Here is a 72089-nt window from a genome sequence, read left to right on the forward strand (position 1 = left end):
ATTTTTATATATTTACTTTTTTAAAAATTATAGATTAAAAACTAAGTCCTTTATCTTTCCTCCATAATCTTATTCACCTTCTTTCTTCTTCTGAGGCACTCATATTCATAAATCAAATTTTATTGGTTTACAGTTTAATTGTATGTATATATTCAAAAATATATGGAATTGTTTTCTGTATTTCCAATTCAAGTATATAGTGTTATTATGACATGTTGTTTTAGTCAGCTTTTTCATTGCTATGACTAAAAGATCTGACCAGACAATTGCAGAAGAGGAAAAGTTTATTTGAGAGATCATGGTTGCAGAGGTCTTAGTCCATAGATGGCTGGCTCCATTCCTTGGGGCTCAAGGTGAGGCAGAACCTTATGGTAAGAGAGTATGGAGAAGGGAATCAGCTCACCTGATAATCAGGAAGTAGAGAGAGAGCTCCACTCACCAGATACAAATATATACAAAGCTACACCCCCTTTGCCCCACATCCTCCAGCCATACCCCAACTGCCTTCAGTTATTACTCAGTTAATCCCATCAGGGGATTAATTCACTGATTGGGTTTAGACTCTCACAACCCAATCACTTGTTCTCTGAACCTTCTTGCATTGTCTCACACAAGAGCTTTTCGGACACTTCACATCCAAACCATAACACATGTATTGTTCTATACTTCCCACTCCCAGTTTTAATGAAATCCACAAATACATTGAAAAATTCAATGGTAAATAAAAATATATATCGAAATCATTTGCTTTAAGTCCATAGTATAAATAAATTTCAATTGACAAATCCTCATCTTTCAAATGGACCACTTGGGTTGATTCCAGCTTTTTACTACTATAAGGGTTTGGACTTCCAGACTTCCTAATAAGCTTATAAGAGTTTCTCAGAGATATATACCCAGAAACAAAATAAAAGATCATAGTTATTGCATGATCATTTTCAATCCTTATGCCCAATTTTTTTCAAATGGAAGGATCCATTTCCAAATCCATCAGCATTTTTTATATTTTCTTTTTTCTAGCATTATTCTAAACATATGCAGTGGTATCTTAAATTTCTTGCTGATCTTATTGTGTAAATGGTATATCATTTCTCTTTTTATTTATGTTAAATAGGCTACATATATTATAGGATGTTTATTTTCCATTAACTTCTCTCCTTTTCTATGAAATCTCCATTTATAATTTTGGCCATTTTTATTTAGTTGTGTTTCTATATTTTAAATTTATTTATCAGACTTATTTACATGCTCCAAATCTTATTTTTTCTTTTATATATTTATTAATAATATCTTCCAATTTGTAATTTGTCTTTTGATTTTATTAGATTGGACATGGAATTTTAACATTTTGTATTGAAATTTCACTATTTTTTCTATCTGTACATTTTGAAACTTGCATTAAAAATTCTGACATAATAAAAATATATTTTTTTAATTTTTTAATGTAAATGCTTTCAGATACACCACATTCTGCCTGATTCAGAACCCATCAGGCCTTTTTCTCTTTTACCTTGCCAATTTTGCATATTTCTCCTTAGGTACGTGAGGCTTCATTCTCTGTATTAGACAAAGAATAAAGTTATATAAATTTCTCAGATCCCAGGTTTCTTTGAATTAAATTATTATTATTATTATTATTATTATTATTATTATTATTATTATTATTGCTGTACAAACCCAATCTAGGTTTCCGTGGAAATGAAGACTTGATTGAATTCAATCTGTAAGACTGACAGCTTCTATTGAGTATTATTTAAGTTTTGTAGAAATACACTCCAGTACACAGAAGTGAATAATTTGGCTTATCATGTGCATGTAACATACTTCTTAGGAGATTTTTTCTCTATATTTCTATTCAAAACTAATCAATGCTAACCTTGATCTACATGACCCTTAGATACTGTACTGGAGACTGGCAAGTGTACATTTCATCCTGGCTGTGTCTTTGATATTGTGGAGCTCAGGAAAAGTGCTCTCAGTGGATGCAGTAACAGAGGTAAGGAAACTAGCTTGAAATACTTTATCAACATTTTTATGAACACAAGCTATTTTTACTATAGTCAGGAGGCACAGCTAAAAAATAGGGATATATTCTGATAATGCAAACTCAAGGAAATAGGTGTTTTTGCTATTGGTTTTTTTTGTTTGTTTGTTTGTTTTGCCAATGTTATTCAAGATTGAGAACTTTAAATGTAAATAGTAATGATTATTAACCTTCAAAGCAAATTCAGAGCAAGTCACATATTTTCAACATTAAAAGTATCTCAAAATAAGAAACACTTGTATTCCTTAAAGTAGAAAGCATTAAATATATATATATATATATATATATATATATATATATATATATATATATATATAATTTCTAACACATTTTTTTCTTTCTTTCTTTCTTTCTTTTTTTTTTTTTTCAATTGGTACTGGTAATTGAACCCAGGAACACTTAACTGCTGAGCCATATCCTCAGTCCTTTTCCTTTTTAATTTTTCTTTTGCCATAGGGTCTTGGTAAGTTGCTTAAGGTCTTACCAAATTGCCAAGGCTGATCTTGAACTTGCGCCTTAGCCTCCTGATCTGCTGGGATTGCAGGTGTGCACCACTGCCCCCAGCTCTACCAGTTTTAATTAAATCAGTTTGTAGTTGTTTGCATTCCAAATTTTGTGTATTTTTATTACAGTATAAATGTTTTCTTTATGTCTTGACCATAGTACAAAGAAAAGCAAATATGAGGACATCTCCACACAGAAAAAACTCAAGATCAAATTAAGTGTGATCTTATGAGAAACATGTATTCTCTGTAATTCTTAAATAACCTAAAGTGAGGATTTGAAATGCATCTTATAAAAGGTTTAGTCTTACATGAATTCTATAGCTCACTCCCCCACCACCTGCAGAATTAAGGGTATATTAAAGAAACAAAACTCTACTTTGTATATATATTAATTGGAAGAATATTTTATGAAGGCTGCTTTGGAGATAATGTAAGATCTTTGCCTTTGAAGGTCTGTCTCCTGCTCTTTGGGGTTTCTTTCTGGCATTCCATCTCTTCTTCAGTTTCTATGTTGTGACCAAGAGTGAGGCAAATGGAAAAATGTGATGGAAGTGAGAGAGGAAAGGAAGAAAGCCCCTGAAGCTAGTTTCCTCCCTTAGAGAAATATTCTCAGGCTCTTAAAAAGAAGCAGTGTTTCTTGTACAGCAGATTGACAGGGATGGTTAATAGGAGCAGAGTATTTGTTTTGTTTTGTTTTGTTGGGTCCCAGAAAGGGAAAAAAAAACAGACTTCACAATCTGAGCATCCATACCTATATTATAACTTGGATGAAGTACAAAGTGACAATATATAGTAACATCTAAGCAAACAAGAAATTTTATCCTAGATTGTGACATTAAATTGGGTTAGTTCTCATGCATTGTAGACACTCACAGATTGTAAATAAATTGCATGGATGAAGAAGTTTAGTCCCTGGACATGCAAGTGGCTAAATTTTCTTCATTTTTGTATCCCTTCAATGTAATTCAAGGCCTGGCATAGATTGGGCTTTTAATAGGTTTTATAAATAAATAACGAATGAGTGACTAAAGGGAAACAGCAAGAGATTTAGTTTTGGTGTTTGTTTTTGAGAGTTCATCCAATAAATATTCATAAGTTATTTATTGAGTACTAACTCTGAGTAAAATACTGGGCTATGCATTGAATAGAACAAATAAAAGATTAATCAGATAATCATTGTCCTCAAGTTATTTATAATCTAATAAGGAATACAAACATGTTGTAAGCCATCTAATATAAGTAAAATAAAATGTAATACATATGATGATGAAAAAGGTATAGATAAAGCATTCTAAGAATGATAAGCAAGAATTCAATTCTTAGTGATACAAAATCAAAAGAATAATCAGAATATGTTCAATTTTTAGAGACAAGCCTGGGGGTTTTGTTTTGTCTGTTTTCTCTTGGATATATATATACTCTACCTTTATATGTTTCCTTCTCCAAAGGTTTAGCTTTCTGTGCGAAACATAATTCCATGAGAAAGTATAGAACATTACACAAAAGGGATGTCATCTAAACACAGGAAGTGTCCACTAACTTTACCTAATTTGGGTTTCTTCATCTAAAGAGTAGAACCACCTTTCTCTGCTCTACAGGCCTTTGATTCTGGAGTCACAGATTTGCAGTCACTACCCAGAGTCTGAGAAGAGAAGTCAGCCACTGACCTGGCTGCAAAACTCTTGCTCCTTGATGAGCTGGTATCTTTGGAGAACGATGTGACAGAGACAAAGAAAAAAAGGAGCTTTTCTGGCTTTGGGTCTCCCCTAGACAGGCTCTCAGCAGGCTCTGCAGATCATAAAGTTAAACAGAGGTAAGCAAGCTTTTTGGAGAAGGGAAATCTGCACTCTCTAATCCTTTCATTCTGGGCTCCAAAGTAAAGAGAATTAAATGTAAAAAAAATACAGTGAAAAAATTCTATGCAAACAGATTTGACAGAGTATTAAACTTGTGGGTTTAATAGTGTGAATTTGGAAGTAAGTGATTAAGGAACAAAATGACCTCTAGCTACAGTGTGCATAACCTTTCCTGTCAGAATGTTCCCTGAGGAGGATCCTCACACACATGTATACCATGGCTGTTGTAAGACATGTTTGCATTTGCAAAGTGAAGGAGAACATGTGCATAGTGGGATAAATGTTCTGATCACCTGAGTCTTCTACTTAATAGAAGCATTCAGAATATCATTGTTTTTATCCTCAACACAAAGCTTTCAAAAATATGTGAATTAATGCATTTTCCTCTACCAAGAAATAATAAAGAGCTCTCAGAACATGGAGTGAGAAAACAGGTATTTAAGTCAAATTTCTGCTCTTTTCTTGCCTGGAGACTTTAAAAGTAGCTTACCCTCAGTAATCCTCAGCTTATGTGTCTACAAAATGGGTGTGATTACCTTCCTCTGTAAAAAAAAATCAAACATGATAATCAAATTAAAGTGCATTGTGATATTTTATTCAACATAAAAGAATTAGAATAAATGCATCTCCCTCAATTACTGATCTCCCTTAATTAACCCATAATTAATGAATCAGCGAATAACATTACAGCAGTGATTCTAGATTTAATTTATTTTCTATGCTCCCAATATCTATTCCTTGTGCAATATATTTTATATTAGCATAGGCACAAGATACCACCCAATGACCATACCAAATTCTCTGTAAAATCTACTAGGATTCTTTTTCTTACCCTAAATATCATATTTATCAATAAATTCTCTAAGTTTTCTTTTTTATTGTCTATCTTTTATCTAACTATCTTGAGAACCCTGGTGGCAAGGAAGCATGCTATTATGATGGCCAGTCAAAAGGATCTAAAATATGAGAATCTTAGCTTTAAATAAGACATTAAATACAGTACACCAAATCAGCATTATAATGATATTTTAAAGCCTAATAGGTCATCTTTACAGAATACTAATTTTCAATTCATTGCTTTAAAAACTTCTAAATGGGGATAACATTAATCTTTCTTTTGAGAACTCCACTACTGACAGTAGACATGAAATTTTCTCTTTAAATCTTTGTAGCTAAATAATCAGGAAATGATAAAATTAGCTGATGCGGTAGAAATCTTTTATAGAATTGTTCTTGTAAGGGTCCCTCGAACGTCGGAGGAAGAGAACACCAAGAGACCGACTCATGCAACAGCAAAAGGGGATTTATTAAGGATCCAATCCAGCGCGCTGGGGCTCCAGGCTCACTCAAGAAGGGAGAGCGGCCAAGAGCCCCGAGCAGGGGTTGAGCAATGCTTAAGTACAGTTTTTGGGGAGAGCGGGGGCTTTGCATACATCAGAGCAAATCATCATGAGGCACGGGAAAATTGAACAACAACTCTCAAACACAATTAGTCCATTCATTGACGGGAACAGGTCAGGCGGGGGTGATAGGTCACTCCTAAAGAGGGGGATACATTCAAACTGATTGGTTTGGGCCCTGAATGCCTACGTGCCAAACTGCACAGGGTCCAGGTTATTTAATAACTAAATGGTCAGTACCGGGCATTGTCTTAACTGCCTCAGGAATTTCAGGTTCTGTGTGTAATTCAGAAACTTTACAATACCTAGTCCTTTACATTTTAACTCAGGCTTTGCAGCTTAGAAACTTTACCCTTTCATTCTCTCTAATAAATAAAGAAGGAATGACAGAATTAGAATGTCTCTATTTTGAATACCCTAATGGTCATTGGATGTAGACAATGATTTTTGAACACTGCCAGCATCCACAAGGGGAAACAGGGAGTCATTACATGCCTCCTGATGAAAGAAGCCAGCCCCATATAAGAGACTGTTGCCAGAAAACAAACAAACATACAAACAAACAAATAAATAAATAAATAAAGGTAATCTTGCCTCCAGATCCACCAAGCAATGTTCAGGAACCATGGAAGACAGGAATGGTTTCAGAAACACTACAAAGACACAAAGAGCAAAATCCAGATGGTGAGAAACTACAGGACAAATAATCTGATTTCTTTAAGAAATAATAGGAAAAAATGAGATGGACAGCAAAGGGGATTCTAGAGATTAAAGTAGACCTAAAAGACTTATTAAGCATTAACAATTTCTTGTAATTACAGCCTGATTTGAACAATAATCTTTTTATAAGTTAGCAAATGTAAATGACAGTTGCAAATGTAAGCAGTATAGCTATTTGATATTAAGTAATTATTATTTACTTTCAAATAGGAAAATGATACCATCATTCAAAATGAGAGACACCTCAGAAAAATAATTAAATTGAAAGTGCAGATGCTCCTCGGCTTATGATGGGGTTACATCTTGATAAACCCAACAGAAGAGGAAAATCTCACTAGTCCAAATGCATCTAATACATCCCACCTACTGAACAGCATAATGAGCAACACAGTATACAGTAGAATATTGCTTATTTATGCTTATGATCAAGTGTCTCATTAGAAGCAGTAGCTTGCTATTGCTACAAGGTATTCTGCCGAAAATCTTCTGTCCAGAAAAAGATAAAAATTCAAAATTCAAAGTATGTTTTCTACTGAGTAAGTACTGCTTTCTCACTACTGTGAAAAAGACCAAAAAAATGTAAGTTGAAACAGTGTAACTGGGATAGTGTTTATTTGTTTATTTATCTGAAAGTTGCTTCCAAATAATACAGAAGCAGAAGTGAACCCAGATACAGCAAGATTCACAATAAATTGGTAATTGTCTTAGATTGATGAGTTCAGAGGGGTTCATTACACTATTCTATTCTGATATGTGTTTGAAATATTTTATAACAGATATTTTTGAAAACTAAACAATGAGATAAATAGCAGATTGGACCAGGAAAAAAGATAAATAAATCTATTATAAAGAAATAACTCAGAATAGAACACAAATATATGGAGAGTAGAATAGACAATTGTAACATAAAATTTAATCTAATAAGTTTTGTGGGACATATATGGAATCAAAAAGAAAAAGTCAAACTGCCAGGCCTGGTGGTGCACACTGTAGTCCCAATAACTCAGAAGGCTTAAGCAAGAGGATTCCAGGTTCAAAGCCAGCCTCAGCAACTCAGTGAGGCCCTAAGCAACTCAGGGACACCCTGGCTCTAAATAAAATATTATGTGGCTCAGTGGTTAAGTGCCCCTGGGCTCAATCCCTGGTACAAAAAAAAAAATTGTTTTTTAAAAACATTTTGCCTTGGGGCTGGAGATGTGGCTCAAGCGGTAGTGCGTTCGCCTGGCATGCGTGCGGCCCGGGTTCGATCCTCAGCACCACATACCAACAAAGATGTTGTGTCCGCCGAGAACTAAAAAATAAATATTAAAAAAAAAAAAAAAACATTTTGCCATCCAATATTGCCATTCAATATTGGTACAGGTGTTGGTTGAAGGGTTCAAAGTTTCAGTTACACAAGATGAATAATTTCTGGAGATCTATTGTACAACATGGTGATTACAGCTAATATTAATGTATTATATATTTTTAAATTGCTAAGAGAGTATATTTTTAATGTTTAACTATGTGAGGTGATGCATATATTAATTAACTTGATTTAATCATTTTATAATGCATATATGTATCAAAATGTCACATAATACACCATAAATATATACAATTTTATTTGTGGATTATGCCTTACTAAAGCTGAGTACAAATTTTAAAATAATAAAAAAAAAATCTGAAAGAGAAGTTTTGTGGGAACAAACAGAGGAGAAAAATTACTATTTGACAATATTGTGCATATTTGTGAATAATTTTCAATAAATGATAGAAAAAAATATAAAATTTTAAATTCAGTAATAAAAACAAATTTTTACATGAATAAGTAATATTCTTGACAGATTGGAGGAATTAGGAACATTGTTCTGTGAAGAGAAAATCATTTAAGAGATAGCTTAGAGACTTCAATATTTGGGGTGTCGTATTGGGAGAACTGAATAGCATGGAGTGGGTTTGATGTTAGGAAATAAGAAAAAAAAGCTGAATAATAAGTGAAATAAGGAAGGAGAGTTGGGGTCACACAGGGATCTGTGTGTTGGGATGCACTCTAGAACGTGCAATGCAAAGCTCCTATAGCTTCATTCTATTCCTGGAGCCATATTGAAAGGTGCCATCCAATATAGTATGAACAGAGTGTTTTAACCAGCTTTTGCATCACTGTAACCAAAATATCCAACAAGAACAATTTAGAGGAGGCAAAACTCCATTACTCTGGACCCAAGGTGATACAGCACTTCATGAAGGAAGGGCCCAGCAGAGTCAAGCTGCTGGGGTCTTGGAAGGGTAAGGAAACAGCGAGAAGGAGAGAGGGGAGAAGGGGCCAAAGATAAGACACACTTTTCCAGGGGACAACCTCAGTGACCCAACTCCTCTAGCCATTCCCCACCTTTTAACAGTTACCACCCAGTCAGCCAGAAAACTAGGATGGGCCAATTAAGTTACAGCTCTCATAATTTAATCATTTACCTCTGAGTATTCCTTCATGAACAGGAGCTTTTAGAGAAACTTCATATCCAAACAAGAACAACTAGAAAGAATTTTAGTAGAATAATTGATGATCTTTATTTGTCCCCTTTTCTCTGCCTTCACCTTCACCTCCAAGTATTTCCAGAAGTTTAGCAGGTTAAAGAGAGCAAAAGGCATTTGCACAGATTGACCCTTGAGCTTGAAAAGTTGAACAATTTTTTTCTAAGCTGAACCCTTTATATTTTTATATATTTTTGTATGATAGCTGATACTTTGTGCATTCCAATTAAACTCCAATTGCATTTCCTATGAGATATTGCTGCAGAATTCATTTTTTATACAAAAATTCCTGTTCTTAGTCTTAAAGCAAAAATTAAATTTAGTTTGTATATTAGAGAGGTGGAAAACTATAGGAGATAAATAATAAATATTGCATAACATATTAATATACACCTTGAGTTTTAGTAAAATAATTTTAGACTTCTTGTGGTATATAATAATTTTTAAATATTCAAGGTTAATATTTTACATTACAAAGATATTTAAATATCATTAAATATGTATAATAGAGGCACAGGACTAAAATAGATATCTTTACATATTTAGTAACAATTATATAGTTTAAAACTACAGTAATTTTACATGGGAGATCTGTACTAAGGATTATTTGCCTGCACCTTTATCTCAATAGATGAAATGATAGTTTTGGTCCAGTATTTATTTTTTGATTTTTAACAAGGCTGGGAATTTATTATTTTAATATGTATGAATCTACACATTTTCTGATTTTTTATAAAGACCCGTGGTTTTCATGTGCATACCATATATTTTTCTCCTTCTCTAACAAACTTTCTCAATCTTCTTACTGACACTTATGGAGAGAAGGTAACTGATTCCTGTCATCCATTCTCTAGTTCTAACAATTGCATCCATCACTCAACCCAGGGATTCATAAGCTTTTTCTGCCATAGGTCACTTGGAAACTTTGAAGAAGCCTATATCACCTATCTCATATATCACTTTTAAATGGATAGAATTCACAAGAATTCAACCATTACAAATTAGAGTCAGAATTATCAACTTAATTATTAATTATTAATCATATATGTTATTAATCATAACATATGATTATTAATACACAAAATAAAAAGATTTAGAAATGGATCTAAAAACAATAATAATTTCAAGAAATGCACCATAAAAAACATTTCAAAGTATTTATAACAATTAAAATGTAGTCTGACAGTATTTTGATATCTGATTGTCACAAAGGTCCAGATGTAACTAAATACTGTTGGAATTTGTTCCTTATTTTCATAATTGAAGCATTGGATTTTAATTACAGATTAATAAAAGTAAAAAAAAAGCAACCTTTGTCAATCCACATTTATAGAATCCTGAATTATATTAGTATATAGCTGCCCACTAAAAAAACCTGAGTCTCGAGAATATAAAATTATTTTATTCTTGGTAACTTCAAAATATTTAGGCAAGAAAAAAATTTTACATCTGCTTTTAAAAAAGTCCACCAAGATATCGGAACAGCACAATACATGAATAGTTAGGAAAAATCAAAAATACCAATAGACAAACAGAAACCACTAAATAGGGTAAAGTCTATGTCAGATCATATTAAAATGCATTGAACAGTGCTTATCGTGTACTACTTACCCAAGTTTTTCATTGACTGTGACACTAGCTTTACTTTCAGATGCACATGCAAGTTACTTAATTCCCAGGGCAAAGTTAATTTTATGTTTTGAAGTATAAAATATTTTCCTCATTTTAGTTCACTTGTTCAAAAGTTAAAATTAATGAATGTTCACCTCATTAATGCAAAACAAAGGAAACAGACAAATAAACATTATAGGGCAAATGTTCATATGTTAGTATTGAAACATTGAGAAACAAAAGAGTAACAGTGGTAGGCGTTGACATGAACCTTTCACCAGGCATTATAAACTGCAATAGTTTGTAAACTGTTTGATCCCCTGCTTTATCCCCTTCCAAAAATTTTTTGGTATAATTATATACTTGGTATAATTATATTGAAACACATTTTAAAGGAAAAGAACTAATTTATTATTCTACCACATTAAATCGTGGAACTATTTTTAATTTTCTGTATTCCCATCCTATCTGTATTCACCTGAATACAACTTTTTACATCATTTTAGCAAAGGTATATAGGCTTCTGGGTTTTTTCCACCTAAAATTAGAATTGATGTCCAATGTATTTTCCACTTGAGGATTACTTAGGTTTTTCAGTATTATACATAACAATATAATTAACCTTTTTAATGCATATAACTTAGATTTTGATTTATTTTCTTATGATGCATTCTTATGGGTTCAGTAAGTCCAATATATGAACATTTGTGGTGCTAAAAATGCACTGTGAAAGGTAGCAGAATACAACAATTACTAATTGGGCATTATGTAAAATTGTGGATGTGTAACCAACGTGATTCTGCAATCTGCATTTGGGGTAAAATTGGGAGTTCATAACCCACTTCAATCTAATGTATGAAATATGACATGTCGAGAGCTTTGTAATGTTGTGAACAACCAATAAAAAAGAAAAAAAATAAAAATGCACTGTGTATTCCTTTCTCAGAAACAGTCTTGCTAATGTTGGATAAACACTTGAGGAAACACTCACACACATGCATATTATATATATGCATCCAAGCCTTTAATATATAGGCTTTTGGAGGGCATTCAAAATTCAAACTGCAGCTACTTTACATGTAGCAAACAGGTAAGTCTGGTATTCCTGGCACTGTGATGACCAGACTACTGCATACTGGTGCTATGGGATTTCAGTTTGAGATTGTTTCACAGACATCTCTTGTAGTTTGTCAAAATACACTTCATTGGTTATTTGAGATCCTTGGATTGTTCCAAATTGTCCTCTAAGTCACTTTCCAGAGTGACAGAAAATAATAATACAGATTGAGTATTTTTAAAAAAATATTTGGGAACAGAAGTGTTTTGGAGATCAGATTTTTGAATAAGGGATGTTTATTCCATACTAATATTAATTATGGTCACCTACACTGTGTCAGCTATTGTTTTAGGTGCTTTATAAAAACATTATCTGTAGTTGTCATTATAGTGCTAGAGAACAGGTCACACAGTCAGTAGGTGGTGGAACATCTATCTCCAAAGGCTTTTCACTGGGACACTTTGACTCCTACAGATAATCTTACCTGGTACTCAGCATAGAGTTCATCTGATAGGAATTTTGTCCACCTCCTCTGCCTTACTGCTATCTCAGAGGTACTTTTTTTCTTTTAAAAAAAGTACCACCATATGCTGTCTTCCTCAACTTGTCCACTTTTGTGGTTACTATTTTCCCTGATAACCTTCTTCAACAAATGGTCTTTACTCGTTGCTCTTTTCTTCACCTACCTTTCTCCCTTTAACCCTTTGTGACATGTCTGCTTAAAACTGCTTTCAGAGCCCCACTAAGTTCCTTTTTTCTTAGCCCTTGTTCAAAGAACTAATAATTTCCTTTTCTGTAAACGGCCATTGAGATCATGTATCTGCTCTTAACTAACTGAGTGACCGTAGACCAATTATTTCCTAGGGAAACTACCTTAGGGCACATGATCATAGATGGAATTACTATGTGAATATTTTCTAAATACTGGAAATTATTATCAAATACCTTTCCCCAAGGCCACTAACCTTTCTCAGCTCCTCTTTCCTAAGTTGGGCATAGTAATACCTATTTCACAAGGTTGCCATGAGGATTGAATAAGAATACTGTCTGTAAAGTGTTAACTGTTAGCAATACTTGTCAAATAATGTGATCAATAAACTATTACTAGTAATTTTTAAATCTTTTTGGTGATATTTTCTTTATCTTTCCCTCCTTCTATGATAACAATGCTCTAGCCATATGATATTGCATGCTAATCTTGGAATAAATAAATTATAAATAAATAAATAAATAAATAAATAACATTTTCATGACATTGTCTATTTGCTTGTGGTCCCTCAGTCTGGAATAATTTTTCCCCTAAGTTTCAACCTGATGGAAACCTGCTTCTAGAACAGCCCAATCTCAAATGTTGCCTCTGCCAAAACTTTCCTCCTGTCTGAAACTGATCAGATTTCTGTGTTCCCAGAGTATTCTTTAGTGAATGGCATTCTCTACCTTTTATTATGTCTGTTGTTTATTTTCATTACATGTTTTGCTCAACAAGTATTGAATTAATCAAATGACCCTTCTACCTTAGGTGATATAGGATTCAGAGGTGGGGCTGGAATGTATACTATTTTGGCTTCAGTTATCCCAGCCAGTTTTGATCTTCAAAGTTGCAGACTAGATGAAGCAGCCCCTACCTAATTTTTCATTTTTTCACTTTATTGTTTTCTTAATGCTCCTTTCCTTTCTTGTGCTTTCTCAGTCTTTTCTGTCATATATTCTGGTTTCCTTTCCAGGTGTACTTATGTTTTAGGAAAAAATTGACTACCTGCAAAAAGATGTCCAGTTAATGGAATTTCATATATTGTACTGACTGTTCTGGGGAGACTACTAAAGAAGTCTTCCTGGGTTGCCTACTTTGTACCCTGAAGGAACAGAATTGTGTATGCTTTGGTTTTATTAATATAAAATTAATATAAAGTCTAATGTTATTTGTATAATATTTATGTAAATATTATAATTAATGATTTACCGATTTGTTTCCTTTGCCAAGTTGTTGGGTTTTTGAGATTTAGAACCACATTCATCTTAGTGTCCTCCTTTTTCACCCAGATTGGTACATTGTATGTGGTCAGCAATTGCTATTTGATAGGAACAGTTATTCAAAATACAGTATTTTAATGAATAAAGGGGTAATATCTTAGTAAAATATTACTAAGGCAAATAAATTGACTAACAGAATAATTATTTTCATTATCTGTGTAAGGCCAAGGAAGATTTTCTCTTTTATTTTGTGTGCTTATTACATTGAGGAACAGACCTAAATAGATGAAGAGTTTATTTTCATGTCTTAACTGTAAGCAAAAATACTTGGGGTTAAATAAAAATAGATGCAAGTTGGGGTTTTCTAGGCATAGAGAAATTTTTTAAAAATAAAAACTGCATTCTATTTTTATAATACCAGGATCAAACCCTTATACTGGCAAGCACTCTTCTACTGAGCTATATCTGCAGTCCTCAGAAACCACACTTCCAATCAGCAGTAGGATTTAGACTTGAAATACTTCATTTCTCCTTTATTGATTCTGTTGCTTCAAGTTAGCAAATTGGGAGTTTGGGCTGCTTACTGGCTGCAATGTTTGGGGTCAGAATAAGTTGAAGGGGAAATGGAGGCAAATTGCTTAAAGATGTGGTTAAGAGCACCTAGGTCACATCTTATTCTTCTACTTATGATATGTAACCATCTCAAAGCCTCAGTTTCCACATCTTTAAAATAAGTATGGTAAATGGGACTTACAGAAAGCATTCAGTAAAAATGTTATTTCAGTATCATTGATATTGCATCTAATAATGATACTTTTATTATTTGGGTTCATTAATTTTTCTAGTTAATGCAAATCGTTAATAATTTATCTTTTGATTGAGTTTACATATTAACCTATATATCCTTTTTGTTTATAATAAGTAACCACACTCAACTGTAACAAATTGTGTTTATGGTTCTGTGTGTCTAGTTTTTTATTTTGCTTCACGAGGTTGATTCTTGTCTTAACTCTGAATTTGATAGATAAGCAAACATAAAAATTTACAAAATCTAGTTCTTAAGCTGTGTATAGAAAGTTTTTGTTTAGGGATTTAATTTATTTCTCCTCTTCACAAATATTTTAGCCTACTTTGGGGATGAACTGTTTTGTCATCTGGATGTGGAAGCAGTCATCCAACAGGAACAACATGGAACGTGTATGCTCTGGGTGGGATAAGCAATGGGACATCGTTCAGACAGTCACCAATTGGATGGAACAGGGTTCTTACTTCTCAGATGCATCTGTGGCAGAGTGGAACCTCTCCTGACTTATTTATGATGGACTATATAAAAATAAATATTTTCAACAATGTTCTATATTGTGTCTTTTTTTAATAGAGCACACTAGGACTATCAGCTAAAAACTAAGCCTTTTGTTACTTTTTCAAAACAGAATCTTGTGTTTGGTGAGATGCCACCTTAAAAAACAAAAATCCCAATTCCTGGGCCACCACTTAACAAATGGTTTCTGGTTTTCCTTTGCAGTAAATACTAAGTCCCTCAGGGATGTTCTCAGATAAGAAGAATGGAGACAAGTTTCAGTTTCCGACAAACTGGGCTATTCCATTACATTGAAATGAAGTTCTGACTACAGGCAATAGGGGTTTTGGCATCTCTGTTGCTAGGGATAGGAATGGCATTGGGGAATTGTTATTTATTTAGTGAGTCAAAGATTTTCTTCTGGGGTGGTAGCAAACTAGAGTATCCAGTGAAGTGGGCCTGGGGATTACACAGGATGGTGACACTTCCTCTTGTGGTAGAAGAAAGGGCAGTTAATGGGAACTAGTTTTCAGTTCTAGATGCTGGTTAGTTGGGATCCTTACCTGTATTTTAACACTATTGTTTAGTTTTTTCTGTTCTAACAAAATAGCTATTTACTTAGTTTGAGAGAGAGAATGAATTAAGAAAAGTAGAACCCGAAACAAGATATGACAGTTTGGGAGGGGCCCAGTGTTGGAATGTTTTAAATATCCAGTGTTTTAAGTATAGAATGATCATTTGTGAATATAATCTCTTTCAGGTGTCTGGATCTGTCATTATCAAAAAAATTTTTTCCCTGAATTCTAATGTAAATGCCTCTGCTATTTAATCCTATTTCCTCAAGTTTTCTTACTTTGCCATGGAGACTGAGAAGACTGCAGGCTTATTGCATAAAGTGGTTTTGTTTTAAATGGAATTCTTGAGAACTGCAGGAAACCATTTATGGTAAGCACTTCATGTAATTGCTTCACCATCTATGAATCTAGGCACGTATGTATGGTTTTGCTAAAAACAGCACAAGTTGTTAAGTCCCATAGAATTGCCTAAGTTTGTGTCCCCACCCATCCCTTTCTGTTAAGCATGTTAAGGGAATTCTTGTTTGCTTAGTATTTTGGTGTTTTGTTTTTCTTTTCTTTGTTATCCAGGGTTTTTAGAAATTAAAGCAAAGCTGTGGTGAGTGTCCATTTTGATAAAACAGTAATGGGGATAAAATGTAACTGGTTTTGTAGTGTTTTGGAAGTTACCTTGTAGCTGTCTACAAAATATTTGCTTTTAAGTAAGGAATTCTGAATATCCCAGGTGAAGAAGCTAAGGAACAAAGTTTTAAGCCTTGTTCAAAAGGCATAGGATATGAGCTGAGATAGCACACACTCTAATTGGTGTACATATATCAAAGTGTTAAATGTTTGAAGCTAAGCTCCTGTATTTTATTGTATTTTAGATTTTAGGGCAATGCAATCCAGAATGACAAATGTTTATGGTCTGTGTTTTGTGCTAGGAGCTAGAAAGTCCTTAAGATTATTCTCAACCTTGATTTGCTCAGGGAAAACCACCAAGCTGATAGGACTTGATTATAAGTCCTGGCAAGGCTATGTAGTTCATAGAACCCTTGGTGAAGAAGTCACATGATATTTAGGCTTCTACTAAAACAAAAGTAGTAATTGTTGCCCCCAAAGTATTACTATGTAAACCAGTGGTTTTTATAGCTCTAAAACTAGTATTAACCAGAGATACATAAGAAATGAATATATTCAGGTCCCATCCCAGATGTGAATCAGAAATAGGTGGTGAGGCCTTGGGTGAAGCATGTTTTCACTTTTTCAGCTATTATTTAAAATTAAACTTTATTTTGAGAAAATTGTTTGTTATATGTAGTATAAGAAATGATACAGAAAGATCTCTGTACCCTCTACCCTGTTTGCTACAATAGTTACGTCTTGCAAAACTATAGTACAATACCAGGTTATTGACACTGATACAGTCAAGACAGAATACTGTACCCAGAAAATGTTCTCTCAGAGTTTTGTGTCCTTTTATAGCCCACTGGTCTACCTGACTTCTCTCCCTAGTCAGGCAACCAGTAATTTGTTGTCCTTTTTGTCATTTCGAGAAAAGTTATATCAATGGAATTGCTAAGTAACCTTTTGGCATTGTCCTTTTCCACTTAGCCTAGTTCTCTACATTCCTCTGGGTTGTATGCATCAAATGCATAAACATTGATATGGCTGTGTCACTACAGTCTGCTGATTTTAAGTCCTTTGGGCATAAACCAAGGAGTGGGATAACTGGGTCAAATGGTGCTTCCATTCCCAGTTTCCTGAGGAATCTCCATATTGCTTTCCATAGAGGTTGCACCAATTTGCAGTCCCACCAGCAGTGTATGAGTGTACCTTTTTCCCCACATTTTCGCCAACATTTATTGTTGCCTTTATTCTTGATGATTGCCATTCTGACATGAGTGAGATGAAATCTTAAGAGTACATTTAATTTAAATTTCTATAATTGCTAGAGATGTTGATCACCTTTTTATATATTTGCTGATCAATTGTATTTCTTCTGTGAAGTGTCTGTTCAGTTCCTTAACCCATTTGTTGATTGGGTTATTTGTTGTTTTGGTGTTAAGTTTTTTGAGTTCTTTATATATCCTAGAGATTAATGCCTTATTAGAGGTGCATGTGGTAAAGATTTTTCCCAATCTGTAGGCTCTCTTCTCATGTTATTGTTTCCTTTGCTGAGAAGAAGCTCTTTAGTTTGAATCCATCCCATTTATTGATTCTTGTTTCACTTCTTGGCTTTAGTAGGAGTCTTGTTAAGGAAGTTAGATCCTAGGCCAATGTGGTGCAGATTTGGGTCTAGTTTTTCTTCTATTAGGTGCAGGGTATCTGTTCTAGTGCCTAAGTCTTTCATCCACTTTGAATTGATTTTTGTGCAGGGTGAGAGATAGAGGTTTGATTTCATTTTGTTACATATGGACTTCCAGTTTTGCTAGCACCATTTGTTAATATGTTATATTTTCTCCAGTGAATGTTTTTGGCACCCTTGTCTAGTATGAGATAACCGTATTTATGTGGGTTTGTCTCTGTGTCCTCTATTCTGTATCATAGGTCTACAAGTCTATTTTGGTGTCAATACCATGCCATTTTTGTTACTATAGCTCTGTAGTATAGTTTCAGGTCTGGAATTGTGGTGTCTTCTGCTTCACTTTTCTTGCAAAGAATTGCTTTAGCTATTCTGGGTCTCTTATTTTTCCAAATAAATTTCATAATTGATTTTTCTATTACTACTAAGAGTGTCATTGGGATTTTAATAGGAATTGCATTAAATCTGTATAATGCTTTTGGTAGTATGGCCATTTTGACTATTAAGTCTACTTATTCATCACACTAGCTAGACTATGGAACCAGCCTAGGTGTCCCTCAATATGTGAATGGATAAAGAAAATGTGGTATATAAACTCAATGGAATATTACTCAGCTTTAAATAAGAGTGAAATTATGGCATTTGCCACTGATGGTTGGAGTTGGAGAATATCAAGCCAGTTCTACACAACCAAAGGCCAAATGTTTTCTCCAATATGCGGATGCTAGTTCATAATGAGGCGGGGGGCACTAGGGAAGAATAGTGTAACCTTAGATTAGGTAGAGCAAGATGATGGGAGGGGAGGGAGGAGATGTAGAGATAGGAAAGATACTAGAATGAAATAGACATCATTATTGTATGTCTATATATATATATATATATATTGTATGTCTATATATATATATATATATATATATTGTATGTCTATATATATGTATATATGTGACTACATGACCAATATGATTCTGCAACCTGTACACTCAGAAAAATTAGAAATTATATCGCATCTATGTATGATATATCAAAGTGGATGCATTCTATTGTCAGGTATAACTAATTAAAACAAATTTCAAAAAGTTAATTCCTTTTTTTTATTGGTTGTTCAAAACATTACAAAGCTCATGACATATCATCTATCATACATTTGATTCAAGTGAGTTATGAACTCCAATTTTTACCCCAAATACAAATTGCAGAATCACATCAGTTACACATTCACAATTTTTACATAATGCCATATTAGTGACTGTTGTATTCTGCTGCCTTTCCTATCCCCTACTATCCCCCCTCCCCTCCCATCTTCCCTCTCTACCTCATCTGCTGTTGTTCTATTCTCTCCCTTGTTCCCCCCCTTTCCCCTCACAACCTCTTATATGTAATTTTGTGTTACATTGAGGGTCTCCTACCATTTCCATATGCTTTCCCTTCTGTCTGCCTTTCTCTCCACCCACTCGTCTCTGTTTAATGTTAATCTTTTCCATGCTCTTCCTCCCTGTTCTGTTCTTAGTTGCTCTCTTTATATCAAAGAAGACATTTGGCATTTGTTTTTTAAGGATTGGCTAGCTTCGCTTAGCATAATCTGTTCTAATGCCATCCATTTCCCTGCAAATTCTATGATTTTGTCATTTTTTAGTGCTGTGTAATACTCCATTGTGTATAGATGCCACATTTTTTTATCCATTCATCTATTGAAGGGCATCTAGGTTGGTCCCACAGTCTAGCTATTGTGAATTGTGCGCTATGATCATTGATGTGGCAGTATCCCTATAGTATGCTCTTTTAAGATCCTCAGGGAATAGTCCGAGAAGGGCGATAGCTGGGTCAAATGATGGATCCATTCCCAGCTTTCCCAGGAATCTCCATACTGCCTTCCAAATTGGCCTCACCAATTTGCAGTCCCACCAGCAGTGTACAAGTGTACCCTTTTCCCCACATCCTCGCCAACACTTATTGTTGTTTGACTTCATAATGGCTGCCACTCTTTTTGGAGTGAGATGGTATCTTAGGGTGGTTTTGATTTGCATTTCTCTGACTGCTAGAGATGGTGAGCATTTTTTCATGTACTTGTTGATTGATTGTATTTCCTCCTCTGTGAAGTGTCTGTTCAGGTCCTTGGCCCATTTGTTGATTGGATTGTTATCTTATTGTTTAATTTTTGAGTTCTTTGTATATTCTGTATATTAGCGCTCTATCTGAAGTGTGAGGGGTAAAAATTTGTTCCCAGGATGTAGGCTCTCTATTTACCTCTCTTATTGTTTCTCTTGCTGAGAAAAAAACTTTTTAGTTTAAGTAAGTCCCATTTGTTTATTCTTGTTATTAACTCTTGGGCTATGGGCATCCTATTAAGGAATTTGGAGCCCGACAGTATGTAGATCATAGCCAAATTTTTCTTCTATCAGACGCAGTGTCTCTATTTTGATATCTAGGTCCTTGATCCATTTTGAGTTAACTTTTGTTCATGGCGAGAGAAAGGGATTCAGTTTCATTTTGTTGCATATGGATTTCCAATTTTCTCAGCACCATTTGTTGAAGATGCTATCCTTCCCCCATTGTATGCTTTTAGCCCCTTTATCAAATATAAGAAAGTTGTACTTTTGTGGATTGGTTTCTGTGTCCTCTATTCTGTACCATTGGTCCACCTGCCTGTTTTGGTACCAGTAACACGCTGTTTTTGTTACTATTGCTTTGTAGTACAGTTTGAACTCTGGTATAGCTATACCTCCAGATTCACACTTCCTGCTTAGAATTGCTTTTGCTATTCTGGGTCTTTTGTTTTTCCATATGAATTTCATGATTGCTTTATCTATTTCTACAAGAAATGCCGTTGGGATTTTGATTGGCATCGTATTAAACCTGTAGAGAACTTTTGGTAATATCGCCATTTTGATGATGTTAGTTCTGCCTATCCATGAACAGGGTACATTTTTCCATCTTCTAAGATCTTCTATCTCTCTCTTTAGGGTTCTGTAGTTTTCATTGTATAAATCTTTCACCTCTTTTGTTAGGTTAGGTTGATTCCCAAGTATCTTATTTTCTTTGAGGATATTGTGAATGGAGTGGTTTTCTTCATTTCCATTTCAGAAGTTTTGTTGCTGATATACAGGAATGCCTTTGATTTATGCGTGTTGATTTTATATCCTGCCACTTTCCTGAATTCATTTATTAACTCTAGCAGTTTCTTTGTAGACCCTTGTGGGTCTGTTAAATATATTATCATGTCATCTGCAAATAGTGATAATTTAAGTTCTTCTTTTCCTATTTTTATGCCTTTAATTTCTTTTGTCTGTCTAATTGCTCTGGCTAGTATTTCAAGAACTAAATTGAATAGAAGTGGTTATAGAGGGCATCCCTGTCTTGTTCCAGAATTTAGAGGGAATGCCTTCAGTTTTTCTCCATTTAGGATGATGCTAGTCTGAGGTTTAGCATATATAGCTTTTACCATGTTGAGGTAAGTTCCTGTTATCCCTAGTTTTTCTAGTGTTTTGAGCATAAAGGGATGCTGTACTTTGTCGAATGCTTTTTCTGCATCTTTCGAGATGATCATATGGTTCTTGTCTTTAAGTCTATTGATGTGGTGGATTACATTTATTGATTTCCGTATATTTAACCAGCCTTGCATCCCAGGGATGAATCCTACTTGATCATGATGCACAATTTTTTGATATGCTTTTGTATTCGATTTTCCAGGATTTTATTGAGAATTTTTACCTCCAAGTTCATTAGAGATATTGGACTGTAGTTTTCTTTCTTTGAAGTGTCTTTGTCTGGTTTCGGCATCAGGGTGATGTTGGCCTCATAGAATGAATTTGGAAGAACTCCTTCTTTTTCTATTTCTTGAAAGAGCTTGGAAAGTATTGGTATTAATTCTTCTTTGAAGGTTTTGTAGAACTCCGCTGTATACCCATCCGGTCCAGGGCTTTTTTTGGTTGGTAGTCTTTTGATGGCTTCTTCTATTTCTTCTTTTGTTATTGGTCTGTTTAAATTGTGTGTGGCTTCCTGATTCAATCTGGGCAGATCATATGACTTAAGAAATTTATCGGGCTGGGGATGTGGCTCAAGCGGTAGCGCGCTCGCCTGGCATGCGTGCGACCCGGGTTCGATCCTCAGCACCACATACCAACAAAGATGTTGTGTCCGCCAAGAACTAAAAAAAATAAATAAATAAAATTCTCTCTCTCTCTCTCTCTCTCTCTCTCTCTCTCTCTCTCCTCTCTCACTCTCTCTTAAAAAAAAATCACTCCTCCCTTTAATAATTCCTCTTCCCTTTCCTCCTTAAAAAAAAAAGAAATTTATCGATATCTTCATTATCTTTTATTTTATTGGAATATAGGGTTTCAAAATACTTTCTAATTATCTTCTGTATTTCTGTAGTGTCTGTTGTGATATTGCCTTTTTCATCCTGTATGTTAGTAATTTGAGTTGTCTCTCTTCTTCTCTTCGTTACCATGGCTAAGGGCCGGTCGATCTTATTTATTTTTTCAAAGAACCAACTTTTAGTTTTTTTCAATTTTTTCAATGATTTTTTTTTGTTTCAATTTCGCTGATTTCTGTTCTAATTTTAATTATTTCTTGTCTTCTACTACATTTTCTGTTGTTTTGCTCTTCCTTTTCTAGGTTTTTGAGGTGTAGTGTGAGTTCATTTATTTGTTGTTTTTTTTTTCTTTTTTTGAGGAAAGAACTCCAAGAAATGAATCTCCCTCTTAAAACTGCTTTCATTGTGTCCCATAGATTCCAGTATGTTGTGTCTGTATTGTCATTTGTCTCTAAGAATTTTTTTTATTTCCACCTTTATGTCTTCTGTAACCCATTGATCATTCAGTAACATATTGTTCATTTTCCATGTGATGTAGGATTTTTTCCTTCCTTCTTTTATCATTGATTTCCAGTTTCATTCCATATGATCAGATATGGTACATGGTATTATCTCCACACCTTTATATTTACTGAGAGTCACCTTATGGCATAATATATGGTCTATCTTTGAGTAGGATCCATGTGCTGCTGAGAAGAACGTGTATCCACTTGATGATGGTTGATATATTCTATATATGTCAGCTAAGTCTAGGTTATTGATTGCGTTATTGAGTTTTATAGTTTCTTTGTTCATCTTTTGTCTAGAGGATCTGTTCAATGCCGAGAGCGGTGTGTTGAAGTCCCCCATAATTATTGTGTTGTGGTCTGTTTGACTCTTGAACTTGAGGAGAGTTTGTTTTATGAACGTTGCGGCAACATTGTTTGGTGCATACAAATTGATAATTGTTATGTCTTGATGATGGATGGTTCCTTTTAACAGTATATAGTGTCCTTCTTTATCCCTTTTGATTATCTTAGGCTTGAAGTTGATTTTATTCGATATGAGTATGGCCACTCCTGCTTGCTTCAGAGGGCCATGTGAGTGGTATGATTTTTCCCAACCTTTCACCTTCAGCCTGTGTATGTATTTTCCTATCATGAGTCTCCTGAAGGCAGCATATTTTAGGATTTATTTTTTTAATCCAGGTTACTAGCCTATGTCTCTTGATTGGTGAATTTAAGCCATTAACATTTAAGGTTACAATTGAAATTTGGTTTGTACTTCCAGTCATGTTTATTTATTTATTTATTTTAGTTTTGCTAGTTTTTCCTCTTTGGTTATTTTTCTCCCCCTTTACTGAGATACCTCCCATTGTTAGTTTTGGGCACTATTTTTCACTTCCTCTTCTTGTAGTATTTTGCTCAAAATGCTTTGCAGTGCTGGTTTTCTGGCTGTGAATTCTTTTAGCTTTTGTTTATCGTGAAAGATTTTAATTTCATTGTCAAATCTGAAGCTTAATTTTGCTGGATACAGTATTCTTGGTTGGAATCCATTATTTTTCAGCGTTTGAAATACGTTGTTCCAGGATCTTCTCGCTTTCAAAGTCTGTGATGAAAAATCAGTCGTTAACCTAATTGGTTTACCCCTGAGTGTAATCTGCCTCCTTTCTCTCGTAGCTTTTAATATTCTCTCCTTGTTCTGTATGTTAGCTATCTTCATAATTATATGTCTTGGAGTTGGTCTATTATGGTTTTGGATGTTTGGGGTCCTGTAGGCTTCCAGAATTTGGAAATCCATTCCATCTTTCATCTCTGGGAAGTTTTCTAGGATTATTTCATTTAATAAGTTGTCTGTTCCTTTGGTTTGAACCTCTGTGCCTTCTTCTATCCCAATGACTCTCAAATTTGTTGTTTTTAATGAGATCCCATATCTCTTGGATAGATTGCTCATGAGATTTAAGCATCTTTTCTGTGTTGACTATATTCTTTTCAAGTTGATAAACTTTGTCTTCATTATCTGATGTTCTGATTTCTACTTGATCTAGTCTATTTGTAATGTTCTCATTAGAGTTTTTAATCTGGTTTATGGTTTCTTGCATTTCTAGGATTACTGTTTTTTTTTTTTTAAATCTCTATCTCCTGGTAAAGTTCGTTCTTTGCAGTTTGAATTTGTTTGTTTTGTTCGTTTTCAAAATATACTGTCAATGCTTGGACTTGCTGTCTCATGTCTTCTCTAATATTCCGTTCCATCTGAGTTAGGTATGCCTTGATTTCTTTCCCTGTCCATGTTTCTGATGCAATTCCTTTGTTTTTGCTGAGTAGTAGTTCATGGTACAGATATGAATGGGGGTATGGTGTAGACATGTATAGGTTTCCAATTTTTAGTTTTTAAAAAAACTACAGGTTTTTGTATGATCTACCCATATCTTAAACCAAATCCAGGTGTCTCTGATAGAACTCTTGTTTAAGAATTGCTGCCTAAACTTGCAGTACCCTCTTGCTTCCCCATAACATCCAATGTGAACCTCACTTTCCATGACCTAAGTGACCCTATGTTATGAGGCCTTATATGCCTGTGTCCCTTTGTTGTCCACAACTCTTCCTGTTTTTGTCTCTTTCTGTCCCATAAAGTGGCCAGATGTGTTCTCACCTTGTAGTCTGCACTATTCTAGAATTCTTTTCCCCTGAATACCTATATGCTTGACTTACTTTTTCTAATCTGTACAAATGTCATTTTGTTAGGACTTCCCTGGTCCTTATGTGAAATAAGAAACTTTATACCATAACTTATTTTTGTGTATATATATTTGTATGATTGTGTGTTTGAGTGCTTCTAGTTTGTGAGCTCCCTAGATTCACTACTGTGTTTGCTGCTATATTTTTAAAGTGAAGCAAAGGAGTGAATGAATTATAGGATTCTTTTTTTTTAAGAGAGAGAGAGAGAATTTTTTTAATATTTATTTTTTAGTTTTCGGCGGACACAACATCTTTGTATGTGGTGCTGAGGATCGAACCCTGGCCACACGCATGCCAGGAGAGTGCGCTACCATTTGAGCCACATCCCCAGCCCTGAATTATAGGATTCTGACACCCATTCCTTCTTCCTCACTATAACTATTCCCTCCCCCAAACCTTCTATTTACCTATCTTTCTCACCATAGGGGTCAAAACCTAGTTACTTTGTTCATTACTATATTCCTAACATCTAAAATAGTACCTGACACATTGGGGCCAGTATTTGGTGGGGCAAAAAGACATGGCATAGAGTGTTTTCTACCAAAATCCCATTTTTGTGAGGTTTGTGAAATTTATACTCTGCTCCCTACTTTCTCAGCAACTGTTTTCTTAACCTCCTAAAATCTTGCACTCTTCTAATAGCTAATTTTTATGAAGATTCATCATTGGATTTTATTTATTTATTTATTTATTTTCATACTGGTGATTAACCCCACGGGCACCTTACCTCTGAAGTACATCCCCAGTCTTTTTTTTTTTTTTTTTTGAGGCAGGTCTCACTTAGTTACTGAGGCTGGCCTCGAACTTGGAATCCTCCTGCCTTGATCTCCAAAGCTGCTGGGATTTCAGGTGTGTGCCACTATGCCCAGCTGGTACATTTTTAAAAGTGAGAGTTATATGCAAGAAGCAGGCACTACTCAGAGGTGAAAAGTACATATGGGAAGCTATAGTTAGACAAAGATAACTAAGATGGAATCCCAGTGGTTTGACTTCTGGGCTGAATGAGGAGAGAATGAAGGCTTGGAAAAGGTGAGTTAGAATTGTCTAGAAATTCTTTCTGTTTAATAATTGTACTCAAGGTTAATCTTTAAATATTGTACAGAATTTACTCAGGTAAATGTTTTAAATCCCTCTTCTACACTGTTTTTTTTCTAATTAGAAAAATAATTTGCTTGGAAGAAAGAAAAAAGATAAATAGGGAATACCTCCCTAATAATGGATTTAAGATGACTTTTTTTCTCTGTGTGCTTCAGTTTTGTTATATTCCATTGACCTGTTTTCAAATCCATTAATTATGTTTTCTTTTGTACTATGAGCCCATCTGATAAGTTATTACTTTCTAATATGTATTTTATAATTATTGGGTGTTTATTTGATTCTTTAAGAGAAAGATTCTAATTCTCTATTATTCTACTTCATTTCCTCAACCTCATTATTTTTTAAAATTTTTTACCTCTTAAAAAAAAAAAACATTGATTCTGGTTATTTTGTTGTCTTTTGCTCACTTCAACATTTGGGTGATCTGCTTCTTTCACCTGGAAATAGGTCATATTAACCAAGTTCTCTCATAGTAATTTTTCATAGATATTAGGGATAATACTTCTTATGTTATCTTTCACCAAATAGTTAAATTTACTAGCAGTTAAATTACTGGCAACTCACCATGATTCTGGTGAAAATTGGATTTAGGCTTTTTTATGGTGGATTTATTTTAGTCTTGATTTTACTATTAGGATGTAGTCCTTTCTCCTAGAGAGTAAATTTATATTCCTAGGACATCATACTCCCCCCTCCCCGTGTGTGTGTGTGTGTGTGTGTGTGTGTGTAAGTAACTTACCTGAAAGTCTGGGAGTTTAGTAATAGCCTTTTACTCAAACTGTGAAGTTTCTGAAATTTCAGTTCAGCTCTCTAGACTGTGGGCTGCTATTCTCTGATGGATCTTTGAGGAGGTGGGGTGTCTCATCCTATATAGTGTTGTAAAGCCTAATATTAAGGACCTGAGAAGTAAAATGGCAGGTGTTCATTCTTGAGTTATTTGTGCATTTAACTCCTTTTCAGCAGTAGACATAAGGGACAAAGCCATGGCGGTAGTCTCAAGTTTCAGCCTATTTCATCTGCCCAATGAGAATGCAACTTTTTATTCAGATTCAACTTCTCAAGCTGGGTTAAAATGAAGGTCACTTCATTTGCTTCTTTTCTTTCAAGGAGCCTAGCTTTTTGGGTTTGTGGTACTGGAAATCTAACCTAGCGATACTTTACCAATGAGCTACATCCCTAGTCCTTCTAAAATTTTATTTTGAGGCTGGATGTTGCTAAGCTACTTAGACTGGCTTTGAACTTGAAATCCTCCTGTCTCAGTCTCGTGAGTTGCTGGGCTTACAGGTGTGGGTCACTGTATTCCATTCAATGATCCTAACTGTTTTGATTGCTGTTTAATACCACTACTGTGTCATCATGGCTGGAACTGGAAATTGAAGACAACTTTTTTTTTAATTTTTTTTAGAGAGAGAGAGAGAGAGGAGAGAGAGAGAATTTTTAATATTTATTTTTTAGTTTTCGGTGGACATAACATCTTTGTTTGTATGTGGTGCTGAGGATTGAACCCCGGGCCGCACGCATGCCAGGCGAGCGCTCTACTGCTTGAGCCACATCCCCAGCCCAAGACAACTTCATTTTTTAAATTAACATGGTTGTCAGTAAGAGATGAGTTGGCATATATGCTTGGCTTAATCCTATTTTTCTTTAGATTTTTTTCATGTTTTACTTCCTTTTAAGTAAAAAGGGTCTCTAATAACAGTGTTGATATGGGTGGTTAGCTAGATTATTAAAATTTCCAAATGCTTCAAAGAGAACTCCCACAAGTTATTTTACAATGAAAAGATCTCCATAGAACAATTAGCTTAATTTCTTAGTTTTAAAGAGCAGGATTCCTCTCTGAAATGCTGTAGCTGTAGGAAACTCAGCATATGTCAATCCTTTTTTAGTTTTCTTTTTTAAAGTTTAGGGGGAAGAAAGTATGTTACACTTTTGCTGTCTGATTAGATCAGAGAATGCCTAGGGTATGCATAGATCTAAATATGATGGCAAATAAAATAGATCTAATCTTAAGTAATACAATGTTTTGAAATACAAAAAAGTAGGACAGATGCTGGTGAATCCAAACATCTTTTCAGTGCTCTGCTCTAAGACTATATAAGTTAGAATCTTAAGTTTATTTATTCCACCAACTGACATCTCTGTAGGTGACTGTGAAATCACAGAGCTTCCAATTTCCTCAATATAGGTTCATTTAAGATAGTTTAATGGTCTTCAGGCTACTATGGCATATTAGAGAGTGCCAAATGTGTCCCTTTTTTCAAAAGCAGAAGAACCTCTTAGGAGATTATTGGTAGGTCCTGACAATAAACTAGTCCAATCCTCTGGCAGCTTCTGATATGGTTTCCATTGATCTATGTCTTCTGACATTTGTTCCTGTATTAGTTTGTTAGGGCCACCATAACAAAATGTAACAGACCAGCTGTCTTAAACCACGTCAATGTATTTTCTCATAGTTGTGGTGACAAGAAGTCCAAGATCAAAGAACTGACAGATTTGATTCCTCCCGAGGCTTCTCTCCTAGGCTTGTAGATAACTGTCTTCTCACTGCGTCCTCACATGATTTTTACTCTGTGCACATGCATCCCTGGTATTTCTTTCTCTTCTTATGAGGACACTACTCATATTCGAGAAAGACCTACCCATATGACCTTGTTTAACTTTATTACCTCTTTAAAGAGTTTATCTCCAAATACAATTACATTCTAAGGTTTTGGGACTAAGACTTCAACATGAATTTTAGGGTGACTAAATTTAGTCACCCTAATAATAATGTCCTTTTGTAATGCCCTCTTGAATGTGTGATAGACCTAATAGATTACTTACAATAACTCAAATATGGTAAAAATTGTGATAGGCTTCTTTTGGTATCAGCATACAAAAGACTGTGACTTCTGTTTTGCTCAATATTCCTCTCTCTGGCTCTCTTTCATTCTGAGACAAGCAGACTGCAATGTTGTTAATTGCTCTGGAGAGAGGCCCACATGGCAAGAAGAGAATGCTCTTCAGCCAACAGCCAGCATGAAACTGAGGTCCTCAGTTTAAGATTCCACTAAGAATTGAATTCTGCCAATAGTCACCTGAAGGGGCTAGAAATCAGATTCTTCCTCATTTGAGCTTTGGTTGCAGATATCCTGATTGCAGTCTGGCAAGAGACTGAACCAGAGGAACTGTGAGAAAATAAGTGTTGTTTTAAGTCATGGAGTTTTGTGATAATTTGTTACATGGCATTAGATAACTAACACACCCTCATTTTATCATTGTTGAGAACAAATAATAGTTACCATTTATGACTTTGTGTGTAGTACAATGCTATTTTTCATATATTAGTTCCTTCGATTCTCATATCATTTTTTTTAGATTGTAAGTATATAGAGAAGGAAATAGGTTTAAAAGAAGTTGGACAATATGCCCTAAGTCATACAACTAAAAAGTGATGTGGCAGGGCTTTGAATCCATGGCCAACTTTATTTAGCTCTGGCACCAAAACAGGCTGTGTAATTTGTGGGATTTGAAAAACAAAAATGTGGGCCCTTTATTTAAAAGTTAAAGAGTTTCAAGATAGTGAAAGGATAGTGCTGGGCCAAAGTTAGGTTTTTTTTTTTTTTTTTTTTTTTTTTTTTTTTTTTTTAGTTTGGTGCCCTTTGTGACTGCACTGATTGCTTGTCCATCAAGCCTGTCCTACCTGCCACTCTGACTTGCCCTGTAGTATTACCTCTCAACTTCAAGCAGGAAAATATTTCATGAGGACCTTACAGCTAGTTAGACAAAATGGCAGTGAGGAATAGATGTCCTTATTCAGAGTTGGCAATTTCTTTCTCTACATCACACTTTTTTTTGAGGGCAGTAAACTTACATTCCACCTAACTCTTTACCTGGGCTTGAAACTACTATGAGGTCCTCTTCTCACTGATGGTCCTCGTCTCACTATCTGTCCATGCCAGTTAGTTTATACTAATAATGTGATTCTAAAAGAACACCTGTTTTATATTTTATTCCACATTGGGGCCTGGACTACTCTGTATCAAAAGATAAAATTATTTGAATTACAAAAGGCTGAGATTTTTTTTCAAAAATAATAATACATGAGACCCCCAGACCCAGAAAACTCAGAGAACTCCAATAGGATAAATACCCAAACAAAAACTATACCTAGGCATAATATATTCAAACTGTAGAAAATCAAAGAGAAACCAGAAACAAAAGCACCTTACTGTAGAGAAGGATCAGAATTACAGTAGACTTCAATAAACACACAGAGAGTGGAGTGAAATATTAAAAGTGTTGAAAGAAATGTGATGGGGAAGTACTTTGTGGGTCCCTAGGACCACCCTCGTGTTCTGTAGCTTAACTGAAAGGAAATGAGATGGCTTATTTAATATCTGTTAATTATTGCTAACTTGCTAAATAATGTGAAGAAATAAGAGCCTCATCCTTGATATAAATTAAGCATTCCACATTTTTTTTTATTGGTCGTTCATAACATTACATAGTTCTTAATACATCATATTACACGGTTTGATTCAAGTGGATTATGAACTCCCGCTTTTACCCCGTATACAAATTGCTGTATCACATCAGTTACCCTTCCATTGATTGACATATTGCCTAGAAAGTGTCTGATGTATTCTGCTGTCTGTCCTATTGTCTACTATCCCCCCTCCCCTCCCCTCCCCTCCCCTCCCCTTTTCTCTCTCTACCCTTTCTACTGTAAATCATTTCTTCCATTTGTATTCTCTTGTCTTACCCCTCCTTTCCTCTTATATGACATTTTGTATAACCCTGAGGATCGCCTTCCATTTCCATGCAATTTCCCTTCTCACTCCCTTTCCCTCCCACCTCTCATCCCTGTTTACTGTAAATATTCTTCTCAAGCTCTTCGTCCCTACCCTGTCCTTGTTTACACCCCTTATATCAAAGGAGTCATTTGGTATTTGTTTTTTAAAGATTGACTAGCTTCACTTAGCATAATCTGCTCTAATGCCATCCATTTCCCTCCAAATTCTATGATTTTGTCATTTTTTAATGCAGAGTAATACTCCATAGTGTATAAATGCCACATTTTTTTTTTTATCCATTCATCTATTGAAGGGCATCTAGGCTGGTTCCACAGTCTTGCTATCGTGAATTGAGCTGCTATGAACATCGATGTAGCAGTGTCCCTGTAGCATGCTCTTGTTAGGGCTTTAGGGAATAGACCGAGAAGGGGAATAGCTGGGTCAAATGGTGGTTCCATTCCCAGCTTTCCGAGAAATCTCCATACTGCTTTCCAAATTGGCTGCACCAATTTGCAGTCCCACCAGCAATGAACAAGAGTGCCCTTTTCCCCGCATCCTCTCCAGCACTTATTGTTGTTTGACTTTCTAATGGCTGCCAGTCTTACTGGAGTGAGATGGTATCTTAGGGTAGTTTTGATTTGCATTTCTCTGACTGCTAGCGATGGTGAGCATTTTTTCATGTACTTGTTGATTGATTGTATGTCCTCCTCTGAGAAGTGTCTGTTCAGGTCCTTGGCCCATTTATTGATTGGGTTATTTGTTATCTTATTGTCTAATTTTTTGAGTTCTTTGTATATTCTGGTTATTAAGGCTCTATCTGAAGTGTGTGGAGTAAAGATTTGTTCCCAGGATGTAGGCTCCCTGTTTATCTCTCTTATTGTTTCTTTTGCTGAGAAAAAACTTTTTAGTTTGAGTAAGTCCCATTTGTTGATTCTATTTGTTAACTCTAGCGCTATGGGTGTCCTATTGAGGAATTTGGAGCCCAATCCCACAGCATGTAGATCATAACCAACTTTTTCTTCTATCAGATGCCGTGTCTCTGATTTAATATCAAGCTCCTTGATCCATTTTGAGTTAACTTTTGTGCACGGCGAGAGATAGGGATTCAGATTCATTTTGGTGCAAATGGATTTCCAGTTTTCCCAGCACCATTTGTTGAAGAAGCATTCCACATTTTGTATGTGTCTTTGTTTTCTCAAGTTAGTGGAGTCAATAACAAAGTGACAAGTTTAATTTTGCATTGGCTATTTTCCTGTCTACCTGGAAATACCAGCAAATGATGTGAGGATGATTGTGAGTCACAAGCAGAACTTGATATGCTGCTGCTCTCACGTATACCTGTTTTTAACATAACATGATTTGTAAGATACTAAACTTTTAGTCAAAAGCAGATATCAAAGTATATGTTGGCTGAATGCAAACAGCTGAGAGTTTTTTTTTTTCTTCCTTGAAACTTACCTACTCAGATGCTAAGTAATTCTACCACACCTCCTACTTGTGCCCTATTAATTCTATAAGTCCCCAGAAGAAGCACTTTGTATAACTTCATCTCAAAACTTCTGTCTTTTTGTGGATTACTAAAAAGCTACATGAATTTGAGCTCATGGTATTCTTCTGATGCTTTTTGTTGGTACATGTAGAACTGAGTGATAATAGGTGATTATTCTTTGTCTTTTGGGTTTGTAATACCTTATGCTTATCTTTATTCTTTCCTTTTAGTCCTTTCTTTCTTCCTGTGCCTGGTGAATCACTTCATGCAATCACAATTCCTTCCTATATTTATTTGCCCTAATTGTCCATCTCAGGCCATCCTTCATACTGTCTCTGATAAATTTTGTCTGGTATGCTGCTCACAATCCTTAGATGCTCTCCATTGTCTGGCTATAAAGTTCAGTCTCACAGATCACTGTAGTGTCCCGGCTTGTCTTTCTAACTCCATTCTCCCCTTTAGCACCTCATTCATGCAGGAAAGGGGAGTTCTTGGTTTCGCCAGAATCATCCCCTGAGGATCTTCTGGGTCTGGAATGCCCTCTCCTCTTTCTACTGACTAAAATCTTGTCTCTAGGATTTGATCATGAAGCCATCTGTGGTTCTTTTACAACTGACTGCCTCAGACAAATCAATTTTCTCTTTTCTCTATGTTCCTTGCTCTTTTTCTGTAACATTGAAGCCAGAATTAGACAGGCAGATAGGCAAGGATCAGATCTGGAGAATGGAGGAATTGAGATGTTAATTCCACCAGAGCCCTTCCTCTACTTTTATCAAAATAATCTGCCCCTGTTGCTAAGGTAACCTGTCCCACAAATTGTCTCTCCCTACAGGGAGTTGTAAATTATGCCCCCTTCTTGCCCAGAGCACTCCACCTTGGCATCTTCAGCCCATCTGCTTTTCACTTTTTGGCCATCCCACCTGAGCATCTCCTGGGCCTAGTAACATATGCAGGAAAGAGAGAGATAAGGGGAAGAGAGCAAGAGAATAAAGGAAGCCTAGAATATATACAAAAGGCAGAACATGCTTACTTCTTGGGATATTAGGATACCAGTTATGGCCCCCTTCTCCCTCCTGGGAGAACTCTACATTACCCCTTTCAAAATAAACCTTGCTTTATATGCTTGTCTTGGCGTGCTTCACTAATCCTGTTTTCCTGTGAATATCTCCATGTGTGTTTCTGTGTCTCCTTTCTTCTCATAAGGCCCATCCTAATGACCTCATGTTATTTTGATTATGTCAGTAATAATCCTATTTCCAAATAAGCTTATATTCACTGGGAATCAGGACTTCAACACATCTTTCTGGGGGGATAAAAGTCAACTCATAACAGTAGCACACCTGCTTAGTATATGCCATCAGCCATTTCCTTAAATTGCTTTCCCTATACTGTAAGTTCTTTGAGAGCAGAGACTTTGCCTGTCTTATTCACTATTGTATCCCCAGGGCTGAGGACAGCTGGTACATTAAAGCTACTCAGAGAACATGTGAATAAATGATCATTCTCAAATCCCAAATTCTTCATTCTTTTACCCTACCTCTTCTCTCCTTCAAAGCCTTCAAATGTCTTCTGGAATTCCTGTACCTTGCTCTGCACCCAGCACATCTTACTAGACTAGCTCTGCTCTTTGACTTATACTTGCCATTGCCATCTCTTCCTTTGTTATGACCACTTCCCTAACACAGGCCATTCTCATCTGGTCCCTGTACTATAATGCAGGTCTCTAGGAAGCTTCTCCAACATCTTCTTCCAGCTGTTTTTCATTCATTCTGTCCACTGCAGCCTGAGTGATACAATTGAAATGTAGTATCTTGTATGCCATTCTACTACTTAAAATCTACCTTCTTACCATGTGTGGGATAAATTCCAAAATTTCAAATATGGCTTTTGATGCTGTGGCTTGATCCCTGTCTCTCTTTCTGTTCTGTCTCTACCATTCCCTTTCTTGTTCTTTATGCACTAGACAGTTTTCAATATCTCAACTATAATATGCTTTTTGTTGATTCAGGCCTTTGCACATGCTATTCCCTCTGCTTGGAATGCTCTCATGTCTTGGCCTGCTTAACTACTTTACATCTTTCTTATCTCAGTTGAAACCTTGTTTCCTCTAGGAAGCCTCCAGGCCTACCCTCCCAAAGTTTAGTTAGGTACCCCTGCCATCAATGCCCCTGAGTAGGGTTCTAGAGAGTCTCAACATTTCATTTTTGTAAATCCTCATCACACTTATACTTTTTGATCAATGCCTGTTTCCCCCCTGATAGTAAACCACATGAGAGTGGAGACCCTGACTATTTTGTCCGTAGCTTCCTCATGAACAGTCCTTGACAAATACATGAAGCTCAATACATTTTTGTTTGAAGAATGAATTCTTTGGTAAACTGCTATTTCTTGGATTTGACCTTAATTTTGGGAAGCCCACTTGTGATGTATAGTTTCTAGAAGTCAGAGCATGTGCTCTTTTCTTGCTTAGCTCCTCTCAGTTCTTGGCCTCTGTGGACTTTCCCTTACCCAGCAGGAGGAAGAAATTTATGGTGGTTAGGGAGGTGGAAAACTTTATTAGAAGGCAGAGCTTTTACATTGTTGGGGTTAGAAAGGGGAAATCTGTACTAAATTCCCAATGTTGTATTGAAATGGGATAGAAGAGCCAATGTTAAGTTGTGCAGGTTGCTTCTCTCACCACCACTCTTGGTAAGGGAGGGGAGAGGACAGATGAAGAATATTGCCAGTATGAATGAAGGTATATCTACCTGCACTGACTGAAGGTATATCTACCTTCACTGCCTCCTCTAGAAGTCCTTAGAATATTTCTTTTAAATTCTTGCTATTGTTCCTAAAGACGAAGAACACATAAATAAATAGAATTAGCAATTTCCCCTAATGCTATGTGCCGCTAACAATTGAAGTGTTTTATTTTATTTTTATTTTTTTAAGAGAGAGAGAGAGAGAGGGAATTTTAATATTTATTTTTAAGTTTTCGGTAGACACCACATCTTTGTTTGTATGTGGTGCTGAGGATCGAACCCGGGCCACATGCATGCCAGGCGAGCGTGCTACCGCTTGAGCCACATCTCCAGCCCAATTGAAGTGTTTTATATTTGATTACCTAACTATACTTTCATTATTTAATAACTGCTTTTGGGGGCTTCCTTTGTTCAAGTTCTGGGTTATAGGTCTATGATGCAAAGAAGGATATACTACAATTTTATTGAGGAGCCAACATGCTGGCTGAAAAGAAATCCATCTATTTTAAGCTGATACGGCATGGTAGATGCTGTGACAGACAGGTATGTTCAGTGTCTGAAGAACTCAGGAGGGAGGCAGAACTTCTCATTGTTATTTGGAGGCTTGCACATTGCTATGTCTTATATAAGTGGTTGGATGATCTCAAAGTCTTTGATTGCATCTTTAAATGTGTTCCCTATATTTAAATGGGATCTGAAAGTTAAACCTGGAGACAGGTTGACTTGGATTTCAAATATGGGTTCATGCTATATCTTTCCACTGAATGACTTAGGTACATCACTTTCCTACATCCAGAAAAGAGTGTGCAAGTGCTGGGATTAAATGATATGATGTATGTGACACATATAGCTTGGTACTTGGCATGTAGTTTGTGTTCAATTATTTCTTTCTCCGAGTGATTATTGCTTTTTTTATTTAATTAAGCTTTGAAAACCAATAAATTATAAATGAGATTAAAATAAAAGCAAATAATGTTTATTTGTTGAGGAATACATGTGCAAATTGGGAAACAGGCTTAGCTAGAACCAACCAACCAATATTTCAAGTGGCACTTCATAAAATTACAAATGTCAATTGACAAGTCCTGCAGTTGGAAACTGATGCATATAAGGATGCTGGTAAACTTTCTAAGTGTTTGAATTGCCCTTGGACAAGAGGCAAAACTGGTCACTCTGGTATTTCTCGAACCTTGCAAGCTATTGTTAGATCTTGAAAAATTGTTCCCTCTGGGGGATTCAATTACCATCATGATTCTGTGTAGCAGTCTTTTTCTGTTGGTAAATCTCAGACTCAGGAAAGAATTCTTGCTTTTATTTTCTTCTTCTATATTGATGGAGCTGTTTTACTTCTGAGCCATGACCCCAGTTCTTTTTATTTTTTGAGACAGAGTCTCACTAAGTTTCTGAGGCTGGCCTCAAACATGTAATACTCAAGCTTCCTGCTTCAACTCCGCAAGTCTTTGGGATTATAGACATGCCCAGGTGCTCTTCCTTCCTCCCTCCCTCCCTCCCCCAAATTTTGAACACAGGGGTGCTTTACCACTGATCCACATCCCAGCCCTTTTTTAATTTTATTTTTTTTAAATTGAGACAAGGACTTGCTAAATTGCTAAGGCTGGCTCTGAACTTGCAAGCCTTCTGCTTCAGCCTCCCACACTGCTAGTATTACACACCTGGCTGCTCTTTCGTTGTTTAACATTTTGCAGTCATTTGGACTTTTATTTAGCTTCATGATATATAGGCTGATTTTTAAAGAATGTGATTTTTGGTATAAAAATAGTCTAAACATAAAACACACAACATGAATTTCTTTAAAAATGTATAAATTAGCAATTTTATTGAGGTAAACTTATACATTCCAAGAAATGATCTGGCTCTGAAGCAGGATATTCAAACTGCCTAGACTTTTATATCATTTCAAAACCATTATATGAAATATTTCAAGTGACACTTTATAAAATTTTAATAAATATAAATCACATATAAATTAACTCAAATCTCATATTTAAATTATCAATAAATTAAAAATAATTAAAATAGTGTCCTAATGCTCATACTGTCAGTTCTTCGTAGAGAACAAGATAAGGTAGGTACCCAGTGGACAGGACATGTTTTCTGACCATAGGAAGCAATGTCCATGAACCAATAAGCTTAGATGCCCACTATGCTTTCCGAACAGCTCTCAGGGTGAACTGCAGGAAATCCTCAAAGTGGCTCAAGATGAGTTGCATGGTCATGACCTTCTGCCAATCATTCTGTGACTCCAGTTTTGCCAACAGGTGGATATTTGCAGTTGGGCTAGGGAAGACTATTTTATTGGGATCCTTCACCTGAAGGGAAAACAAAAAGGATTGTTAGAAAACAAAAAGGATTGCTCCGGGCTGTAGGAAGATGTTTAAATTTGGAGTGATATTATTTGAAGCCACCTGTCCTGACACATCCAGGGGAAGTGCTTTTTCTCTGAACCCACACGGAGAAGGTCCCTTCTATAACAACTGAATTCTAATCGTCCCTTTGCCACTCTGTCTCCCACCAGATGGTAAGCATCTATAGGACAGCAACACTACCTTGTCTGTCTTTTCCCTTTAGTTTCTTAAAACAGTGACTGGTACAAAGTTGTTATTATTTAATAGGTAAATTAAGAATTCATAACTAAAGGCAATTTAATGGGTTCTAAATCTAGTACTTTTCTCCAGTTTTCCCTTTACTATCCATCCAGAATCCTTTGAGACCACTGATTTGTGGTATAAAGAGGACTAGAAAGGCCCTTCAAGTGTCCCAAGGACATGGGGACAACTAGTTGCAGAAGGCCTAGAATCCCCCAGGTGTGGTCCTGGAGTACTGTAGCATTGACATCAACAGGGAGTTGTAAAAAATGCTAATCTCAGGCCCCACCCAGAACTGCTAAATGGGACCACAGCAAATGAGATACTGGAATTCCTGTGCAGATTAAGGTATGAAAAGCCCTGGTTTAAGGCACACAACTACAAGAGGTAGGGTTAGCACAGAGCATTTCATTCTAGGACTCTCAATTCACTTTGCTTGGCTCATCCAAACTCTGAGCCACCAACCTTCCATGACCTACCATTTAATAGTTAGCTGGTGGTGGCAAAGCCCTTGGTCCCTCCTTGGTCCCTAGCCTTTGGCCATTTCTCTGCATTAACTTTCTGGTAACAAGAATGTCACTTGGCAGTGACTAAAATATGAAAACCATTTTTTGCTGTTATTTTTTTAAAATAATGGCTCACTGTCCCTCTACCTCATAGGCAGCCATCCCTGTCTAATAAGCAGCCTTGCATCACTGAGTTGTTCTTGAGCCCTATAGAGGGATAAAGAAGTACTCACCTCTTGTTTCAGAATCTCAATCAGGGCTTTGGAACTGAACTGCACATGTTCAGCTCTGTCCCTGTTTTTGCCTTCCTGAAACTTGTTCCGGATGTACCTCAGGTAGACCTGAAACTCCAGAAGCCCAGAGGTGATTCGCACAAGGCAGTTGTCCTATAAGAGAAGGAGAAATCAGTTATTGTCAAGAGACAGAATCAATCTGAAAGCATAAAATTTCCTCTAGAGAATTAGGCATCATATTTTGGGACACTGGACAGCATCAGCTGCCCCATTTTAAATATCTGAACAATCAGGAAGGAGATGGGTGTAACAGAGTGACATCAGTAGGGAGACTGGGCCTGGATCCTGCCTAGGGAAGCCAGAGAGGAGAATGGTTCCCTAAATATCTTACCCAGAATGAGCTAGGTTAACATTAAGCAGCTGTGAAAAATCCCAACACAGGGGACCCATCTCTGGCCTTGCCTGTTCAGAGATAAACCTCTTTTTTTAAAAAAAAAAGCTTTAAGTTGGCTTTGTCCTACAATTAACATAATCTGTCTCCTTCTTTGTTGCCTGCCTGGTTTTATATGTATGCAGGCCCTTCATACAAGAGAGCTTTGGCTGAGGAAGTTAAAAGTTTTTACCCGATTGTATCCAGTTTGGAAGCATCCATCTTTTTCAGTCATCTTTGGAAGGTTCAGATTGTTTTCCGACACTGCCACATGGCTCTTGATACAGGTCTCATCATTCTTGCACAGCTAGGAAAGAACACTAGAATTGTTAGCATTTAAGTGCCCCTAAAGCAAACACCACTAGAGGGCTGATTTGTGTTCTATCACAGCCAGGAAAGTCTAAGAAAAATGAAGTCACAATCTATTTGTAACTGGCAAGAAAAGTCTAGTGGAATTAGGCATACTTGAGTTCAGTCCCAGGCCCACCTGTGACTTCACTCCAAACTGGGAATCATTAAATATCTCCTTGTTTTGAGGATTTGATAGTATATTTATATAAATGCCTGGCACATTATAGGTATTTAATACATGACAGCAATTTGATGATAATTTTGGGCAAACATAATTTAAACTGTAAAATTTCCAGCTGGAAGGACACATGAAATCATCTAGTCCAGCTCCATAATTTTAGATAGAGTTCAGAGATGGTAGGAAATTTGCCCAAGATCACAAAGGTGATTCTGCACAATTAGAACTACAGTCTGGGCTCCCAGTCTGCTCTCCTGTATTCTTTCCTTTCTATCAAACAAAGTCCAAATACTTTGCAATGACAGTTGAGAGATGCTTTAATCTGCTTAAAGTTTTGCCTCTTTGGTGGGCCCTCAGGTAGGCATCTCAGAAAGAACGACACTAGGGAATCCTCATTGAGCTTACATCACCTAGAAGTATTACAACTGCCCTGAAAAGCTGAGCATTAATTTCAGGGGAATTTAATCGACCCATCTCTGAGGTACAAATTGAAGGTTTGCAGACTTTACTTTTCAGTAAAGGAAAAAGAGATCTGAGAAGCAGTAACCCTCAGTTTGTATGAAGTATGGAGCTGAGAATGGGCCAGGGAACACAGATTCAGGCCCCATTTTGTATTTTTCAGAATAGGACCCCCACCCCAGACCAGCAGCAAAGAAATACAGAACAGTCTGCCCCTTTGCCTCAAGCCTAACATGCCACAGAACCCAGCAGAGACCTCCTAATTCAGAAGCCCTGTCCACATTTCAAGGACAAGAATGAATGAATGTCCACATGGGGCCTTCATCCAACACCAAGCCTACCCACCTCTTTTCTCATTTCGAAGACTTCCTTGATGAGGTAGGAAATCTGTCCTGCGGTTTTTCCAGAAGAGGCATGTGTTAGTTTATTTCGAGTGACACTATTCTCTCCATCTTCTCTCTTAAATTCTGAGGCGGGGAAGGCAGTAGCCACCACTAGGAGCAGCCCCAAGGAGGCAACTAGAAGAAAGGCGAAGAGAAAGCAGGGCATGAGCTGACAGCACAGCTGGAGCCTGCTGCTGGCTGGCAGCCAGCCCTACTCGACCACACGCCTCCTCCCTCACACCGTGCTCAGTAGCCCCGCCAGCAGGACTCCCAGAGCCAGGGATTTTCTTCACTTACTTGAGAAGAACTTCATGGCTGTTCCTGGAGGGCAGATAGAGCCCTCTTTCTTTCCTGGTGGGCTCAAGAGCTGAATGTGCCTCAGACATCCCCAGTCTCATATTTATTGGGAGTTGAGGCTCTAATTTTGAGACTCATGGGAAAATCCCACATTTGATAAAAATCTTTGTTGTGGGGTGGGGGTGGGGCCAGAATGGGTGAGGCTGATTGGAAACCTCATTAAGATTGTGCAATGTGACGTCGTTTAGCATCAAAATATTCACACAACTCTGGGGGGGGGGAAGTGTGGCTTAGGTCATCATTGAGGCTAGCTCTAAGAAGCAGGATCACTCTTCCTTTAATTTCTTCTTTTTTTTTTTTTAGTGACTCAGCACTTTAGCATTTTTTGAGAAAGTAAAGCTGAAGTCACACACAGTATTTTAAGAGGGGGAAAAAGAAACCAAAGCTATGATTTTTAAAAAACAATACTTTGATTACCAGACTAAGAGGCTAGGATTTAATGTTCTGTCTATCTGTATTTGTGAAAAACCTTAGATGTTCTGATCTGAGTTTCCTCAGCTCACACCACAGCACCCCGGCCTTCTGGGGTTACACAGAAGATACTACTACCAGTCATCTCAGAATTTTTATTTCCTGGCTTTCATCATGACCAGCTGTTGGAGAATTGTCTGGCTATCCTCAAATCTTGTGCAGTTATTTCTAGGAGTCTCCAGATAGAGTCTGTGGTACATGCATAAATGACTCCTTTTTGCCAAAAAGTGGCACCTACCAGTTTCCTCCTCACCTGTTCCAGCCTGCATAGGGGAGATGCCTGCTCTCACCTTGGTTCCCTGACCTCTTCCTGGGGGGGGGGCGTCCTTGTGAGTTCTTCTGGTAAGAAGAATTAATTAATCTCTGTGTCAGAGTTATCCTGCACTCTAGCTAGTTATGTCCCTACTGCTGCCCAACTTTCTTCACCACTGCCAGCAAACATGCAATCCTCTTGTCTTAGGGCAGCATAAGGTAGGTGAATGGGCCCAGGTTTGTGGGAGTACTCAAGTTGCTGAAACACACTTGGTTCAGGGTAAAAATGGGGAAAGAATACTACTAATTTCTTTGATGAGGATGTCAAAGATGGATCTTATGGCATCTTCTAAAACTTGACTACATAGTTTCCTCTCTATGTGACTTGATTTGAATCTGAAGATGGCATGGCTCTAGAACTGAATCACCTTCTCCTCCAATGCATAAGGCTTGCTTATTGGGTATGTTTAGACAGCCCTTCCCCCTGCCCTTAGGATGACTTTGTTTGCTTAGTCTCCTGTAAGTGAATTCTAGATCAGGCTGCCCTACCAGCATCCAGAACCCCAGACAGCTCTGAGGATGGTATTTCAGGTTTAATCTTGGATACGTGTATGGCACTGAAAGAAATATTTACAAAACACAGTGTTAACATCACAATGGGCTTCTTTGCTTTGCAGAGCAGATACCTTCAACTTTGCTAAAACAATGACCTTTGTTAGGGCATTTAAAACATGATTATAGATGGCCACACCTATAATCCTTTCTGCTAAGGAAGGATGGTTCCAAGGTCAAAGCCATATTTAGCTATGTATCAAGGCCCTAAACAACTTAGTGAGACACTTTCTCAAAGTAAAAATAAAAAGGGCTGGGGATATGGGTTAAATCTCTAGTACCAAAAATTAATTAATTAAAAATAAGGATGATTTCCTTGAGTTTTGTTTTGTGAGTAACATTTTAGGACCCAACTGCTGAAGAATGTGAGATCACCCATTTTCCCCCATTCATCTAAACAGAGAGGCCACAGTCAGGTCCTCTGGCCATAGTGGGGGTTTTTAGTTTGAAAATGAAAATGGGGGAGGATGGCTGGATGATTTCATTTTTAATGCTTTTGGATTGTCAGCAGCCTGGACACCCTGAGTCAAATGCTTTCTCCTGAATGAAGCCATCTCTCCCAGTTCGCCTGGGTAGGCTGTGATAGACCTCTGCAGTGTGGAATTACTTTTCCTCAGTTATATATTTTTTGAAAATATGACTAAAAAAATTTCAAATACTTGAATTTAATAACTCAATGCAACATAGATTTATCTTTTTTAAAAAAGTGCTTTTAGGGCTGGGGATGTGGCTCAAGAGGTAGCGCGCTCCCCTGGCATGCGTGCGGCCCGGGTTCGATCCTCAGCACCACATACCAACAAAGATGTTGTGTCCACCGAAAACTAAAACATAAGTATTAAAAAAACTCTCTCTCTCTCTCTCTAAAAAAAAATAATAAATAAAAAATAAAAAAGTGCTTTTAAATTAGGAGGCATGTATCCATATTAAATTGTTTAAAAAGTACCTCAGGACATACAGGGAAAAGTAAGACTCTTTCCTTTCCTGGCTCCTTTTTCCAGAGGTAGCACTTAGTCCTCAGTATTCTCAACCAAATCCTCTATTGGCCTCATCTGGGAGAGGCTTTTACAGCTTCCCAGGTACTCTTTATTTATTTACATTATTGGTGTGCCCACATGCACGCACGCGCACACACACACACACACACACATTGTAATTTCCTATGGCCTGAATATGCCACCTATGCAGCCCTCCTTGGATGTACATATAACAGAGCACAGGCTCTTGGGTATCACAGCTTGGGTTGCAATTCCAGCTTGGTCACTTGCTAGCTGTTTGACCCTGGTTAAGTTACCCAAAGAATCTGTGCCCTTCTTTATTCACCTATAAAACTCGGGTAGTAATACTTCTTGCCTTATAGGGCTGCTATGAGGATTTAATGAGATAATGTAAAAAAATCTCTGGGGCATATTAATCCCTCAAAAGCACTAAATTTTTGTGACATTCCATGGCTGGAGCCTCTGCCTTAGCAAATTCTTCTAGTATAGCTCTGTCAGCTCACCTGGGGTCTGACTATGAGTCACTATGAAAAGAATTAGGTCACTGTGTCAGTGATGAATTGGTCTCCCAATCATAGAAGTGAGATCCTATGTTCTGTTGAAAACTCCTTATGTCACACAGTGAAAAAATGGAAAGTTATCTCCCTCTTTTCTTGAAAACATTAAGCTCTCTAAAACAGATCCCTTGAGGTCAATAATTAGCTCAATTGTGTCTTGCTCCTAGATGATTTGCAAGACATTCTGCTAAGTGATTTTTCTGTGTATTTTTTATTTATTTTTCAAAAGTCCACAGCCTTCCCTGTGCATGGCCATCATCATTATTCAAGTTCCTGAAGTGGCTTCTGAGCATGAGGGTTCTAGACAATCCTAGATCATGTACTTCTGGCAACAAAGGGCAGATTGTATGGTCCAGGAAATGCAAGTTACCCTGTATAGCCACTTGCACATTGGAGCATGGATCTTTGTATAAATGCCTGGGCTGGCATTTGTGGAAAAACAGACTCTTTCTGTTCCAAAGCATTAAAGCAACATCCCTAATCTACCATGATATCTGCCTTTCTTTACATCTCAGTGGGCTTTTCCACAAAAAGAATTCATCCTTTGCAATTTTTTACTTTTTAAACTTTTTGTTTTCCTTTGAGCAGTTTTAAGTTCACAGTAAAACTGAGATAGAGGTACAGAGATTTCCCAAATAACCCCTGCTTCCAAACCTTCCTCACATTTTAATATGAGTGACCAGAAAAGACTGTGGTGTCGGCATTTATTAATTAATACTACAGCTGCTGGATTTCACTTTTGCTAATTTGAAGTGACTGCCAATTGAGACCAAGAGAGCAAATACAAATGGGAGCATGTGTGGAGGAAGAAAGCCAAGTCCATTCCTTAACACTTAACATAGGGTTGGCCGGGTTTCCTGAATCACTGTCCATGTCTGCTTTCCTACATGGTGGTGGAGTCCAGGTCATAGTCCATTGGTACATTGGAGGTGAGGGGAAGAAAGGGATTTCTATTTGGTACATTAGCCACCAGAGGAGAGGTATTCTCCAAATCTCATAAGCTGTGGGGGTGTGCTCTTTGGCTATATTCCACGGGTTGGAGATGGGTAGGTCTTTGATTTAACAAGAGGGAGTATCCGAAGGACAAAAAAAGGAACTCACTGGGTACTAGGGAACTTGCAGTTGCTGTTAGAAAATAGTTTCACTTGTCACCAAGGCAGAGGAAGTTTGCAAATTGAAACACTGGGTGCTTTAACATCTTCTGGAATTCAGTCCCAGTGAGCAAATGCCAGGCCTGAAGGCTCTGGTAAATGTCCTACTTTGGCAAGTGTTGGTATTACTTAGAGTATATGAGGAATAGATGGTGTGTCTATGTGGGAAGAGCTGGCTGATCTTGGAGAGCAGCCGGACCCAGTGACCAAAGCTCTTCACAGTTGCCAGCTTGGTCCAAACCTAGTATGGCCTCAGTCTCGGCTCTGATGCTCCATTACAGATCCTGGTGACTTCATCGTCTGGTCTCAGCTTTCCTGAGGGGGGGTGATCAGTGTGTTTGAGGGGGTGATCTAGCCACAAGGCCAGGAAAAGAGTACATCTGCCCTGCTCTGTGTCACTTTTCTATGCCCTCATTGTCACATGCTGGGTTACCCTTCTCTTGCCAAGGGAGAGAATCCTAGGCATTTTAGAATGGAAATGACCTCTCCTAGGGCAACAATGAGGACTTTCTCTGCCTTTCCACCCTCATGCAACCCCTTCCACCTTGCCTCCAGGCCTTCCTGGAAAAGAATATCATATCTCAAAATGTTGATGAACTAGCTGCTTTGAAGTTGTAGCTTGGTGATAAGAAATTCCTCTGTGATCCTGAAGGAACCCCTAGGGCAGGGAGATCCCTTGGGCTGAGTTTTGGAGCTTTATCTCTTCTGTGTCTGCAGGACTGGTTTTCTGTATTGCTGATTGCTGGTTCTGCTTTATGATTGGGAAACTTCAACGTGGAGCAATCAGCTAACTTATTCTCAGAGTCATTTGAACCATTTAAAAAAATATTTGTTTTTAGTTGTAGTTGGACACAATACCTTTATTTTATTTGTTTTTATATGGTGCTGAAGATTGAACCCAGGGCTTTGTACATGCTGGGTGAGCGCTCTACCATTGAGCCACAACCCCAGCCCTTGAACCATTTTTGGTTTCTACAAAGATCTCAGTTCTCTTGAGTTCAGCGTCATAGGCAGAAACTAAGCATGCAAACCATGGGCTGTTTCCCTCCACCTTTTTCCCTCAAAATTAAGGTATTAAGTACCCATTTGAAAGTATCACATGTACTGGCAAGACCAGGGGATTCTGCTGGCCTGGCTATGATGTATTTACCTCCCTTCCCTGCCCTTTTGGATAGTTATTTGCTTAAAAGACTGTCTTAGTTCCTCTGAATAAAGCCTCCTGTGTGTACTTAGCAAGCTGAATTCATGAAGGTAGGGAAGGACTTCCTAGTCTTCATGGTGGGAAAATACTCTTGAGTTTCTGACACATTAGGTTTTATTTTTCCTGAAGAAAGGTCTACTTGAATTGATTTAAAATGTTACAGAAGCAGGTGAGCAGATCAAAGAATCTTAAATGATCTTTTCAAGATATTGAATTCTATGTTGTATAGATCTATGAATGTGTGTAGGTGTGTGTGGCATAGAGCAGAGCCTTTGATTTACCATAGACATGGCTCCAAGGGGGTGCTTCCCACTCTGTGTTAGGGCAACCTTAGCGATCTGGGTCCCCAGGAAGCCTGGGTGGGCTTTCTCCTGTCACCCAGGCCTGTTACTCCTCCTGTGCTGCTGGGTCTCCATAGTAATCCATGTTTGGGCTTCAGTTTTGTATCCTTCAATGACTTCCCTGGATCCCTTACCCCAGAAGCCATGTTTCTTCTGTGCTACTTTCCTATGGGTGACATGGGTGGGTGAAAAGTGGTGACAGAAAGGAAGGTGTGGTTTGCTTCACTAGTTTGGCTAGAGATCAGGATGCTTGGAAATAGTTTCTTATTCCTGAAGATTTATTTGGGGGCTTGATGCCTATGTCATTGCTGCTAACTACCCCAGTTTCTCCCTTGTCTCTAGAAAGCCAACATAGAGGCTGTCATATACTTCTCCTCTGTATTTAGTTTATTTGTTGTGGGTTCAGGAAACCTTCTGAAGACACCAGGTTTGTGTAGTCAAGGGCAGGTCAGGCTTAGAAGGAAATTTAGGCCTGGGGCGATTTCTGTCTGACATTTTTGACCACTCTGTCGGTCAGGCTTGTGAAGGCCCCATTGGTCCTATTGACTTTACATAGATTACAGTATTCAGAAGAAGGTTGTGGTTTTTTATGTTGCCAGCAAAAAAAAAAAAATGGCTTAATGTAGGGTTTCCCTGAATTAGGCTTGTCTTTTTACTGCATTGCCAAATCCTTGATTTCTTGTGTTTTATGACTGTAGTTGTTGGCAGATATGAGTGTTTAGATGACGACTAACTGGAGGATTTAGAGCAAGGTATTCTCTCATCTAGGGGCTTGATTAGGGAATACTCTCCACATTCCTCCCTAGCTCTAGCATTGTGTCGATGTTTTGTGATTCTGTGGATCTTCACTAACCATACTGAATATTCTAGAGCCTACCTTTAGTGGAGCTATAGGAGTAGGAGTCTGTAAAATGGAGAAATAATTCTTGAAAACTCAAAAGTCTGATGCTGTCTAGATCCCACCCATAGAGCAATTAGTAGACCTGTTTGTTGGGGTGCTGTCCATTTTGATATGCCAGTGTCTTGGTGGCCTCATGCAGATTAAACTGGATTCAGGAGAAGCCAGAGCACCTGCACTGAGACATCAATGCAAGGAGATCACAGATTTCTTAATTATGTACAAGTAGGAAAAGATCAATATACAAAGTTAAGTACTTAAAGCTTAAAAAACAATTATGTGAGAAAGATGTATTAAATGCAGAAAATAGAAACAGACAAAAGGAAACAAAATTGAAAAGTAATTTTATCACCCAGCTAATTGTTATCATTATAGTATAATCATTTCTAGTTATACACCGCACACACACACACACACCTCTGAAACTAGCATTTCAACACTGTAATGTTTGATAACCTGCTTTTTTTTTCCTGTTTCTTTGTGTACATAATATACTGGGTAACTATATAGGGATGATGTAAATTATTCTATTGATAAACCAGAGTTTAGAAGAGACATATTCAGTAGGTTTATAGATGACTCCTCTATGTGCATACCATTCTCCTCATAAGGCATATGAGGAGTTCATATCTTAAGGATAATGGGAATCATTTAAAATAATCACTGGGTTTCCTGAGTGGTTAACTTACTGTTTGTGAAGTAATATAATCTCCAAGTTGATAAATTGTGCTTATTATTTGGAATCATGAAAATGAGTTTGCTGTTTGACCAAAGTTTGTGTTTCATCTGGTTTAGGACACTGTCAAGCTCTGGTGAGACCTTATAGTGGGTTTCAGTAGCTCAGTATTCTTCTTTGCCAGTAGGATGTATGGAGAGTTGTCAAGTGCAACAGTGTCATCATGTCTCCTCAATTTTGTGTGGCTTATTACCTTTGGTATCTTCAAATTCATTATTGAGGCCTGTTTCACAAAGCAAAAGAAAAATGAATTAAAGCATTTCATAAAAATTTGTTGTCTTGGGCTGGGAATGTGGCTCAAGCTGTAGCGAATGTGTTAGGCCCAGGTTCGATCCTCAGCACCACATACAAACAAAGATGTTGTGTCTGCTGAAAACTAAAAAATAAAAAAACATTAAAAAATTTCTCTCTCTCTCTCTCTCTCTCTCTCTCTCTCTCTCTCTCTCTCTCTCTCTTTCTCCCCCCCAAAAAAATTTTTTTTTTGATCTTGAGATATCTCTATCCTTTCTATTTCAGTTCTGGTGTGTCTGCCTCAAGGGACCACTCACCTATTATGATTGTGTGGCTTGTGCAAGAGAAATTGCAATACTAGAGGGCAGTGAAGCAAGATCCACCACAAACCAGTTAGCAGGTATGATAGCCTGCCTTGATTATGGTCAGGGAAGGTATGTAGGTGAGAGGTGATAGCCATGCTTCTCCTGAGAACTCTGAGATGCCAAAATGGGTATTTTCGCAAAATTTCCTCTCTAGATCTCTTTAAAAACAATCATAAGCACCAATGTGGGATAGTTTTAATAGACTGTGTGAAGTAAGATTCTATACAATATTATTTTTCTTCTAAAGTACTTTGAAAAAATGAGTATTTGCATGTAGGATAAATCAGGCATTTGTTGAATTCTAGTGTCTGGGCTAGGTGCTTTACAGGCATTAGCTCATTTAAACTTCACGCTGTGAAAGTAGCTATTATTATCTTTACTTTGGAGATGAGAAACTGAAGTTCAAAGACGATAATGATTTACTTAAGGTCATGCAGCTCACAGAATCATGAAGAAGCTTGATGGTTTTGGGGAGGAGATGTGAAATTTATTAGGTTGGTTAAACATAGGGTTGTCAGATTAAATACTGGCCACCCAGATGCATTTCAGATACACACAAACAATTTTTTAGTATGACCATATTCCAAATATTACATACTTATGCTAAAAAATATTTCTTGTTCATTCAAATTTAACTGGCATCTGTACTTGTTAAATCTAGCAACTTTATTTTGTAGGTCCAGCTTATTGTGGGGGTAGTAGGTGCTGAAACCTAGGTATAAGTATAGGTAGCCAAGAAAGATAGTTTGAGCAGAGCAGTAATGTGATGAAAATATTTAGTCTGAGTGATCAGAAAGAAGACCGTGAAGGACTGGAATCAGGGAGATGGGCTTGGAGGCTGGTACAAACATCTCAGATAAGACCAAGAGAAATCCAGGTAGAAATGCTTGGAGCTGCCTGGTTTGGACTTAAGAGAGCCAATTGTGCTTCTCTCTCCCCAACTTTCCATTCAGTTACTCCTGATAGTAGCTTGAAACTAGATAAGAAGGGAATATTTATACAACAAAAATTGGTAAATGCTAAAATTTAGAGCCTTCCCTTCACTTCCATCTAATCCCCAGCAATTTGATAAATATTTTCCAACATGTTCAGGGGGCCCAAGAAAATAGAGGGATAGTTTGAAGACAAAGTCAATTAAATCCAGATATCAGTTATTATATAAATTCTATTTAGGGAGTGTAAGAAAAGCAGATGTCAAAGGGATTAAGGACTATATGATATTTTCTTATTTCAGAGGCAATTGGTCAGGAATGTCTGTGCCTCCAAATGAAGGCATAGAAGTTGCTACTTGTGTAAATGGATAGACACTGCTACCCATTGAACCCCAGGGGAGTGTGAGGATTGCACAGGGCAGAACTTGATTTACAGTTAGATGCCCTTGGATTTTCCCCAGCCAGGAACTGGATCATGCCTCAGTAGATCAGGGAAGAGCCATGGATGAAGTTAGGGACTGAAGATTAGTCACACATAGCAAAGCAGCAGTTTAGAGGACTAGGGATTTCTGATTTGTCACTGTGTCACACCAATAAGAGCTAATGAATGGCCAGGCTAGCTTTGGGGCCCTGAGTAATACACGATGACCAGAGCCCTAAAGGGTTCTTTGGGTCCCCAAAGAATTGTTTGTTCTTGGATCATAAGTTTAGCTCTCAACTGTACTGGAATGACAGGCAATCGTTTTTCTTGATATTATTCTTGGCATTGCACCTTGTGCTGCATCCTCCTTCTGATTCATCTCTGTTACAGTTCTATTGTGTATTTCTAAAAAGTTGCTTTAGAAAAACAAACAATATCATTAAATCCAATCCCTTTACCTCTTTAACAGTATCTGCTAATGACAGGAACCTGGTTGATACTTGACTGGGTTATAGCCAAATTTCAGAGTATTGAGTAAAATATGAAATCCCTAATAGAATTTTGGTTCCATTACATGGCATAGCTCCCAGGAAGGTCACATGAGGAGTCTCTGTGTTATAATTATTTTTTCTTTCTCCAAAGCATGTTAGTCTTTTCAGAATCATTTCAGGGCAGGGAAGAATGACATCTTGTAGATGTCGTGACGTCTCTACATTCTGAAATTCTATCAAGACTCAGATCCTGCCTGGATCCTCTCAGGAGCCTCTGTGCATCCGTTTCCAGGAATAGTGAGGGTTTTCCTTGTGCTCTCCAGTAGGGTCATGTACTGTACTAATCTCTTTCCAGGCAATGACATGATGGCACAAGATCTGGAACCAAACTGTCTGGGCTCAAATCCTTGCTATCCACTGAGAATTTATTTAACACTTAGGTTTTATTTTTCTCATTTGTAAAATGGGAGTAGCAATGGTACCTTTTGTCATAAGATTGTTGGAACCTATGTAAAGCTCTTAGTATCTGCTTGGCATATACAAGGGGCTCAGTAAACTCAAGCTACTATGATTACTATTTCTCTTTCCACAGTTAATTGAGAGTTTCCTGAGGACTATGTCTTTCTCATGCCAAGCAATAGCACAGAGTTAAGCATTTGGTTGATGCTCAGGGTTGATGAATTAATGAAAGGCAAGGTCTACTTGCAATGGATATGTTGAAAATAACCATCAAAATTTTGAAGAACAGATTAATTCATAATATTTTCTTTGTGAGCTTTTCAAAAAATCATTTAAAACATTAAGTTCACTTGATTTGCAAATTATAAAGACCAATACTTTGTCCAATAATTTAACATATGTATATTGATTTATTCCATACCACAGGAAGTATGGTTGACTAGATAAAACATGGATTACAGGGACAAACTTGGTTTAAATCCCAGCTCCACCCTTTATTGCTTGGGTGACTTTGTTAAGGTGCTTCAGTTCCCTGCTTCTGGGTTTCTTCATTTGTAAACTGTGGTAAATAAAGTTTACCATCTAAAAGTGGTACAAAAATTAAATGAAGCCAAATCCATTTAAGCACAGTTATTAGAATATGCTAAATTGTCAGTTGATGCTAATTAATATTATTGATGTTGAATTGTTATGTTGAATGAGGTTAGGCAAGAGAAAAAAGAAGAGAAAAAGAAAGAAAAGGATCAAAGTAAGCAAAGCAAGAATGGAAGAATGGCTGAAAACCCCAGAAATGGCCACTAAAAAATAAGGCAAATAAAATGTCTTATAGATTTTTGTTGTAAAATGTTATATTTTACTTTATGGTTTTTGCGTTATGGGCTGGGGACATAACTCAGAGGTAGAGTGCTTTCCTAGCATGTGCAAAATCCTGGTTTCCATCCCAAGTACCATCACCACCAAAGAAAATGTTATTTAATTTTTGCATAGTTAACACATACACATGACACAGAATTAAAAATGTATTAAAAGTTACTCAGTGAAAAATCAGTCGCTTCCATCATTTACAAACTATTAGGGGTGACTACTTTTTTTTGGTGATTCTTTATAGAAATACTTGATGGGTTTATAAGCAAGATATTTGCATTTCTCATGATTTATTTTTATTCTTCTACATACATGATGATGCACCGATCACACTACTCTACATCTTGCTTTCTTTATTGAATGTATTTTAGCAATTATTTCTTATTGGGAGATACAGGGCTGCCTCTTCCTTTTAAAATCATGCATTCCATTTATTTGACCAGGGCCCCATTGATGGAATTTTAGGTTGTTTCCAATCTTTTGTTTTTACATGTAAAGCAGTAATGAATAATCTTTTCCACGTGTGATTTCACACTTGTGAGTGTGTTAGGGGAATAGTTTCCTAGAAATGAAATTGCTTACTCAAAGGAGATGGGCAAATTTGACAGATAGAGACAGATAGAGGTTGTACCATGTAACATTCCCTCCTGTGAGCTTCCGCGTATGATCATCAGCACATGATGCTATCAGTCTTCTTGATGTCTGTCAGTGTGAAAAGGGAGAAGACATATCCTATTGTAGTTTTAATTTGCATCTCTCTTGTTATAAGAAAGATGGAGCATCAATTCAGATATTTGGGAATCATTTTATTTTCTGTTAATTGGTTGTTGTTGTTTTGTTTGTGGTATTGGTGATTGAACCCAGGAGCATTGACTTCTGAGCTACATTCCCAACATTTATTATTATTATTATTATTATTAATTTTAAGACAGTGTCTTGCTAACTTTCCCAAGTGGGCCCTGAACTTTTGATTCTCCTGCCTCAGTCTCTCAAGTAGCCTCTTTCTGTTGATTTGATGGAGCTCTTGATGTACTCCAAAAGGCAAACTTTTGTTTTCTTATGTTTTTAATTTATCATTCATGCTTCTATTTAGTTCATAGGGTTTTAGTTTTTGTGTCATGTTGAAAGCTTTTTATTTATGTGAAACAAACTTTATATCTCTTTATTTATGGCTTCTAGATTTTGTGACATACTTAAAAAGGCTTATTTAATTTACTCTGATAGCATAAGAATATTCTTCTAAGTTTTTCTTGGTATCTTCAAATAATAACCTTCAAATATTGGGCTAATGCAGGCTCTGCTTTTCACATGACAAGATGAGTCCTTCTCGTCACACTCTAATATAAATACATACACAGAAAAAAAAGTTTAGGTCTCCCTGGAAGGTAGAATGAGCAAGATTTATTTTTTTCGTTTTTGTATTTTCTTTGTTTTTTAGGTTTTCTGCATTGATTACATATTGCTTTGGCATCCAGAAATTATTTTCAATTAAATAAAAGTTTATTTTGACCTCCCTTAGCCTTATTTTAAGGTATCCTTGGTTCCTAGATCTTTTGGAAGCATGCTAAAGATGTTGCTTGTTTGAAAACAGTCTGTTTGGCTTTCTACACTGAACAGCTTTGGTGAAGTCCTAATGACTTCCTTGTTGCTCAATCTAGTGAGAGCATTTTAGTACTAAATTTACCTAATCTGGCCTATCTGAAGCTCCTGACCACTCCTTCCTCCTTTGCCTTTGTCCTTTCTCTCTTTGCCGCTTCCTCCTTGTGACTTCTGCTCTGGCCATTGCCCTAGCTGTTCCTTGTGCTAGATGCTCTGAGTCTGTATGTCATTTCACTTAGCACACACTACAATTTTCTGAAGGAGCTGTGGTTATCAATTGGGTTTCCCAGGTGAGAAACCTGAGCATTGACAGAATTAAGTAATATGAACAAATAAGCCCCGCTAGAAAAGGGAAGCGCCAAGTTTTGAACCTAAGGACTCTGTCATCTTAACCACCATACTAAGCAGGACATTCCCTTTGTGCCTTTGGTGGGCCAGCTCAACCTTGTGTGGCTTTATTTACATTTTCCCTTCCATGCTTGCACGTGACTCCCAAGTTTATGTCTCCAGCTTCTATAGCTGTATTGCATTCTAGTCACATGTCCCCTTAGTAGTTCTATAGACATTTTCAATTCAGCATGCCTATATCTTAAGAGATTGTCTGGAAGGATAGGGCTATTATTTTTTTTCATAGTGTTTGGTATAGAAGGCTGGCAAATGAGAGTGCAGTGACACCTGCTCAGGTATTTTAGATCTGAGATTGGCACTTTGCTTTTATTAAGTTAGATTCAAATCATCTTGATCCCTGCTCTCAGGAATTTCTACTGATTCAGCTATATTTGCATGTTCTTACCCTTTTAAGGTCAATAAATCCTTTTGGAAGATTGGTTGCCTTTTCCCCACAGCTCAAAGTACTGTAACCAACATATCCTGATGGGAAGGCCAGTTCATTTCCTAAAAGTGCAAGGGGCTTCCTCTCAGGGAGTAATTAACATAGAAGGCCTGGAATCCGTTCAAATCTCCTGAGAGTCTGGGGTTCAATCCACTGGAGTTAATAATCACAGAGAACTCAAGGTAGAACATCAGATTTAAAAACAATTGCTTTTCAGCAGGAAGAGCAATCTTCTGGCTAAAAGATTTTTGTGTGTGTGTGTGTGTGTGTGTGTGTGTGTTTCCCCTTTTAAAATGCTTTTATAATTGGTAACAGTCTCTGTAGGAAGAATATTGCCAGTTCTCCAGCATGGTATTTAAACTTTTCTAATAGTTAAAGATCCAAATTACACAAGTAACATATGCTCATTGTAACTAGGACTTCCAGTCCATCCAGATGACCATTAAAAACCTGGACTGTCTTCTGCACCTTGCCAAAGGCTCACACAAATTTATACAAACTGACATCCTGATTACATAGATAGGGTTGGGATTGGGTTATTTATTTAAATACATGTAGTGATGAAATTATACAATGCATATTAATCTATAACTTGCTTTTCTCAACTAACTATATGATGGATACTCTATCCATTCAATCAACACAGCTTTCATTTTGCAATAATAATAATATTTCATTTTGTAAATAATGTGCAATATATCACATTTTACCATTTATTCAACCGATTTCCTTTTGATGGACATCTAGGTTATTTTGAGATTCTTACCTCTACAGTCAAAGCTGCAGGAGATGTCCTTGTACATGCATTTTAATATTATATTTCTATGGGGTACTAAAAGTAAGATCACTGAGTGCTAGGGTTGGCTAGTTTCTAAAACTACATTAATATATGATCAGAGGAAGAGAAAAGAGAAGTCATGTGCTTCTGTCTGCAGGTACTATAGTAGGTACTTTCCATTAGTTGTTTAGTTTCATCTTGGTCACCTGTCTGCAGTCCTGCCCCAATCCTTCCTCTATAAAACCACAGATAAACACCCTGGTCTTTGCTCCAAAGCCCTGCATGGTTCCTTTCACCTTCAGGGAAAAGGCTGAGCTACTAACATGGCCCACAATACCCTCCACAGTTTGGTTTCATCTCCTTCGTCTGTTTCTCCCTGTCCCTCTCCCATCCTCTTTGCATTTCAGCACAACTATTTGCAGTTACCCTCCTTAACAGACCATTTCAAAACTCTGGCCTTTGTTCTGCCTTCCTCCCTGTTCTGATGGTCCTTCTTCACACGGTCCCCTAGCTCTTCTTTCACTCATCAGCACTCCCTCAATATTTGGCTCTTTCAGCAGGCCTTTTGCAGGTCAGTTTAGGAATTAGTAAGGCTGGACCATGCTGTGGGGAGTTTCAACCATTTATTGTTTAATTCAAGTCTGCTGTGCATCTGGGTCATTTTCTTGGGCAACTGCCCTCAGAGACCTGACTGATGGAGCTGATGGAGGCTTTACCATTCTTCAATTATACCATCCAGAACACTTGGCTTCCTAGGTTGAGAGCACTAGATGATATTTTGCTAGCCATTAAACGTATTGGTTCAGAAATGACCATGTTCCTCTCATTCCCAGCCTACTGGCCAGCACTATTCCTTACTGCAAGGGAGCAGAAGGTATATTCCTATTGTGAGGCCAGAAGGAAAAGAGAATTGAACATAAATGAGTGCCAGAATCTTGGACCGCAGGTGAGATTCCACCATTCTCTATTTGTCTATTGGAATTGTGTGGTGTTAGAATGATGGTTTATGTGTGTCTCCCCTGGTAGAGTGGGTAAAGAACTTTATCTCTTTTGTCTTCATATCTCCAGCATCTGGTACAGTGTCAGTGCATAGTAAATAGTCAAAAAAATTTGTCAAACAAATCTATTCATACATCAATAATACACATTTTACATAGGGAGACAGTTAAGTTTAGAGAAGTCAATTAACTTGCACAGCTAGACTATAGCAAAGCAGGATTCAAACCCTTATCTGTCAGATCCCCAAAAATACATACTTTAAGGATAGGTTCTAGAATTGAGATTCTTAGGTCTGACTGACAATAGGCAATTTGCCTGCAGAGAATTAATTCAATCTTAGAGACACAGGAATCCTAATTGGCTATTTAACAAAGCAAGTCTGGAATGCACAGGTGTATATCCGCTAGAGGGTTTTCCTCTGTGTTTTCGGAATCTGTGGGGAAAAATTAAGCATCCAATACCTTCCAGGTATAGGTTTTAGAAGAAAACAAAACAAGGAAGACCAGTCCTAGCCAAACCAAAGGATATTCACTTCACTATCAGAGCATTCCTGTCTTTACTTAATATATGTGACTACTCTCTACTTTCACACAACTTGCATTTCTACAGAGTACTATAGAATATGGAGCTTGAAACTGATTTTGAACGCCAGCTGCCACATTCCAGAACCATCACTGATCTCTCTGAGCCCCTTTCCACCTTTTTTATTGTAAATAACAACACTTGCTGGGTGTGAGGTACACGCCTATAATCTCAGCTAGTTGGGAGACTGAGGCAGGAAGATCTGAAGTTTGAGGTCAGACTCAGTAACTTAGCAAGACATTATCTCAAAACAAAAAATTTAAAAAGGACAAAAAAGGGGGGAGGTGGCAGGAATCGGGAATGTAGCTCAGCAGTAGAGTGCCCCTGGGTTCAATCCCCAGTACTGCAACAAACAACAGGAAAAGAACACTGACCATGAAAATACCTAGTTCACTTTTATTTGGGGTAGAAAAAAATGCTAACTTTGTGCTCAATTGGCTTCAAAATTCCAATGGAACTTGAGACAGGTACTCTACCTTTCTCATACTCCTATAGTTTTTAATGTGTCAATCTATAGCACTCTTTCTGTCAGTCTTTCTATGTTGATTTATGTTGCTAAAAATCATAAAAAGAAAATATTGGGAATGAAGTAATTTTGCATTCGAAAGATACTTTTAAATGAGAATTATTTGCTAAGAATAGAGTAATAATTCAGTTCAAAATAATCCCTGTTGCTGTTCACTCTGTTTTCCCTTACTCTTCTTTATCATAGCATTTACCACTAGCTGAGGTTAGATTGTCTATTTGCAGGCATGTTCCTTATCCATCTCTCCCACTAGTATGGAAACTTCCTGTGGACAAGGACTTAATTTTATTTACTACTATATTAAAGTTGCCCAGTACATAACAATCTCTCAAAAATATCTGTGGAATGGGTGAATGAACAGGTGAATCTTTGATAACTCTAAGCCCCTCACTTAGGGAATTATTTCTGATATATGCAACTTAAGAGTTAATATGATATTGTTATTTTTTTTTTCTGAGAAAAGCCAGCATAAAGCACTTTTATTGCAATAGTAAAACTTGAAACTCATACGTGGTGCGGGGGAAAGCGGGGAGAAAGCAACAATTTCTCTCACCAAATCACTACACAGGACAGCAAAGGGTAAGAAGGGGATGAGGGACAAAAAGCCAGGAAACCTGGAGATCAGCAGAGAGCCAAGCATCAAAAAACAGGCGGTACTGAAGCTGCGTTGGCCAGCAGCGTTTTCTGAGAGAACACTCGATGATGTGTCACGATGGCCGGGCTTTCCCTGGGTGTTGAAGTCTACAAACAGCACCTTCAATTTAAACTTTCAATTAAGGTTCTTAAAATTTATGAAGTGGAACTTGGATAGCTTCGATATTACAAAAGTTCTGAAAATCCATTAGAAAAACCACAAGATGGAGGAAAGAAAGGGAAAAAACCCCCAAAACAAAAAACCCCCAAAAGACCCCAAACCAAAACCAGCCAGGTCACAAAGGCGGCTTCAGAGGTCCCTGCTGGCCCAGGGACAGATACCTGTAGTGTCCAACATCGCAGTGAAAGTGATCTGCTTTCAAAAGGCAGAGGGGTTCTGGGGAGGGGGTGGGCTGGCGAGGAAAAGGCCCTTCCCTCCCCACTGCAGTTTTGGGTAGGGCTTTGAATTTAACCCAAGGACATTTCTCACATCGGAGAGTAATTCAGCCCTCCACAGCGTCTCAAATCTGCTATGGCTTTGCAGCGCAGCAGCAAGAATGTTTAATATATAATAGATGAAAATTTCATCCAAAAAAAGAAAATAAAATAAAGATTCTTGCAAACCCCACCCCCCAACACCAATTCCTATTCTAAAGTTAACCCATCACTTGTGCTGTTAATACCTGTCAAGATACTTAAATGGAAACCTAGATTCTAAAGACTGAAACTGAATCTTCACCCCAAAATGAAAACAAAACGACTAACTTGAGGTTTATGGCATATAGTTTAGGTAAACACACATACAAGGAGAAAGGGGAAGGGGAGATGGAGGTGTCAGAAGCAAAGCTGAGTGACAGAACACATTCAGTCAGGGTAGATGTTTATACAAAGTGTAGTGGGACACGCCAAGAAAAGCTCCGTATGGATTCATGTGCACGCATCTGGAGGCACCGGATCCCTCCATGGCAGATCCAGGAATAGGGGGCTGAGGGAGGGGCCACTCCTGTCATTCCAGTTTTAGAAGCTCCACATCGAAGACCAGAGTGGCGTGTGGTGGGATGATGCCCGGGTGCCCAGTGGCACCGTAGGCATAGTCTGGGGAGATAGTCAGTTTGGCTCTCTGACCCACACTCATCTGGGCCACCCCTTCTTCCCAGCCTCGGATCACCTCTTGCTTGCCTAGCATAAACTTAAAGGGCTTGTTTCTGTCCCGGGAAGAATCAAATTTCTTTCCATCTTCAAGCATCCCGGTGTAGTGCACCACGCAGGTCTGGCCGCGCTTCGGGAAGGTGCGCCCGTCTCCGGGGGAGATGGTCTCCACCTGCACTCCCATGGTGGTGGCGGCGGCGGACGCTGGGCGGGCGGCGCGACGGGAGGCGTGGACCGTGAGCGGACCTGGCGGCGGTTCCGCGGCTCTCTGATATTGTTATCTTAATGAGATTTAAATGTGCTAGACTCTTTTATGTTTGAATATGGGACTATAGAGTCCATTAATAAAATAGAAGAAATAATTGATTTCTAGTAAATTACCATATAAAAAATTTTTATGCAGGAGTAAATGAAGTGAGATAATTTTGCTTCATCATTGCTTTTGGATATGTGTAACTATGTAAAATGTTTTAACATTTTATATCATAAAGGTAATAAAGTTTCCCTCCATTCATACACACTGACCTCTTGTCTTGTGCCCCAGATATAACCTAAGAGTTCTGGAAGTTTTATGCAATATATTTTTTGTGTAGTGGTCACTGATGAACTTACTCCCTATGCTTGGTGTACAAGATAGCTTATCACTTATCTTTTTCTCACAGGTTCTTCCTTATTGGGCAGCAGAGAGGTCTGGTCCTTCCAGTTAGCAGGGGCCCAGTTGTTCTCCTTCATACATTCTTCTTTCATTTTGACGCAGCTACTTTTGAGGAACTGCTTGGTCTTTTAGCTCTCTGTTGCTTGCCTTCTCCCCAGGATGGCTCCTTGGAAACTTATTTGGACACTCACTAGTACTGTGATGAGAGCATGGGCCATACCTTATCCCCCTGGTTAGCCTGCTGGCATCTGCTCTTAGAAACTGAATATAGAGGACATGAGGACTGTGCTCCCTTGGCTTTGTCTGACTTGGCCCATCTACAATTTCTCAGCAAAGTGGCCCCTCAAATCTCTTTCTCCCCATACCTTTTCCTTGAGGACCTCCTTTGTAAACTGGCTAAACAACAGGACCAGCTCCCTACCCTTTGTTTCCCTTTCCATGGTACAAAGGAACTTTTTAGTGTACAAATACATCCTCTCCACACTTGTCAGCTAAGGAGTCCTCAGGCACTTAATTCAGGTCCTTTATCTGTCTCATCACAACACGCAGAGGATTTTTCCTGCCAGAAACTCTGACGGGCAGTATCTTTCCAGTCAGTCAAGTGGAAAAAGGAGCCAGACACCCACTGCTTTCAATGCCTATGTCTTCTTTGCACAGCCTTGAAGGTTGAACTTTTATTTCACTTCTTCCTCCTATGTGCTAGAGCCTTTTTGTATGACTTATCTTCCTCTGACCCAAGTACTGTGTCTTAGGAAATGATAAGTGCAAGTTCAGGGAGAGAAATAAGCTTGCCAATAAAAAAACATGAGCTGGGAGCTACTTCAACATGGCATGTTTCATGCTCTTTTATTTAGCTTAACTAATCAAAAGTGAGGTCATACTATATACAATGCTTTGTTCTTTCTGTTTCAATTTGGTATTTCTTGAGGACCTTTCCATATTCAGACACATCTATCTGTCTTATTCTTTTTAAGAGGTACATAGTATTGCACAAAAAGTAACATTTTATTTTGCCAGTCTCCTACTAATGGGCATTACAGTTATTTCCAATAATTTTCTATATGTTGATGCTATAATGAATGTTGTTACATACAGTCTTTTTCACACCCATGTGAGTATATCCTTTGGTTGTATCTTCAGTAACAAGATTACTGAACCAACTGGTATGTGGATTTAAGATTTGGGTAAAAAGGTTTTATAACATTGTCAGTCTCATCTATAAATATTAAGTCAGAGTTTTCCCTTAAGATAATTATTTTAATAACTGCAGCAGTGATTAAAAGTACATGGAGTACATTTGGAAGAAAGAGAGGAAGAAATAGGAAGGATGATTCATTTGGTGAGTGCCAGTATAATCTGGGAGATAAGCTCATGGGTGTTAAAAGCTTTTAGATGGGTAGGACCTTTGGCTCTGCAGTGACCTGCTATATCACCTTAGTTTCCCCATCTAAGTGGAACTGTGTGAAGAAAAGTCAGGTAAGGGCTGGGGATGTGGCTCAATTCGTAGTGCGCTCGCCTGGCATGCATGCGGCCCGGGTTCGATCCTCAGCACTACATACCAACAAAGATGTTGTGTCTGCTGAGAACTAAAAAAAATAAATATTAAAAATTCTCTCTCTCTCTCTCTCTCTCTCTCTCTTTAAAAAAAAAGAAACGTCAGGTAATACAGGTGAAATATTTAGCATTCAATAAATGCTTGCTCTTAGTACTGCTACTATGCTGGATGTTTACCTGTACTAGGCATTGACAAGTATGTAAAAGCAAGTACTAGGCTAGTTGGAAAAGCACAATAAGCCCACCAGAAACCACCAGGAAACAACAGAACTTCAAAAGCCCTAACTGCCCTAAAAATCCAGATCTATTTTGCAGATAGCTTATATGAAGAATTTTTTTTAAAAATCTATTCCAATAAAATAACTTCTTTGGGGGTGTTTGATGCTTTGAAGAGCTTTCTCTAAGTTTGCAAGACTTTCTTGAAAGCATCTCACAAGTCTTATATCAAGTGGATACATCAACCTTATTTTTCAAAAGTTTGATTGCATGTTTGTCATGGTTCTATAGAGTCAATATTCTGAAAAAATTTTGCAAAAGATTATTGATATTTAGGTTAAAAAATAGCCTCAGAGTAGAATTGAGGTCTATCTGGTTCTTCCAATGGGTTTCAAAGGGAAATTTTAGGTTTGTTTTCAGGATTTTTTATTTCATAAAATATAAGTCCTACGTAGGTCACTGATGGAGGATGTGGTAGTGCCTGCCCTGGCTCAATAGAGGAAATGATCAAATAATGAAACTTAACTGTAGTGCTCTCCAACCAGGAGACGGAGAGACAGATACAGCTTTTCCCAGACCTGGACCTATTATATTATGACATATCTTTAGTGGTGTTATGGAAATGCTTCTTGGGACCCTCTCTATTCTCTCCTCTATTATTCATCTCTTACAGTTTTAGGATGAGTCAGACCTGGAACTGAGCCTTCATTCTGGGTCTAACTACTGAGTATTATCAGGCAACTATTTTAAATCTATACTTCTTTGTTGTCCACTAGGGACAGATATTCATAAATGTGGACATTTACGCATATTTCTGGAGATTTATATTCTCATATTATATGAGAGGAAGGTGCCAATTGTCTTTCAGAGAACTGAGACTCTGAGAGGTGAAGTGATTTGCCTTAGACCCCATAACTCATAATGAAAAGTCCCAAGTTGATCCAGAGTTTCCTGATTTTGGGTGCAGCATTCTGACAATAAAAGCAGTGACCTAATGGGGATGAAGTGAAGGCAGCAGGGACCCTCTAGCGTTATCTCCAACTGTAAAGTAGTTCAAATATCCTTCAGAAAGACAGACTCTAGAAAGACCCACCTGCTCAGTTCCAGGGTGCACCAGTTCACTTGCTGCTTCTTTCCAGCATTCATGGATGCATCTCCTTTCTTTAGATTCCAGGTGAAAATCCTGGAGTCCTGCAGATGCCTTTATTCCTCTTAGCCCACATGTAATCTTTTGGAATTCCTATTTATTTCATCTTGTAAATCTTGCAGATTTATTCACATCTCTGTCTCCACTGTCAACCAAGTTGCCATCACTTTCCACCTGGATCAAAATTTCTATGTGGTCTCAAGTGCAAACTTTTCACAGTGTGAATCTGCTGCCTCTTAAACCTTCAGTGGCTCTTATGGCTGTTGGGTTGGGAGCACAACATGATGGGGCTGCCAGAATCCTGTGAGACCTGATTCTTTAGTCGTCCAGTGCCATTTTTCTCCCCACTGTGCTCCTTCCCCCTCCTCCCTGCATTTGTCAGCTCCTTCTTGCCATCAGCCCTTACACACGATACCCATTTGCCTGGAGCATTCTTTCCTACCTTCCTGCTCCTTTGCCCTGTCAGCACATTACTTGCCCTGTAGTTCTTATCTTAAGTGTTTAATTTCTTAAGAAAACATTTCCTAACTAACCAGTTTTTAGGGTTTCCTTAGAGGCATTCCTGGAAACCTTTCTTCCCTCTGTGTATGCATATCACAGTCTGTATCTAATTCATTCATTTGCATAAATGCTCCAATTATTTTGATTGGTCTCATAATATTACATGTTCCACAAGAGCAGATAAAAAGACTGCTTTTGTTCACTATTTTTAGTATTTAGAAAGTTTGTTTAGTGAATGAATAAAGTTTGTGTTAAGCTTTTCCTTAAATCTTCCCTGATCTATCTTAACCTAGCCCTGATCACCAAAGGCCCATCTTTCATATATTTACAATTAGTGGAGCACATATTAATACAAGCATGTCTTTAATTTTTTTTTTTTGTAATATTGAGAATTGAGCCCAAGGGTAATCTACCAAATAGCAACATTCCCACCTTTTCTTAAATTTTGAGACAAGATCTTGCTAAGTCATTGAGGCTGGCTTTGCACCTGTGAACCCCTGCCTTAGCTTCCCCAGTTGCTGGGATTACGGGCACGTGCCTCTGCAATACATGCATAAATTTTATATTCTCTTTAGATAACTTCTACCTTCCATTTTGCCCATCTTCACTGATATTTTCGAGTCTGAATATCTCAGATAGGAAATAGCAAGGACCTTGTGACTGTAAGGAAGGGAAGTACTTAGTAAATCACCCTTCCTCTCTGTCTTTTACTGAACTGCTGGGGAAATCCATTTACTCATGAAAATCAGGGACAGAGTCAGACTGGAGGCATGAACTGTCATCATTTGTATTAAGGCTTGAACCCGGGCTGGGGATGTGGCTCAAGCGGTAGCGCACTCGCCTGGCATGCGTGCGGCCCAGGTTCGATCCTCAGCACCACATACCAACAGAGATGTTGTGTCCGCCAAGAACTAAAAAATAAATATTAAAAAAATTCTCTCTCTCTCTCTCTCTCTCTCTCTCTCTCTCTCTCTCTCTCTCTCTCTCTCTCCCCTCTCTCTCTTTAAAAAAAAAGGCTTGAACCCTAAATAACTCAGGAAAGGAAGTTTGAATTCTATAGTTATTCATAATCTATTGAATTCCTTTCTCTGTAAGAAATATAGCAGTACAGCGGTCTCTGAGATCTTTGGATAGATCGTCTCACATATTTCATACTATTATAAATCATAACTAAAAATTGCTTTAAACTATACCCTATATCTAGACAGGCTCTAAGATTGATAGGTGATTGGGATCTATGGCATACAGCCTATGTGTTGCACAGATCACATAAACTATTGGCCAGAGGCTATGATTGGGTGGGGAGGCTCTGAGGTCTTCCCTGGGGCAGCTTGGAGTGTCCCCAAGAACCAGAAATTTGGCATTGTGAAACCAGGGACTCTCCAAGATAAGGCATACAGTGCCTCTGCCCTTAGTGCTTAGTAAATACTGCCAATGCTTTTATTACTGTAAAGAGCATATAGGAACTGGTGCTTTAGTTTGGGGGAAGAACCAACCTGCATAGCTCTCCTTTTCTCCAAAGAATGGGCTCATTGGAATCTATCCACCTTTATTGAGATAATCTATGGTCTGTCTCAACTTCAAAAGAGGAACATTTCTTTTACAATGCACTCCTAAGTAGAAGAATTTGTAACATATTCCCAGTGTTAGCCAAGAGGGAGCCATTTTTTCTGTTCACTTGTCATTTCTGGTTACTTTCATTGCAAAATCACTGAATTCCTACCCAAACTCTGAGAATTTGTCAAGAAACATGTCCCCTGCCATAACCTTTACTATGATTTTAGTGTTTATGGACCTATAACAACATATCATTTGTACCTTTTTATTTGTTTTTTTTTTCTGTTTCTAGAAAACTAAATGTGTCTTTTTTTCTAGACCTTAAGTTCCATGGGAGCAAGAATCTGTACTTTGATATATTCTGTAATCATCAGATGCAGAACTCTCTCTGGTAGAGGGTAGATGTTCAGCAAGCTTTGATAAGCAATTCACTTAGTCCTCTCAGGAGCCTTAAAGGCAATTATCATTATCCTTGTTTTATAAATGAGGAAGCTGGGGCTCAGAAAGAGTTAATTTGCTAGTCAGTAGTGGTACCAGATTTTGAATCTATGTTTGAATGAATTCATCATGACAATCTCATTTCTCTGCTACAAATGAATGTTTGTGAAAAGAATGAAGGTTCTGTAGGACCAGATTTGGAGTAACTTTTTCATTTTCAGACAGACACGTTCAGTGTTTCAGCAAGCTGGGGAATCCTGATTATGCTGTGTGCTTGAGCTAGGGGGGAAGTGAAGGGCTGAGGTAGGGCAGAGGAGGATGTGGTAAGTAGGGTGGGAGAGTCTTCAGGAGTCAGGGTGGTTTGGTCTGTTCTGTTTCATACTACTCATTTTCTGGATCAGGAGTTAAGTTCTAGGTTATTTCTATACCTGAAAGCAGAATGGCTTAATTGGGAAGAGTATTTCAAGAGGTCCTAAAATCAAACACAGAGTTTGTTTACTTTCCGACTGTGTGATTGGAAGAAACAACTACAAAAGAAGGGTACAAAGCGAAAAATAAAAAAAACCTCAGCCTCATTTATTTTTCTAGATATCATTTTTGTTTCTATCAGCCTATACATAGTCTTATCTTTTTTTTACACATAAGTGAGAACATAGTATATCATGTATTTTGAATTTTTTTATTTTAAAAATACATCTATTTGAGGATTTCTGAGTTAATTTGGGAAATTGAATACATGATTTTGCTGTGTTTTAAGGACTACACCAAAACTATAGGAAGGAATTTATAAAAGACCAACATGTAGTAGGATGGAGCCAATAAGAAGAAGCAAAGCCTCTTAAAGTTTTGGAAGTGGAAAGGCAGATAGAAGAATGAGTGGCAATGGATGTAGACAAGCTGAACCCCCAACTGGCCACTTTCTAACAGGTGTTAGAAAGCTAACACCTGGGGCTGGGGATGTGGCTCAAGCGGTAGCTCGCTTGCCTGACATGCGTGCGGCCCGGGTTCGATCCTCAGCACCACATACCAACAAAGATGTGTCTGCCGAGAACTAAAAAATAAATATTAAAAATTCTCTCTCTCCTCTCTCACTCTCTCTTAAAAAAAACCAACAACAACAAAAAGAAAGCTAACACCTGCCCTGACTTATTGCTCAATGGTGCAGCAGCTGACAGCTGGAACTGGGTGTATTAAAGCACTTAGGAGGAGGAAGAAGAAGAGGAGGAGGAGATGTGGGAAACAGGGTTTCTAGACTGAGATTGCAAGGCACAGGTGCACACACAGACTTTGTACTAAAAATGAGGGGCTTAATGAACATATGCATACTGCAGATTTTTCCCCAGTAGTCCCCTAAGTTCAGGAGTCAGGACTTTACCCTCCAGGTAAGGACTGGAAGAGTAGATCCTAAGGCAACATCTGTGCAATCAGAATAATGACATAAAGATATGGACACTGTTTATTGTCCTTCACTTCACAGTGAAGGTCAAGGTCAGTGACCCCATTTGCAAGCTTAAAGCTCCAGTCAACACTTTTCCCCCCTTCCTTTAAACATGAGCAGAAAACTAACCATGTGTGGACAGCATCTAATTGGAAAATTTCAAAATAAGCAAGGAACATGGAAGAAACACTGAGCAGATAGAATAGAATCTGACACTAATATCTTCAGGGAAAATATTTCATCCATGAAAGAGCAGAATATTATAAAAATAGTGTTGGAAACAAAAAGAAGCCATGCATATAAAAATATATTAGAGATGAAAATTTAAAAAAAAAAGAGAGTTGAATGAGAAAGTTCTCAAAAAGTAAAGCAAAAAGACAATTGAAATAGGAGAGTAAACAGAAAAGAAAATTAGAAGATGAGCCCAGGAGACCCAACAAACAAAACCTCAGAAAGAAAGAGCAGAGACTGTGCAGGAAGGAACATTTTTAGAACTGAAACATAAATTTTAAGAATAAAAGGGCCAATTTTGTTTTCCCATTCTAATGATTGGAAAAAAATACCTTCAGTGTAGCTGTGAAATGTCTTACTTTGTGAGTAAGGAAGATTCTATCATCTCTCAGAGCAAACCAAAACCAAAGCAAACTGAACAAAACAAAAGGAAAAAATACATTGATCCCCATCCCCCACTATATATATAAAAGGAATCAATGATTTCTTTAAAAATATGAAAGACAATTCTTTTTTCTTTGTTTCTTATTTGAAAGAACTGAACTGAACCCAGGAGCACTGAGCCACATTCCCCAGCCCTTTTTTATTTTTCATTTTGAGACAGGATCTCACTATGTTACTTACAACCTTGCTAAATTGCTGAGACTGGCTTTGAACCTGTGATCCTCCTCCCTCAGCCTCCCAAGCCACTGGGATTATAGGCATGAGCCAACAGGACATTTCTTTCTTTCTTTCTTTCTTTTTTAAATATTTAACTTTTTAATGATTGGTACAGTTTGAATTGCCAAAGACAAAACTCTTCCTTTTGCAATTGAAAATATTTAAGGCACTAAAATGAGGATGGCTGGAAGTCACTATCTTCTTGATAAAAAAAAAAAGAATCAAATTTACAGAAAAGTTGCATGAATAGCTCCAGAATAGCACCAAATACTCCCATACACCGTTCAAAGGTCCCATTCAAATTTTGCCACTTGTCTCAGTAATGCACTTCCTAGCAAAAGGATTCAACCTGGGCTGGGAATGTAGGTCAGTGATAGAGCACTTGCTTAACATGTACAAGGCCTTGGGTTTCATCCCCAGTGACCTGATTTTTATATCATATAAACAGGCCCTTTGAGAGAGGAGATGCATTTCTGAAAGTCATTATACTTGTTCTAAGGCTTCTAACATGCTGATAATGTTTATTTCCTCAAATTAGACTATTTAGGTATTATTCAGTTGCCCACTAGTTGCCATTTCCACACATTCATCTGTCATAAGATTCATAAAGGGATCAAAGCCCTGCAAAATTCCTTAGACATGTCTGCCACTGTTTAATTTCCATAACCTCTTGTCCACAAATGTTTTCAGCTCAGGAGGGAGACCTTTGCTCATGGCGTCTTCATGGTAGGCTCAGCTGCTTTGAAATGGAATTGTCCTATAGTTTTTTATGTCGTGCTTTTTGTAAACTACCAGTATTTATTTTATTTTATTTTTATTTTTTTTTTTTATTTTTGACATGTTCATGTTTATTTCTAGATGATGAATTTAGAAAAGGCTTCTGGGCTTCTTTTTTTCCAGCTCTTCCCAGCAAGAATACATTACAGGTGTTGATGGTCTTTAGACCCAATAAACCAGACACACAATTGTGTGTAGTGATCACTGTTTGTTGAAGTATGGAGACATTTATTTCTAATTGAGATTCTACAACAAGTTAAGTCACTTCTCACTTTCAAGTGAGAAGGTGAAAAAGAGACACTTTCAGGCAAGCACATCCCAAGAAATAAAATGCTGGAATGTTCCTTCTCTTTTTTTTTTTTCAAGTTACTTTTTTTTTTTTAAAGAGAGAGAGAGGAGAGAGAGAGAGTGAGAGAGAATTTTTATTTATTTTTAGTTCTCGGCAGACACAACATCTTTGTTGGTATGTGGTGCTGAGGATCGAACCCGGGCCGCACGCATGCCAGGCGAGCGCGTTACCGCTTGAGCCACATCTCCAGCCCTGGAATGTTCCTTCTCAGGAAGCTCTTGGAGCATCTACTCTATGTAGGTGAGTGAACAGGCCAAGAAAGAGGAAGGCTAGGAAAAGAGAAAACAGAGGAAGATCTCTGAGATAAAGGAGTCTCTTGGAGAGTGGTGAAGGGAGGCGCCAGGATGACAGTGGTGTATCAAATGTGCAGGGTGATTGGTGTAGATTGAGGCAGTGAGACCCTGGGTGGATTGGGTCTGCCAACTCAAGTCCTCTGCCATTGTTCCAGTCTTCTTAAAATTAATTGTAGTAAGAAACACATAACAAATGTACTATCTTGGGCTGGGGATGTGGCTCAAGCGGTAGCACGCTCACCTGGCATGCGTGCGGCCCGGGTTCGATCCTCAGCACCACATACAAACAAAGATATTGTGTCCCCCGAAAACTAAAAAAATTAATATTAAAAAACTCTGAAAAAAAAGATTAAAAAATGTACCATCTTAACCATTCTTAGTTGTACAGTTCAGCAGCATTCAGTATGTTCACACTGTTGTAAAACAGATCTCCCAAACTATTTCATTCTGCAAAACTGAAAATCTATATCCACTAGCAATTCCCCAGCCCTCCTCCCCACAGTCTGGTAATCACCATTCTACTTTTTGTTTCTATGAATTTGATTAGCTACCTTATACAATTGGGATCATACACAGTGTTTTTTTTTTTTTAAAGAGAGAGAGAGAGAGAATTTTTTAATATTTATTTTTTTAGTTTTGGTGGACACAACATCTTTATTTTTTTCATTTTATGTGGTGCTGAGGATTGAACCCAGCGCCCCACATATGCCAGGCAAGCGCGCTACTGCTTGAGCCACATCCCCAGCCCATATAGTGTTTTTTTTTTTTTCGAGTGTCTTATTTCACTTAGCATAATGTTCTCAAGGTTTACACATGTTGTAACATGTGGAAGGATTTTCTTTCCTTCCCAACTGAACTGTATTCCATTATGTCTGTACCACATTTTATTTATCTATTCATCCACCCATTAATTGATATTTGGGCTGTTTCCTTTTCTTGGCTATTGGGAATAATGCTGTTATGAATATGAGTATGCAAATATCAATTTTGAGACTCTACTTTTGATTATTTTGGATATATAGTCAGAAGTGGGATTGCTGGATCATGATAGTTTTATTTTCAATTTTGTGAGAAGCCACCATACTGTATTACATTGTTGTCACACCATTTATAGTCCTATCAAAAGTGCAAAAGTATTCCAATTTCTCTACATCCCCACTAATACTTGTTATTTTTTAAAATTATTATTTTTATTGTAGCAACTCTAGTGGGTGTGAAGTGACTTGATTTGCATTCCTCTGCCATTAGTGATGTTGATTCTTTGTGATTTTTGGACATTTGTCTATTGTGTTAGTCAATTTCCCACCACTTTAATAAACACCTGAGATAAAACTAGAAAGTTTTTTTTTTTTTTAAGTGTAAGTCCATGATCAGTTGGCCCTGTTGGGGCTTGTGGTGTGGCAGCACATCAGCAGGAGTGCATGGCAGGACAAAACTGCTTACTTCATGGTCAGGAAGCCAAAGGCAGAAAGGAGACAGGGTCCAACATTACCCTTTGAGGACACAACCCTGAAACCCAAAGACATCCTACCAAGTCCCTCCTCTTCCTCTCTTTTACTTTCTTGAGGTGAATAGTTTTGCTCCACTCAATGTACTTCTTCTATCATGTACTGCCACACCACATTCCCCAAAGCAACTGGGCCAACTGATTATGAACTGAGACCTCCCAAACTTTGAGTCAAAATAACCTTATCTTTTTATGAGTAGATTATCTCATTTAATTGTTGTGACAGAATGCTGATTGACATACATAACACCTTTGAAAAATGACTGTTGTCAAGTTCTTTGTCCATTTTTAAGTTGGGTTATTTGATTTTTTTGTTATTAGAGTTGTAGGAGTTCCTTATATATATGTAATAACTATTTATCAGACTTATGATTTGCAAATATTTTCACTGATTTAATAGGTTGCCATTCACTCTGTTGATTGTGTCTTTTGATGCATAAGATTTTTAAGTCTAATGTAGTTCCATTTGTATTTTTGCCTTTGTTGTCTGTGCTTTTGGCATTATATGCAAGAGATCATCATCAAATCCAATTCTATGAATTTTCCCTCCATATTTTCTTCTAGAAACTTTATTATTTTGGGTCTAAGTTTAGGTCTTCAATCCATTTTGAGTCAATTTTTTTTTGATGGTATAAGAAAAGTGTCCAGGGGCTGGGATTGTGGCTCAGCGGTAGAGTGCTCGCCTAGGTTCAATCCTCAGCACCACATAAAAAATAAATAAATAAAGGTATTGTATCCAACTACAACTAAAAAAAAAAGGTCCAACTTTATTCTGTTTTCCTAGCTCTTTGTCAGTGCCATCACTCTCTTTCTTTCGAGACTGTAATTTGCCCACTGAGGGATATTAGCAATCTTTTCAAAGATCATTTGACAATATATGCAATAGTTTACTTCTTGATTCTCTATTCTGTTCTATTTGGTACATGTCTATTTTTAAGCCAGTAGCATATTGTTTTGATTATTATAGATTTGAAATATGTTTACGAATCTGGTATTGTACATGCTATAAATATCTCTCTCTTCTTAAAAATTATTTTGGTTATTCAGAATCTCCTGAGGCTAAATGAGTTTTGGATAGTTTTTTTTTTTTCTGTTTTTTTTTTTTTTTTGATTGAATGCATTCAATCTGTAGATCACTTTAGGTAGTGTAGACATTACACCAATCTTTTTCAACTGTGTAAAATTCCTAGAGGTTGGGCAGGTGGTGCATGCTTATAATCCCAGTAACTTGGGAGGCTGAGGCAGGAGGATCACGAGTTCAAAGCCAGCCCCAGCAAAAGCAAGGTGCTGAGCAACTCGGTGAGACCCTGCCTCTAAATAATACAAAATTATGGCTGGGGATGTGGCTCAGTGGTCAAGTGTCCCTGAGTTCAATCCCCAGTACCCTCCAAAAAAAAAAATTCCTAGAGGATGAGTTTGATCAAAATGAGGATATAAAGCAATCAAGTGAAAGCTAAGAATTGAGAGGTTACTTGATGGCACTGACAAGAGAAACACTGTATGAAAGGCCATTAGACTGTATATGAGTTAGTATAATAGGTATCAGATTCTCAAGCTATTCAAACAAGACAATTATTAAATTCAAGAAAAATAAAAGAACAAGGAGGTAGGCATTATCATTATTGCATTAAGAATTTTTGTATTGTGGGGCTGGGGTTGTGGCTCAAGCGGTAGCGCGCTCGTCTGGCATGTGTGCGGCCCGGGTTCAATCCTCAGCACCACATACCAACAAAGATGTTGTGTCTGCCGAGAACTAAAAAATAAAACATTAAAAATTCTCTCTCTCTCTCTCTCCCCTCTCTCACTCTCTCTTTAAAAAAAAAAGAATTTTTGTATTGAATACATGTTGCAGTGCTTTGTTTTGTCTGTTGAGTTAAATAAAAGATATATAAATTAATTTCACATGTTTATTTGATTTTTTAAAATATATGGCTACTAGAAAAGTTAGAAGTACATTAGTGACATATTTTATTTCTTTATTTTGTATTTTTCAAATAAGTTAGATAAGTAAATAAAACCACACGTGCCCCAGAAACAACAGCACTGGTTTAAAAATAAGGTGATATGTAAGTGCCACAAGAAACAGCTAAGATAGTAAGAAGTGATTGTTTCTGGAAAAGGAACTGGGAGCTTGGGTAAGAATTCAACAGAAAATTACTGTATTTTACTCTAAGCTTTTTAATATCTCTTTGCTTTTAAAATAGATGCCTATGTAACTATT

The 72089-nt window shown here is 37.4% G+C and overlaps 2 protein-coding genes and 1 pseudogene across 2 annotated transcripts; all 3 read right to left on the reverse strand.

Moving 5' to 3' along the window:
• Window positions 1-37129: 37129 nt before the first annotated feature.
• Window positions 37130-40426, reverse strand: LOC144252971 (interleukin-6-like). Its single transcript, XM_077794970.1, has 5 exons — window positions 40411-40426; window positions 40076-40248; window positions 38936-39049; window positions 38313-38465; window positions 37130-37297 (listed from the first exon to the last, which is right to left on the reverse strand). The coding sequence occupies exons 1-5, from the start codon at window positions 40424-40426 to the stop codon at window positions 37130-37132; spliced, it is 624 nt and encodes a 207-aa protein (XP_077651096.1).
• Window positions 40427-58166: 17740 nt separating this feature from the next.
• Window positions 58167-58807, reverse strand: LOC113178614 (peptidyl-prolyl cis-trans isomerase FKBP1A). The gene has a single exon (XM_077794977.1). It carries the CDS (start codon window positions 58727-58729, stop codon window positions 58403-58405), a length of 327 nt encoding a protein of 108 aa, XP_077651103.1. The 5' UTR covers window positions 58730-58807; the 3' UTR covers window positions 58167-58402.
• An 8618-nt stretch (window positions 58808-67425) lies between these two features.
• LOC144252989 (small nuclear ribonucleoprotein G pseudogene) lies at window positions 67426-67656 on the reverse strand (annotated as a pseudogene).
• Between the last annotated feature and the right edge of the window lie 4433 nt (window positions 67657-72089).

Source organism: Urocitellus parryii, unplaced genomic scaffold (assembly GCF_045843805.1).
Source record: "Urocitellus parryii isolate mUroPar1 unplaced genomic scaffold, mUroPar1.hap1 Scaffold_79, whole genome shotgun sequence".
NCBI lineage: Eukaryota > Metazoa > Chordata > Mammalia > Rodentia > Sciuridae > Urocitellus > Urocitellus parryii.

Coding starts and splice junctions, on each gene's coding strand:
- LOC144252971 (XM_077794970.1), bottom strand. Junction 38,466..38,935: donor TCCAAACTGGATACAATCGG/GTAAAAACTTTT, acceptor CTTCTCTTATAG/GACAACTGCCTTGTGCGAAT. Junction 37,298..38,312: donor TTGAGATTCTGAAACAAGAG/GTGAGTACTTCT, acceptor TTTTCCCTTCAG/GTGAAGGATCCCAATAAAAT.
- LOC113178614 (XM_077794977.1), bottom strand. CDS start 58,729: ATGGGAGTGCAGGTGGAGACCATCTCCCCCGGAGACGGGCGCACCTTC.